The sequence below is a fragment of the Cucumis melo genome, chromosome 4 (assembly GCF_025177605.1).
Source record: "Cucumis melo cultivar AY chromosome 4, USDA_Cmelo_AY_1.0, whole genome shotgun sequence".
NCBI lineage: Eukaryota > Viridiplantae > Streptophyta > Magnoliopsida > Cucurbitales > Cucurbitaceae > Cucumis > Cucumis melo.
Window position 1 is genome coordinate 29,994,511 of NC_066860.1, and position 70,100 is coordinate 30,064,610.

Below are 70,100 nucleotides of genomic sequence, written 5' to 3' on the forward strand. Positions count from 1 at the left end.
ACGTTTTGGATTTTCTTGTTCCTTGCCATGTGGGAAAACGCAGCCGGGTGATAGGAAAACTCGTATTCCTCCATCTCAATGTGAATTATCTTGATGAATTACATGTGACGCAGAGTAGGTACTTATTCTAAGAGAAATACTTACTCTAAAAGTACCTTCCAGAGTTATTAAAGTTTCATAAAAAAAATTGAAAAATGCTTGTAATAAGCTATAAGGAAATATTTTTCCACCGATCCTCTAGGTTGTACTACTTTTTCAAAAATCATATCAAACTCACCCTAAATACCATAATTTCTCTTTCCGTTATATGACATAAACAAGATCATTTCAGTGAGGAGTAAGGATACGAGCAAAGTTTAGTAAGAAACAGAACCATAAAGAACAGACCTATGAGGTACACAACAACAGTAATCCTACACATCTAAAATCTCCAATAACGATGCATAGCATAAGATGTTGACTAAGCTATCAACTATAACCATACAAATAAATTAAAATCAAACATCGGTAGCTTATCATAAATAACATTCCCCTTAGTTTACAAGAAACACTAAAGAAGTTACCAATCAAGCTGCACAACAAAGCACAATTCGAATGTACAGATACTTTTGTTTAGCCATGGCTCGTGTTAATTGCTCAGGAGCCTTGGAGCTGGCTAAGATCAAATACAACTTCTTTAACCGAGCTTACTATGTCATGTACTGCCTTGACATCCATCTCTCCTCATATCTCCAAACGGAGTTGGCAGAATAAGGTACCTCCGTGACATTGAGGGAATCGGGTTCAATGCCATAATCTGTCAGTGGTCTGTGTTCAAGAACTTCATCGTGACTTTTCACAAAGTCGGGAATCTCAACCTCTCCCTTTTTTATATCTTCCGAAAGATACTGAAGGCGGCTCACATACTTGATTTTCCAGTACAATCTACCAAAAGAGAAAAAATCTTGTCAAACAAATGTGAACCATCAATTACTAAAGACATACATTAGAGGAAACAGATAGCACAAAATTTCAAGGATGTAGACAACCATAATCAGTCGTACAATTGGTTCTTCCCACTGCTAAAGCTTACATATTCTAGTAGGCTGCTTTTAAGAATTGGGAGGAAGAAAACTTTTCAAAAACTAATAATTTCTCAGGGATACAGTGTCGCACGCATCCCTACAAAGAAGAACGGTTTTCTGTTTCTTCCCTTTTCATTCCCCAAATAATACATCAATAATGTAAGAGAGAGAGAGAGAGAGAGAGAGAGAGATTGTAAACATGTTAACTAAAAATCTATGAAAATTCCTGCAACAAAAGAAAATGATAATAGATTGCAAAAGCAATAGTAAAATTTTCAAAGTTTATGAAATCCAAAAGAAGAAAACTAATGTCTTACTGAAGCACTTGTAAGAAGATGAATCATATCCATCAACCAAGAAGTGAAAGTTATAAATAAACAGTTCAAAAACGTCAGAACATAATTTAATTAAGGAAACCAAGAAAATGTCAACAAATTCAACCTGATAGTTACATTTGGAAACCAGTATAGCGAACACACTCACCCGCCACTTAGGAAAAAAACGGCCAAAAGTCGCCAAGACAAGCCTCGAACGGAGACCAGGATGTACAAAGTAGAGAAATTGAAGTCTATCCTTGTAATCAGATGGAAGTTCTTCATAAATCCACCTCAAGATAGTAAGGCCTGGACAATTATCATCCTTCTGGGCAGTAGTATGAAAGTACACAATGCAAAATGGACCCTCAGACAATTCGTTCTGGAATTTATGGAAGATATATCTCTTCAGCCGCTCTCCACTTACAACAACAGCTGTGTTAGAAGAAATTTCATATTTAGAAAACAAATTGGAGTTATCTGAATTCTTAGACAAGAAAATATTAAACAATATTAAATATTTCTAAACAGAAGTTTTGTGCTACAACCATTAGACCTATCTACTTTTTGATGATGACAACAGAAGATATGGGCATGAATTGTTCATCGATAACTTCAGAAGATAGAGGCTAAGAACAGTAAGAAGAGATTAACTAAAAAATTGGTTAAAAATTGGTCACGAATATTTAATGGGTCTAAATAATCCAACTTCTAAATCAGTTTCCACTTGGTCTCAAATTTAGAAATAGTTGACGAAGCTGATTTATTGGATAACTAGAAATTAAGTTCTCTAATAGAGCTTGTAAGAACATTAAAATTATCATCTGGAAGGTTTGCCAAGAAGGAATTCATAATGAAGTAGCAATTATGAACACATTAAAATAAAATTAAATTTCATCTCAATCAATGATAGACAGTCTAGACCAGGACCAAATAATTATGCTGAATTATAAACCGAGTAGTGAAGCAAAAGAGTGTAACGTAAACGTATAGAAGAACTAATTATGAATGAGAGCATAATTCTTCAATTAGCTTCTTTACCAGGGAAGTACTTTCCAACGACACGGAGGATACGATTCCCAGCCTTGTCGGAGCCCTCAAGACGAACAAACTGCAAAAGATCGAGATCGGAGAAATCCTCATCGGAGGAAAGGTTTTGAGAACAATCGTGCCAATGATCAGCGTCTTCAGGCTCTTTATCTTTGTCAGACAAAAGTGGGCGGGAATCGATGCCGCCATCAGAAGGGAGAATAACGACTGAGAAATCGTTAGGGGTGCTACCCATCTCTGCTTCGATCGTCTTCTCTCGAGTGGGATGGAGTTCAGAAGGAATAAATAAATATCTCGCGTTCGTGAAGTAATTGAGAGAAACTTACATGAGTGGGTCGGATGACGTTGAGATCGCCATTCTTGGAGGTTTGATTCGAGGAGAGTTTAGGGTTTACGGAGTCTGAGTTTTAGGCGATAATATCTCTCTGAATGTGACGTCAAAATGACGAAGTTGATAAGATCAACAAGTAATTTTCGAATTAAATATTAATAGAGTGTTTAATAATGGAGAAAATGACAAAATTGATCAAATATTTTAAAAATAGAATAGAGCAAATTTTCATATTCTTATCAAAATCATAAACACTTTTACCTTTTTAGTAAAATACTATAAGTGTCGGTTTCAAACGCTTTAATATCAATTTTACATAAATTAAAAAATGTGACAGTATTTTAATTTTATGTTTAATGGATTAATAATTCTTTTAAAAAAAATATTAATTATATATATATATATTAAAAGGTATATATATTTTATTATTGAAACATTTTAAATATTCGATATAGTCTAGAATTTTGTAATATTTTTGTAAATATTTTCTAAATTTTTTTAATTAAAAAAAATATCAATTGATAACTTTTGGGGGGGGGGGGGGGGGGGGGGGGGGGGGGGGGTGGGTGGGGTGGGGTGGGGGGAATAGCAACGAAATTTTTTGAAAGATCGGATATGATATTTTAGTCCACATGTACAATTGGTCCATTGGTTGATAAGGTGAACATCAGGTTGTTTCTGCTCCATGGAAAAGTCTTGATGTCCAATATTTATAATGTTCTTTTAACGAGAATTTTGAAATACCTTCTTATAAATAATAATAGAGTAATGTTGACTACTCAAAAACAACTTTTTATTTTAAACAAATTTCATTAAAATTGTTGAAATAAAAATGAATTTCAATTCAATCTTACCCTAACATACCAATATGTTTTAACCAATTCAATTTAGGTTCATTTTTATTGTTCAGTTTAAAATTGTGTAGATGGAAGATTGAACAAACATCGATGTTTGAAATGAACTGATTTATGATTAAATTGACATCATATTAATATGGTAATAAACTAAATTGAATTGTAAATAGCATTAGATAACAAGATAATTTCGTATAAATGGGAACAACATCAAAAATAAAATAAAAAGAAAAATGGGAATTAATATAAACAAAAGTAGGTCAACAAAAGCATAGCTTAAGAATAATTCACAAATTCTAATTCCTAATGACAAGGGATAAATAAAAAACACAAAAGGCAATGAATGTGTAGCAATTATTTTTTAACGTGACAATATACATAGACCCAATAGTTAAATTATATAATTTTTAAAACCAATAAACAACATAATTATTTAATTGCAATATTTAATTCTTAATTTTCTGGTTAAAAGTTTTCATTTACATTAAATATTAAGCTCATCCAATATGTCCCACACACCCACCATCAACATTATAAGCATTAAAAGAAGGAACCACAATTTGGATCTGGCCTTTTGAAACTTTTCAACAAAAAGAAAGAAAAAAAAGTAAAGCAAACAAATTAATAGTGGTGATGGTTATTTTTTCCAAAAAAAAAAAACAAAAATAAAAGAAAAACTCTTAACATCAACTTACCAACTAAAGATCGCAATAGACTACTATATGGATCTATTACAACACAGATATTGCAATAGACTATATGGATCTATTACAACACATATCGCAATAAACTACTATACATATCTATTACAACACATATAGTAAGTTCATTATGGTCTATATTGGTAGAAAATAAGAATTTGTAATATTTATAAATATTTTTAGTTATTTAGTTCAATGCTAAAGTTGCTAACTATTATGAAATAAAATATTGTTCTGATTAAAGGTTCTATATAACTAAATTTATTATAATACTTCATATCTTTAGTAAAAAATACTTCTATTCTTATTTTTAAAATTTGGTTGATTCTCCACTTTTCCAGGCATCATAGTCTCTTGCCATCCAAAACAAATACTTCACAAGTTAAGAGTGAGGATTAGAATATTGTTTTGTTTCTCACACATGAAGGAATGAAAAAGATATAAATACATCTACAACTAGCTTCATTCCTTTTCTTTCATACTCATACAGAACTGGAGGGAGTTACAAGTACCTTGTTAAGCATGGCTGCAGTAATTGTGGATACAGATTGCTTGAAGAAACCCATAATCATAAAAATCTGCACTCGAAACCCCTATTAAATACAAGAAGTTCTGGAACATAGAAGTTTAAGACAAAAACTAATCTGAGTTTTATGGGGGAAGAAATTGAAAAGTTGATTGGTGAAACCTGTGTCTATAGGTCCATCACCAAACACAACGGTAAGTTACGTGTGCACTAGTCATATCACCATCGTAAGTCACTTTCACAACTTGCCCTTTCTCCAGTCCATAATATCGAGCGATAGCATCCGTACGTAACATACGAGGAAGCTGCATTGTATTGAAAGTAGGCGTGAAGACTAGAGGTTGAACAACTGTTTGTAATTAGTTTAAGAAACAGAGTCCATGAGAATTCAAGAAGCAATTGCACATAGCAGAAATGGTTGTATTGCTTTGTTTCACAATTCCTATTTTCCAAACAGGGCGACTGGAACCTTCAACAACTCTAAGAAATATTTAGCCCCTTCCATTGATCTTGTATGGACGAATTGATCCAAAAGGCTAAAGTGATGTCGAAACGAAATAGAGATATGCAACTGTTTTTGTGCTTTAACGTAGTAACTCCTGTTACTCAAGTCGTAAATGCTACGGGAAAGAGCTCTTTAAAGTTCAATTATTCCTTCATTTTTTTTCTGCATGAAAGCTAGATTTTTTTATAAAAAGTAAAACGTAAAAAATCAATATATTCCCTCTACCAAGCGCACAAAATATTAATTATTGATTTTTGTCTGAAGCGAGGTATCATGTAATGGGTCGACTTTTCTTTTTTGATGGGATGGGCTGAGTTACTTGAGCCCCCAACAACCGTATCTTCTCAATTATTCTTTCCATAGCACTAAGGGGGTGTTTCGTGCATATGTTTGGCTAGAAGCCACACCACATATAGAGAGAAGCTGCCAAACCCAGGTTTAATTGGAAAAACCAATAGGCTAGAACAGTAACTCGCTATTCAACCTCCCACAGTTTTCTCAAACCAAAGCTTTCTACTCAAACTGCAGACGCAGTTATTATAAACTCAATCTTCTCAAACCCTCATAGATTTAATATACAAACCCCTAGGTTGGGTGGGATTCACTTTCTAAGCCCAAACCACATTTGTAAGAGAAGTTCCAAAGCTCAGGTTTAATTAGAGGCACCAATCGGCTTGAGAAGTAGTACATTATTCATGCACCACAAATAGTTTTCCTAAACGTGCAAGGCAGCACCGCATATGCACTTTTCCTAGAACAAAAGTCCCTAAACCCTCTAATGCACAATTTTCCTAGACCCAAACTTCCAGATATTGCACCCAAGCTTAAGGTGCCAAGCCAGATGTCCAAACGCCCCCTAATGAAACTTAATAATTGGAGGACATAATAAGCCTATATGATGTCACACTTGAGATGAGTTTTACCCCCCCCCCCCCCCCCCCCCCCAAAAAATGGTAGTCCAAAATGAGATAGAGATACCGTATGCTCACTCAAAATCCCAGCTGTAGCATCCCCGAAAATATTGAAAGATGTCCTTTGACATATGACTCTTACCAGCGGTTAGCATAAATATTGAAAAGAAGAAATTGATGTTCGTTCAGGGGAGCATGTTTAAGATGAGAAAGAGTTTAGTCTACAGGCAATCACGCGGAAGGAAATATAATTCAGAATTAAGTAATCACCAATGGAAGATAGTGAAATTGAAAACTGAACTGCCAAGATATTGTTTATGGTACTTTTCCATATTTTACCTGTTTTTCCTCTATACTGTATTGTTTCAAAAGCTTTTGTTTTTCTTCCTCCGTTAGTACTTGATGGTTCGGCTTTAAAGCATGCTTTGTGATGTTGACGAGCAAGTCAGTAATCTGATACCAGAAAAAAATAACAGTGCAGTCATTTGAGGAAATATAGAAAAATGTCTCAAAATAAGATAAACCATAAAATAAAATTATTAAAAAAAATGAGCAACATATAATTCAAGATATGAACTTTTTAAGATTATCTTTCTAAAAAAAGACCACGCTTCATTATGATAGAACATACAAGAGCAAACAAAAAAATTATGCCCAATAAAAGAACCTTATTCTCTATGTTCAAGATTGAAATTGTTTGAGGATTGCTAGAATGTAGGAAGTTATTTCAGAAAAATGGGGTTTCATCTCAAAACCATACATCTTTTAAAGATTGTGAGGTTTCCCTATCTTTCCGACGTGAGATCCTCAACAAAAGTGACTATATTTTTACATTCACAGTCCCCGTGCAGTAGCGATTGAAGGCTTCTTTCTCTAGAAAAATTATTATTTCCTCGCTAAAATTTCATGGACAAGATTAATAAACATGACAAGCTTCCCATCACCCTCTTTCGGGAAATTAAGAAAAAAAATAAAAGGTTTAGAACCCTTCCTGTATTACTACATTTTGTTATTGTCGGGTTCACTCTATTGTCTCACTTCCCGAAATCTCTACTTCCTTAAGTTATTTCTCTTTTTTATCATGGCAAACTATTGTTAGTTGTTCCCTCACCAGGTCTCCCCATGTCAATGCCAACTTCAGTTGTTAGTATACTCAGAAAACAACTTCAGAAATGTCCATTGTGTTGAATACACGAAAAACTTAAGTAGGAAGAAAACACTAAAAACACAGCATGGTAACAAATAAATGACTCGTTGAGACCAAGCATTTACCAAGACGCTGCTCATGTTTCTGTCAACTAAAGAAATTCATACACAACTTCAAGGAACGAACCTGGAATATTTCAACCTTAAACGAGAAAAGCTCAACTGCTTTCATGGCTTGGTTTGTAATTTGATTTTGCACAATTAAAATAAGACCATGCAAACTGTCCTTATTAGCAATTTGGCCAGCAATATTGCGAATAGCATTAACTTTTACTGCACCAGTTCCACAGAATACTACAAGAACCTGCAAAATCAACATTCGGTTACGAAATAACAAATATTATAAAAAAGTACTATATTTATATTATCAACCTTTCAGACATTTCTCAATAATTTCCACGTTTCGTCCAGGCTTAGTAAAGCATTTCCCTCAGTAATCCTCCGTGAATCATAAACTAGTAGAGAAAGGTAAGCAATTCGGTCCGTTGCATTTCAACAATAAATCTAAAAGAAATCTACAGAATGAATCAACGCTCTTTCTATACTCACATTATTCCACCCTAATTTGAATAACTAAGACAAACAAGAAGCGGGAAGGAATAAACAATGCAAGAAGCGGAGGAGGCATACTCTTTTGGAGGGATCGGAGTGATGAGCGGCGTATAGTTTTAGGCGATCAACGTCGGGGTATTGGCCAAAAATATCTCGGAATTGTTGAAGAGAGAGGTCGATATCGGGGGAGTTGATAGTGTAACCTCGGTCCTTAAGCATCTCCACAACTGTTCTTCGAGAAAGGAAGTATCTGTGGCTCTCAGTGGTTCCATCATCGATGTAGGAACTCAAGCAAGTGCCGAACTCCACAGGATTCGGCTCTGCTTCAAACCCATCTTCCTCCATTTTCGCTCCCTCTCTCCTATAATAGAGCGTACAGCGTCTCCTTCTTTTTTTCTTGCTTTAGAAATGGGGAAAAGTTTGGAAAATTCACAATTATGCCTTCAACTTTTGCATAATTTCTTTTTACTCCTTAAATTTAATGTTATTTTTAAAAGCGATCTATTTGTGTCTTTTGGGGGTTATTTTAGCAAATATCAAAATATATATATATATTAGTTTAGTAATACTTTTGTGGAGATTTGAGTATCAAATATTGGAGCAAAGAATCATATTTATTACTATTGAGTTAGACTTACTTTGGCTACTAAATTAAACTCGTTGCGATGCAATTTGTGTTTTATATTTGATTTTCACTAGTGCATTAGTTTTTATTTAAAAAAAAAACTAGATAAAAAAATTGTATAAACTTATAAATTTTAATAACATTAAATTTGGATAATTCTAAGTTTGATTGATGCAGGTATGAACTATTCAATAATTTTAAAAAACTTATAAGATTTGCCCAGAAAAGTAGCTTTCTCCTTTCATGTCATTTTTACATCTAAAGCTTGACAAATTTTCATTAACCAAAAATGATAGTTATTGATGCATGAAACTCGCGTGTATTTGACGTTGTCTCACGTGAACCTCATCCAATCTTGTTTGCTAACTCGATTTTTCTAGTTTAGTTTCATATTATGAGTTCACCTGTATGAAAGCTTTTCGCACAAGTGTGGAGTCAAACTTGCCACATTTTGAATACTTAAGTTAGCATACATAGTATATAGTTTAGTTAACCACAAAAAAATATAGTTAAAACTCCTCTTAGGAAATTACTTTCTATTATCTTTTGTGGCTATAGTGTGACTATTTATAATGCATTTTTTCTAACAAGAGCTTGTTGTATAATTTCGACAACATCATGGCAATTATCGATGTGAGGTTCTAGAGTTTGAAATCAATCACGACTCGATTATTTCTCTATCAGTATACATTCATTGGCTCTACTGATCAGCCCAAAACTCGAGACTAGCTTCTTTTTTTTTTTATTTTAGTCATGTGTGTTTTCCTATGTCCAACTCTCAATTTTCTTTGGGTTTGAGACATATATTGCACTTTAGATCTTTGCTTGGTGCAAGATAATCTTTTTCTCTTTTCTTATTATCAAATATTGGAATGCAGAGACTTGTGAGAAAGTAAGAATTGCAATGCTTTCTCAAGCTTAAGGTTAAGATTGCAACCTTTGTCCGAAATTGCAATTTCATAAAGTAGAAAGTTTTAAATAAAAAATTGTATCAATTTTTATTTCAGTTTTTAAATTAAAAAAAAAAAAAGTCACATTTTTCTTTTTTTTTTTCCCCTCTTAAAACTAAAACTCTATACTTATAATGAGTGGTTACAACTTTAAACTTGTTTAAATCCATACCTTTTGTTTAATTTGGTTAAAAGGCAGCCAAATTAAAGACAACCTGCCATTTTATGTACAAAAGAAAAAGATGTCAAATGCATATATGATTCAATTTTTTTATTTTAATGGACTAAAATCATGATGCAATCTTAGAAAAGACCGTAAAAAAAAGTGGTCATGTTACTATCAAAATATGCTAGCTCAACTAGCATGTTGTTCGTACAATCAACCTCAAAGTCATAGATCCAAATCTCCAATGCTAGATAGTACAAAAAAAAAAAAAAGTCATGTCATGTGGAGAATTAATCCTTCAACGTTTAAAGTTGGAAAATCTACTAATATCACTAAACCAAACTCGTTTTGATCTTATAGATAACAAAGAGACAATTCTCGTCTTAGAAATTCCTCAATGGGTAAAAAATAGTATTGCACCGTTATAACTTAGAAATATAAAATTAAACTTCAACTTTTGAATTTAGAAATTTAGAAATGGGGATAGTGGTGGGGTTGATCTTATTGAAAAGGTATGCATTGGACTCTTAAGACATACAGCAATGTATCGTACAATTATGCAATGGACAGCTCCTGGTACCATTTTTCAAATTTCAGTAGATAATATTTTCATTAGGATTTTGTTGTTTTCCATTAGTAAAAGTGTGTTTCATTTGAAGCACTTACCCTCCCCAAGACAACTTTGTGACTTTGTGAGTGACTGCTTTCTGTCATTTTGTTGCTAGGTAGTGCAAAGTAATTTTGAAAGATTTAAAGTTAGCTAAAAAAGACTGAAACAAAATACTAGAAGTATGCATGAAATGACTTTTGAAAATAGCTTTTAGACAAGTAAACACTTTAAAAACTATGTAACTAAATATTACAAGAAAATGTTCTTTTTTCATCGTTTCAAATTTCACGTACCAAACTAATTAAGTTCACACAGTATTCAACTAAACATTTTTCTTCGATGTTTTCACACTTCACAATCTGATTTTCATTCTACACTTGATTTCTGACCCATTCCAACATTCTCCATATTACCCCTAAAATTCCACCCGACCTTAGTCTAAAATTTCTAAACACCCTTGAAGTCATGGATAAAATTATAGAGATAAGGTTCCTAACCTATAAAGGACATTCACAAATTTTTTGGGTTTTGCATTCAAGTTCTTTCCTTCCTTTGACGATCATGAGTTTTTGAACTAGCTTACATGCATATCGATTAATCTAATGAGACAATCCACTTGATCCTACAATATTTGGGTGTGAAAAAAACTCGCACATGCCCAACTCTTATAATAAAAAATATTTCCAATGTGCTTCTTAAAAGATTTGATAAAATGTCCGAGCATAGAACTTTGTTAATGTGAGTACTGACTACTATTTCAGAAACCAATTCTAAAATGAATGTCTATCTTCAATATCAAACTAGTCAATCTATAGTGTTAGAAACAATCTGCTTTAACTGTCTAGCACGACTCTGTTCAATGTTTTTTATTTTTTCTAATGAAAAACCAACTTTTCACTAAGATAAACAAAAGAACCAAAGAAGAAAGAAGAAGAAAGGCCTAGCCAAAAGAGATGAATATAAAAAGGAGACAAAAAAAGAAACCCAACTTATTTAACAAATGATGATTACATGTCAAATTTGAATTAAAAGCCAAAAGAAGAACTTTGAAAGGTGAAAAACTACAAAACAAAGTGCTTCAAGTATAAAGCAAACTACAAGACCTGATGAGAAGCTTTGGAAATGTTACTTAGAGAGAGAAGCTAACCTTTTTAAGTGTTAAGAGAGCTATGAAAATAGTTTGTCGAAAGATAAGTCATCATAAACCAGAAGCAAGTAATGGATTAAACTACCTATCTAAGATATTCATTCAAATTTCCCGCATTTTGCATTCTAGTTCTCAAAGATGTGACATATTAGAATATTCTTCATATAAGTGCTAATAAAATGGCATGTCAAAAAAGGGTATGTCGAAATCAATATTTTTCTTTTATGAAAAGTTGAACTTTCATTTAGAAATGGAATGCAAGAATAGAAGGGCATTCAAAAAGTTAAAACCTACAGAGGGAACCCATTAGAGAAAAAATTCAAATCAAGAAGAATAAGACCTAACAAATAATTATAGAAGTCTTAATCACCGACATTCAAAGATAAACATAGAAACCTAACGAAGGGACCGAAGATAAACATAGAAACATGTCAAACATCAGTAGTTCATACTATTTGAGAAAACAGTTTCAAGATATGAACATCTGTAGAACTCAAGAACAGTTGTATAACCTATATAACATATAGTAAGATATGAACATTTTTAATGCCAAACAACATTGAGAATGCATATAACATGTTTAGGACACCATCCCAACGCAGAATGATGTCAAAGTCTATACTACATAACTCAATATATGTTGAAGAACAAATGAAAACATCATCTTCTTGTTTTTTTTTTTTTTTCCTGTTTTTTTCCCTTGATAATGATTGTACACTGTTCATGGAACATGAACAAATAAATCCTACAATTACAAAGCAAGCAGCAAGCAAAGAAGAAGCATTTTGATTTTCATCATTGTAGGAATAAGTGATTGAGTAAATACCTAAAATATTTGCATTCAGATTCAGAAGCAACAATCTGGGCACTTTATCAAGCCATTTTCATTGCAATCAGGGCATCTTCTCAACTCTCCTTCATCTTCTTTAAACACCTTCCGGCTGCCATAGCAATTAGGGCATGGCAGAAACCTTGCTTCCCCACATCTTTCACACTCACTTTTCACATTCCAAACTGGAAATCCCACCAAAAGCTTCCCCAGTTCGCCATACTCGTTTAGCTGTTTGATTTCTTCAGCACCACCTATGTACTTTCCCCTAATGAACACTTGCGGCAAACTCACTGTCTTCCCTCCAATTGCACTCTGCAACTCTTTTCTGTAAGATGAATCCATGGAAATGTCCCGTTCATCGACTGGAACTCTAAAACCTCTGAAGATTGTACGAATCGAACAACAATCCTCGTAGGTTTTTCGAATTCCTCTCAAGCTCGTAAAGTAGATTACTACTTTGTCTTCTCCGCCGGGAAGACGCAGCCAATTATTGGAGAATGAAGAACAAACCGGACTCGAACCGACTGATTTGACGTTTTTTCGGTACCCATTGGAGCCTAACTGCCGGGAAGAAAGAGCTCGTCGGTAACTGAATACAACATTAGGGTCCAATTTCGCAAGCAGAGCTTCTTCAGACAAATGTTGCCAAAGCGGCTTAACTAAGGAAGACGGCGCAACAGAATCCACCGATTTCTCCAATAAATTCACCGATCCATCGGGCTTGAAAGGGGTTTTCTCAATCGAGAGTTGAGGGGTAGGAACAACGTCGGAACTCAAATCAAAGGCGTCATCAAGGCCGTCCATGAGTTCCCATGTATTGATAACGGAATCTGGCGACAATGCGTGGTCGGAATCATCCGTGTGGGGCGAAAGAGAGCGGTCGGCGTTTTGGTCGCCGTAGAATCTCAAGGGATTGGACTTGGGACGGTCGATAAGAAGGAGAGAACCGTAAGTGGTTGAAGTGAGAGTAACGAGATGGTTGGTGTCGCCGTCTGAGATGGGGGGATGGTGAATGAGAGGGGTGGGAAGAGAGAAAGCTCTGGGAACTGGGGGAGAGGAAGAAGAAGAAGATTCTGGGTTAGTGGAAGGGAAGGTGATGGGTCTGGAAGCAGAGCAGCCCATAGATAGAGAATTGAAGAACTGGGTTTCGTCTCGTTTCGTTTCGTTTCGTTTCGTTGGTTATCAATCACTCTGTAAACTGAAAAGCTTCGTCTTTTTCTTCTTCTTCTTCTTCTTCTTCTTCTTGTCCTGATGGTTCTGGTCGTTCAAAGTTCATGCTCCGGTACAGAAAAAAATGGCGGTTAAAGGAAAGGAGAGTAGTGAGGAAATGCTGAATTGAGTGAAGAAGAAGATGATGGAGAAGAAGATGATGGAGAAGAAGAAGAAATCAAATCTCTCTCTTCTCGTAATCACGGAAAATGACCAGAAGAGACGCGGTTGGGACTTGGAAATGTTTTTCCTTTTTCTTATTTATTTATTTAAAAGGAAAAAAAAACTCTTTGCAAAAGTAGCATCTTTCCACTTTGGAGTTTGGATAAATGATTCTCCTCCTTGGTTTATTTTGGCAAATTGCAAAAGTCGCCAAAAAAAAACAATACGGTCTGAATTGCAATTATTTCTATGTCTATCATCTTTAATGGTAAAAAATGACTTTTTCTTTTTCTAATTTATACAAATTTTAAAATTAAACTTTTAAATTTAAATAACGGAGGAAATTACAATAATTACATTAATTTAAGAATTTAATTTTTAAATATTTTTAAAAATAATAAAATGTCAAAACTATTTATAAAATATCGCTAAATTCATCCATCTAGTTCTTTTAACATTTTTTTAATTCTATAATAAGTTTTGTAATTATTTTGATTTTAATTTTTTATTTATAAAAATTAAGTTTATAAATATTAATTCCATCTATTTTTCTATTGTTTTCCATCAATATTTTAAAATACTCAATTAAATTTTAAAAAAAGACCTTTGGTTTTATAGTGTCGCTATAAATTCAAGAAAAATTAATTTAAATGACAAAATTATTGAAACATAAAAGTAAATAAGCAAGTTCTTTTTTATGGATGGTTTTGAATCTAATTGTTTTCTTCCTGATTAATATTCATACTTCTAACCTATAAGCAAGAGAAATGTTAGACATATAATTAAATATACTTTCGCTTCTTCCAGTTTTAATCTTTTGGTTGATCGGTGATTTGAGTAAATTTTCTTAATATTTGTGATGGGTTGAAAAAAATAACTTGATATGATTTTGTAGAAGTAACCATGAATTTTTTATTTTATAAAAATATACCAATAATAAGGTAAAAGTCTAATATACCCTTACAAAATACACATACATATATACTTCAAACCTTCTAAAATAAATAAGAAAGAACTGATATATTACGAAAATATATTTTATATATTTATTCCCATCCTAAAAAAATAGATTGAGAAAATCTAAAAAGGTTTTATAATTTATACTTTCATGACTACAAAACATATTTTAAATTATTCTTTTCTAAAAGTTACTTTCCAATTTTTGTCTAAAGATGTTTTTTTAGTATGAAAAGTTGTGCTCTCATTTCTTGTGATTCTAAATTTAATAACTTTATTTTCACGAACGACTCTTTCTTACAAAAAAAAAATAGAGGAGTCTTTTGTTAAAACATAACAAAAGCAACAAAATAACAATTTTGAAAACGAAAAAAACCACCCAAAAAAGTAATATCTGTCAACAACACGTATAATATATTTGGGTGGGGTATACTTTACATTTGTCTATTGTTCGTATATGTTTGTTTAATTTGTCTACCCAAATATAAATGTGTATTTTTTTTCAAAATTGGGCAACTATTTGATTTTTCAAGATTTTTTTATGGTTATTTAGTACACAATCCTTTTTATACAATTGTTTAGATTTGGCTCTTTATACACGATTTTTTGATTTAGTTACGCTAATTTAAACGATCTAAAAGAAGGAAAAAGTAGAAAGAAACCAACAAATGAAAGAAATTGCAATAGAAAAAAGGAAGAGGAAAGGAAGAAATACGGGAGAAAAATCTCAACCAAGAGGAAAAGAAATATGGAAGAGAAAACATATAATATTTGAAAAATAACTAAGTTTATGAGTTTTGTTATACGGACGGTAAATATTTCAGTAGTTTGTTAAATTTATAAAAATTTTCCTAAAATATATTAATCTATTACAATTGAATTAATAATAATATCAATTTAAATCACAAACTTGGTAAATTATATCAATTTAAATCACAATTTTTATAAATTATATCAATTTAAACTCTCAACTTAAAGAAGAGTCAAAATTGATACCATCTTGTAAAGTTGTGGGATTAATTTGATACATTTATTAAACTCAAGAGGTTAAATAAATATAATTATTAATTTATGGTCTAGATTGATCCGCAAATCTATATATTTTTTTCGTTTTTTTTTTATATAATATGATATTTATTTTTACAAATCACTTTAAAATTATACTTAGATCTTTCTAAAAAAAATTCTTAAATCAACTTTAAATAGCAATGATGATAATAATAATAATAAACATTCCCAAATAATAAAATATTGCCTCCCTGTATTTTTGGCATATATTAGACGAAATTCAGTTATATTTACATATTTTGATTTTTGATTTTCAAAATCCAAAAACACACCAAATCCCAATGCATCCAATGGGATTATTTTTATTAATGATCAGTGCCGACCAAGCAAATAAAATAAATGGAAACTTTTGACTTTCTACAATTTCATTTTGGACTCACTTCACACTAACTTATCTAATCTTTTTATTTCCTTCTTTCATATGATAACAATACTGTTTACTTACTAAATCAAACATTATCTTCCCAATACTTAACCTTATATATTCTCCATATACATATAGATATATATAGAAATATAAAACTTCTCAATATTTTCGTTTTCACCTCAAAGTAACAATCTCGTTCATTGATTTATCTTCTTATACATGATAGAATTCCGTAAGTTTTAGAATATGAATGAAATGGTTAGATTAGAGATTAGTGACATTTGTCGACCCTTTGTATGAATAAATAATTTTAGAATATAAAAAATAAACAGACAAGGTTTTGGAAGGAGTTGGTAACATAGAAATAAAGGAATTGTTAAATATAACACAGTGGGCAGAATATTTATACATAATTTTTTCCCTTTTAATTATATTGTTGGGGTAAATAATTTGTTTCTTTTTTTATTTATTTATTGTTAATCTTGAATAGAAAACCCATTTTTTCTTATTGTAGTTTGACGATAGAGACAGTTGGGAAAAAAGGAAACAAAATAGAAAAAATATTTGTAGTGACAAAATTCTCCATTCTCACCATTGAAAATCACCAAAAATCTGAACAAGACAATAAAATTAATTATTTTAAATGACTTGATATTTAAATTGGATAACAAATTTCATAATTTATATATAGATCGAGTGTTTATAAACGTTATTCTAAAAAACAAAAAATAAAAGATTAATGGGTTTTCAAAGTTTATACATTTTAGACCAATTCCATATATATACTACTAGAAAAGGGATCTATTATAACAGTTGATTTCATCCCAAATTAAGAGGTAAAAAGAAAGCAACGTTTTTTATAGGAAAAGACAGTATTTTCGGATTCCACTTTTTCGTGACATTTATTTACTGTCATAAAAGATAAAAATATTTAATAAATTATTAAAATAAGGTTAAATAAAACACTCAAAATCTCAAAGAAACAATGTCTTTAAACTCACTAATCTAAAATAAAAAAAACGAAATAAAATACTCTAAGAGTCCAACGATCGGAATGAATAAACACTTAAAAATACATGTGTAGCAAGATTTGAGTCTCGAGTTACTTTCTGAACTTTATCGACCATATTAGTTCTCAAATTTCTAATTCCAATGATATATAACTTGAAAATGAAAATAAAAATACACAAAAATATTTGTTAAAAAGATATATATAAAAGAAAGAGTTTGGTAACATTAATGTAAACAATAGGAAAAGTGAATGTTTCTTTTAAAGTTTGGAGCATAGATGAAATTGTCACCTCACATGTGACAAAGTTGAACTATTACAAAGTCTTCACAAAATGAATTATATTCCTATATATGGTTGAAGGTATTTAAATTCATCGCTGTCTCACCACCCGCTCTTGGCCCAAACTATTAATGTTATATTTCACATGTCATTTTCAAATTTAATGCTTCTCACTATTCAATTCTTACTAAGAATCTGCCTTTCATGTAACTTTTGTCATTTTCACGATAATAACAACAAAAAACATTATAACACAGCTATTCTCGTCAATGTTACTATTTTTATCTTTACATTTTAAATGATTTAACTTGAGTCAAAAATCGTTTGGAGAACTGAAACGTAATTAAGATTATAGGAAATTCGAATAATTGATGAAAAAACGAAAATGAGATTGAAAACAGTCGAAAAGGAGTGAGTTTTGTATTATAAATCGGTCAATTTAAACATAAATTTACACCATCGTCCTCTACTTTTAAATGTAAATTTTACTAATCAGTTATCGTTATTATTTTTTTTCTAGAACTTTTTAGCCACTCTAAATTCTTAAAACATTTAAAAGTATATGGTTTACTGTTTAGGGAATAATTGGTTGGAGGATTTAAACGGGTCCTTATTGCTTTCTTGTGCTATTTGAACTATAAACGTTTTGGCATTAAATTACTAGTGATTTTTTTGAACCTCGATGTTTGTATTTATTTAGTTCGAAATATTTTAAATTGTATAAAAAATATAAAAAAAAAATCTTAAAAATGGTTTAATAATGACTTTAAAACTTCTATTTTGTGTCCAACAAATTTATGGATCGTTAGTTTTGTATTTAACAGGTTTTAGATCTATACTATTTAATGGTTTATTGAAATCGTAGATCTTGTGGTCTAAACAGATCTTAAATTTCAATCCAACATTGTAGCCTAAAAACCACTAAATTTCAAGCCTCGTTAATTGCTTATCGAGTCTATTTAATAAAATTTTAGGCTAAACAAACTCTACTCTCTCAACTACTCCAATCAATAATTCCCATTTGGATTAACTTATATATATATATCAAATTCAAGGGTGTCACCTCTGTCAATTGGTCCACTTATAATAAAAAAAAACATGATTTTTTAAAAGGTTTTTTTGTTTGGATTGACATCTCAATTAGAGATGATAATTTAAAGTAGAAAGTAAAACAATATTTAGATTCAAAATATGTTATTAGTTTGATATGTTGAAACTATATGAAATTTGAATTTTGTATATAATAGATTATATTATATGTTTATAACATTGAATTCATCCATATCTGCCTTCTTCATAATCCATCTTTAAATCTTCAATTTTGTACTTAATAAATCTACAATTACTAATTTTATATATTATTTAAAAACAAATTTCGAATTTGTTGTTTAATAAACTATAAATTTTAAATTTTGGGTTGAATCTTTTAGAAATAAGAAAATTGAGACTATACTTATAAATTTAGAAGTTTTAGGTAGAAAAGTTATGGAATGATACTCAATCAAACATAAAAAAAAAAAGTTATTTATTAATTATTAAACATTTTGATAGGGGTATACGGGTTGAGTTAGGGTGATTTTTAGTCCTATTTTGTAGATCGGTTGAGTTGGTAACTTAAACAATCCAAATGTGTTGGATTGGGGTCTACAATATATATTAATAACTAAGATTTCATAAAACTTAAATGTTAAATTTAAAAAAAAAAAACATCATAACAATACATATGAATTTTAGTATTTAAGATTTATAATATATATTAATAATATTAGAAATTCGAACTTGGTTGGATCAACAAACTCAACTAAAAAAACATTAAAAATATTCAGTCCAACCCGATTCTTACAATTTAGATTGGATTGATTGTTTGAACTGTAAGACTCGTAAATTTTGATATAAGATATTAGGTGATCTTTAAAAATAAATGTACAGGGCAACCATCACAAACTAATATGGATCATGTGGTAATGTCTTTTGATTATAATGAGTACCAAGGATGAGAGTAGATGACATTTTGCTCATTAAATATTTGAAATGTATGTTTTACCAAATGTTACCATCCAGTGGGAATTGAGCATTTATGGAAGGTTTGTCTTGCTTTGATGTCCCATTTAGGACTCAAGAAAATGTGTTGATGAGGGCTTGGAATCTCATAAGCTTACTTTTCTTCTATTATTATTATTTGAGATTTTTTTAAATTAGTTTAGGTTCATGAGCAATTCCTTGGTTTATTTTTCACAAGAGCATTTTCTTTTAGTTTTTTTAATATAATTTAAAATGGTTGTGGTCAAATATGAAAAATGAGTTATTTTTAAATACTAATCGGTAACACGTGTGTTAATTTTACTTTATTGAATAAGAATAACAAGATAGTAATTAATTATACAAATAGTATGATATCTATTTATTCATGATTTTGGAAATACATTTTTCAACTTTATTATTAAAAAATTTCTAACGTAAAATTAATATATATATATATATATATTTATTTATTTATTGAAAGTAGGTATTTTAATGGGATCTTTTAAAAAATATAACAAAGCGCAAAATATTTACCTTGTATAAAACAATTCTAAAAAAAAAAAAATCTCACAGCCCCACCATAGTAACATGTGTAATATATTTGGTACACGATCGTTTAGATTTAGGTAGTTAAATCTAAACGACTTCTTTTTAAAATTTAGTACACGATCGTTAGATTGTCGATTTTTTTTCAAGCCAATACGGGTTACCTAAATCTAAATGACGTAAAAAAAAGGAAAAAAAAAAGAAAGACGATAAAAAAATCAAGAAGGAGAAAAGATTGAAGAACTTTTAAAAAATGGCTAACTTTATGCTCTTACGTGACTAGTTTGTTATATTTATGAAAATTTTCCTATTTTAATTTAAGCAAGAAAAGGGTAATAAATAAATTAACTACTGAGCATCTGATTCCGTTGGATCGGTCTTAATGCAGAGCAGATTTGTTTCATATTTTGTCAGATTCAACACATTATTATTTATTAACCCAATCCCCCTTCTCCCTCTTCGTTCAAATTTCATCTCCCATTTTCTCTTCTCCACTTCATTACCACAACTATTTTCAACCTTTTATATATAGTAGAAAAAAAACGTTACGAAAACTTTTCAAATTTCATTATTTAAATTTGTATTGTTAATTAGAATTAATAAGATATTAAATTTTTAATTAATTTCTAAAATATAAATAAAAAACCATTTGCATTCAACTTTTCATTATGCATATTTTAATTCTACTAAACTTAAATATAATTAATTCAAAAAGTAGTGGGAGGGTGAATATTTTATAATTATTTATATTAAAAAAACAAAAATAAAAATAAATTTACTATAAAACCGCGATATTGATAGACGTCGATAGAAACTTATTGTTGTCTTCTATCATTCATAGAACCTAAAATTTTGTTATATTTTGAAAATATTTTCAATACTTTTGTCATTTACAGTATTTTTCATTTACAAATATAAAAAGATATTATTGTTTATATGCGATAGACATTGATATAGTACTATAATCTATCATTGAAGATTGATAGACACTGATAGATGTTTATTGATGTATATCATCAATAGATAATAAAGATTTGTTATGTTTAAATATCTTTAGCATTTTTTTTTCATTTTAAATAATTGTCCTAAAATAAAAACATTGTAAATTTTCTTGACAAAGGAAAAATTTTCAATTTTAGGGCATTTTAGAAAATAACAAAATATGAAAACTATTTATAAATATCGAAATTCATCACACCTTTGTTTTATTTTGTAAATAATTTCATTTTTTTCCATCCATATTCCCTCTATTTTTTAATCTAAATTATATTTTTATTTAAAATTCTGTGTTACTTTATCTCACTAAACTGTATCATAATTTGTAAAAAGTTCTTAAAAATATTTTAACTCTCTATTAAGCTAAATTATAACAAATTCTTTTCAACTTTGTATTTTATATAAAAATACACTTGAAGCTTCAACGATCCTCTCAAACTTTTAAAAAGTATTAAAAAAATACTTTTACCGTTGGTTTTGTATGGAAATTATTAACGTTTTGTTTCAAAAACATCATAAACTATTTAAAAGCTTCAAAAATATCCTCAAACTTAAAAAAAATAATTAAACTACTATCACAATTATTATATGAACGGTTAATATCTCATTGAAAAAACAACTATAAATTAAAAATATAGTATAATGATACATTTATTTGAAGTTTTATTGAGTTCGACAAGAATTAATTTAAAAAAAAATTATATCGATCTCGTTTGACAATGATTTGATTTTTTACTTCTTCAAACATAAGCCGAAACAATTGCAACAAGATAATACAAATGTTACTATTAAAACAAAGTGACTGACCATAAACCTAACAAGATGACTAAGTGTCTTTTAAATGTGCATAACAAAATTACAACAAGCAACCCTAACTTTCATAGCAACCACACACTTAATAAATGAAGATGCCGGCTGAAGAAACAGATCAAAAGACAACTACCATTCAAGAAAGTAGCTTGCAAAATCAACATTTATGTAAAACCGTTCTTTTTCAAAACAACAACAATGTATGTATATCTTCAATCCCTGAAGCCATAAAATAAATATTGTCAATCTCCTAAAATCTAACAAATTTAAGTAAATTTAGGATCAATTTAAACTATCGTTAGAGTTATTTTTTCAATCACATATATTAACCATTTTAGTTTATAATTATATACCAATTGTTATACTATTTTTTAAAACATTTTTAAGTTCAATAATATATTTAAAAATTTTCGTATTTTTGGAATAAAATTTAACGATTTACTCCAAAATTAAGAAAAGTGTATTTTTGAACATTTTCTATAAGTTTGAAGAAACGATACTAACCGCCGTTCTCTTTTTCTTCAATCTTCTTCTCCGGCGAGCCCTAGGCGGCAGAGATACCCAGTAAGTGGATACAAATGTCTTTACTGTATCAGATATCAGTTAGAGAAATTTATACTAAACCAACAATCACAACTCTTCTTTCTAGTTTTGGCAGATATGCCTTCGTGTTGTGCAATTTGCATAACTCCATCTTATCATCACAGTTTTCCACCTATCAGGTTGTTCCCAAAATCCCATCACCAGTTAGAGATTTCAGTACCAGTTCGAATGTTGCTCGTAGTAACCGGTTGATCACAAAGCTTGGTAAAGAAGGAAAAATTAGAGAAGCACGTAAGGTGTTTGAAGAAATGCTTGATCGAGATGTGGTCTCATGGACTGCAGTGATTACTGGGTATATTAAATGTGGAATGATTGAGGAAGCCAAGACGTTATTTGATAGAAATGATGCTATAAAGAATGTTGTTACTTGGACTGCATTGGTTAGTGGGTATATAAGATTGAGCAGGATTGAGGAGGCTAGAAGATTGTTTGATGCCATGCCTGTTAAGAATGTCGTGTCGTGGAACACTATGATTGAAGGGTATGCACGGAAAGGTTGGATTGATCAGGCTTTGGATTTGTTTGGAAAAATGCCTGAGAGGAATGTGGTGTCTTGGAATACTGTCATTACAGCGTTGATGCAACATAAGAGAATAGATGAAGCTCAGGAGCTTTTTAATCGGATGCCAGAGAGAGATGTGATTTCTTGGACTACCATGGTGGCTAGTTTGTCGAAAAATGGGAGAATTGATGATGTCGATTACTGTTCGATAAAATGCCCGAGCGTAATGTGGTTTCCTGGAATGCAATAATTATTGGGTATGCTCAGAATATGCGGATTGATGAGGCATTCAAACTGTTTGAGCAAATGCCACAGAGGGAACTGTCTTCATGGAACACTATGATTACTGGATTCATTCAAAACGGTAAACTAGAAAGGGCAGTGGATTTGTTCTATAAAATGCCCAACAAAGATGTTGTCACTTGGACGGCAGTGATTTCTGGTTACGTTCAAGATGGACGAAGTGAAGAAGCATTGAAAGTCTTTAAAGAAATGCAAGCAGCAAACGATGTAAAACCAAATGCAATAACTTTCGTCAATGTGTTGGGTGCTTGTAGTAAATTAGCTGCTCTTTGTGAGGGACAACAAATTCACCAGGTAATAATCTAGACGGTTTACCAAGAAGTTGCAGATGTGGTGTCAGCTTTAATAAACATGTATTCAAAATGTGGGGAGTTAGAACTAGCTCGCAAGATATTTGATGATGGATCAATAGACCTCAGAGATGTGGTTTCTTGGAATGGTAAGATTGCTGCCTATGCTCATCATGGCCATGGCCACAAAGCAATTTGTTCATTTGATGAAATGCAGGCATTGGGATTTCGTCCTGATAATGTCACCTATATTGCATTGCTTTCCGCTTGTAGTCATGCCGGTAAGAGATAGGTCTATAAAACTAAGAGAAGATCATTTTACATGCCTGGTCGATCTTTTTGGTCGAGCCGGACGACTTCAAGAGGCATTTGATTTCATTAAGGGGCTTTTGGCATCTGGTTGGGCAGCTCCTCTTGCTGGATGTAATGTTCATGGTAGGGGTGTGCATGGTAGGCCGAAAAACCGAAACGACCGACCAAAATCGACTGAACTGAACTAAGTGAAGGTGTCCTTTTCGGTTTTGTTGTAAAAAACCAACTTGTGGTCAGTCCGTTTGGGTTGGAAGGGCGAGACCCAACCGACCAAACTCTTTTTTTTCTCTCGCTTAGTTTATTCAAACATATGTATATATAAAAGTAATTTTTATTTTCAGGGTGAAGTGAATTTGCAATTAACTTTATTTATTTACTTTCTGAAAAATTAAAATTTATCAGACTTGTTAAATTCATTTTATATGTTTAAAAAATTTGCGGCATATTATCTATTTACTACATTGATTTTAGGGATTTTTTCAAAAATAAAAAAAATTAACAAACTATTTACAATCTAGGGAACAAAACCATCCAACAACAAAATTTACTACACTCAGATTTTTTTTACGAATTGTAAATATTTTGTAAAATGTTATATTTTTTTATAATTTTCCTTGATTTTATTTTTGTAGTATATATGCGATCTGATTTTTATGTTTTTACTAAATAAGGAGAGAGTAGAAAGCAAAGTGAAGTAAGAAGAAAAAAAACCAACCAAAACCGATCCCGACCACAGTCGGTCGGTTTTGTTGTTAACGGCGGCCAGCATCGGGTCAACAATTTCCATAGGGAATTGTGGTCAGTTGGAGTCAGTTTGGCCGGAAAACTGACTCCCGACCATTGATCACCCCTGGTTCGTGGGCATATAGGTCTAGGTTAGTCAAAGGCTGAAAAACTTTTAGAAACAGAGCCAGAAAATGAAGGAACCTTTTTGGTGTTATCTAACATATATGCTTCAACTGGAAAATGGAGAGAAGCTGCTAGAGTAAGGATGAAAATGAAGGACAAAGGATTGAAGAAGCAGCCTGGTTGCAGTTGGATAGACGTTGGAAATACAGTGCATGCATTCGTAGTGGATGACAATTCTCATTGCGAATTTAAAAATACTTACCTTTTACTTCACGATCTACATACGAAAATGAAGAAGATTGGTCATACATTGTATGAAGATTTAACTATGGATTTCAATTTATGATGGCATGAGCCCGGAACTGTTAGGAAATTTGCATGGCCAGCCTTATCTTCTTCAATGATGCTAAATGCGTTGCAATTAAATTGTGGAAGAATAAAAGAGAAAATTATTTATTTGCTTTATGGTCGGCTAACTAATTCCTTCTTACTTGGATGATCATGAAACAATTTTCATGTGTCGATGAGATGTGTTGACATTGACACCACAGGTAGGGTACAGAACTCTGTTGGATCAGGGCGCTCATTCGGTTATGTGTTTCACAAGATTTTTACAGAATATTAACATCACAGTAACAGTGTAGTGTACATATTCTTGGCCTTCCAGTTGGCTTTCAAAACTGGGATGCACCTGTTACGAAGATTAAATCAAAGCAAGAAAGAGAAACCAGCCCCTTTTTTGTCCTTTCTCAGCTTCGCAGTGAGAAGTAGTAGAAATGGATGGCTTGTGGTTTCTGAGATCTTCACAAATAGAGTTCTCTTTGTAAGTTTCTAAGCTACACCCAGAGGTTGGTTCAATTCCTATGTCGATGATACAAGAATTATCCAACACACATTATTCATAGACTACGCTCGTAGACTACGCTTACTTGATTGTTTCAATAATAGCAATTTCACTCAATTTGCTTCCTAATTGTCTTTTCTGATGAATATCATTCTTTGACTTGTGAATTTTGAGGTCTGAACTTAGGGTTTAGGGCCATAGTGAGGCCACAGTGATTTCCTTTTATTCTTGAGTTAGATCGAATCTCTCCTTGACCTGCTAATTTTGAGGTAAAAGATAACTTTTTTTGTTAAAATTGTACTTTATTGTCTTAAATATATTTAAGATCTGATTTAGAAACCTAGGTTATTTATAATTTATTCTACGTTTACTTGTTTATTTTTGGTTACTCAGTGGTTAGTTAAATACATTTTCGAGTGACAAGTTTCTTGAATTTGTAATTTTCTTGGTTCTAGAGATTTTGTGTAATGGTTTCTTACTTCTTACATCCTTATATTTAAACCAGAAAATCAAGAGAAAAAAGTGGACAAATGTGTAAAAAAACGTAAAAAATTTGCTTTTGAGATGGAAAATCTCGTTTGGTAGTCCAAGCTCTCTTCATTGTGTCTGTTGTATGTTTTATTCTTTGTTTATATAAGATCATATAAAACTTGCAAGCAGACGGTTCAAAATTAATCTTTAGTCATAGAAATTTGTTAAAATCACATTTGATTTATCATTTGGTATGTTTATAACGTATTGTCGCTCCCTTCAAATTTCCTGTTATTAATATCCACTCCATCTCTCCTTGTCAGCCATATTCACAGGCAAATGGTAAATAGGGAAGCAAACAACCTGTCCGGATGAGATTACTTCCACCATCAAACAACTAAAGATAGATTGCTTCCCTCTTTTACAGGTCAGTCTTCTTTAGTCTATAATTATGTTATTTAGAAAAGGGCGTAGCGGGAAGCAATCAAAATGTCGATTTCAATAAGCTAATTGTTGTTCTTTGGAAACTAGAACAATCTATCCATTTTTCCTTTTCTCGTTTCCCTCTTGCTCTCTACCCTTAGTTTTTTAGTTGCCTAGAAATTGCATTATTGTAGTCACCAGGTGTCATTTGTTGCGGGAGGAAGAAGGAACAACCCTTCTCCCTGGAAAAGTACAAGGAAGAGAACTTGATTGTTGCTATCGTTGGAGCTGAAATTAATTGGAGGGAGTAAAAGGAAGAAAAGAGAGCATGAGAATAATATATACACGAATAATTGTAATATAGAAATTAGATTAAAAATATTTGTATATATAGCAACATTTTAAACAAATTGTAACTATAGCAAAATTTATCAAAATCTATCATAGATCGTGTTGAAAATATTAGTTTATCGCTAATAGACCACAAGCGTTTATCAGATTGTTATATTTACAGTTTTTTTAAAATGTGCCTATATACTTAATTAGTATTCTTAAAATTCCTAAAATCCCTCGTATACATTTGAAAAATAGGCAGTATAATATTTTGGTTTAAATTTTTTAGGTTAATCCATCAGATCCCTTTATTTATTGCTCGTAAGATTTTCATCATGAGTCTAGACCTTTGAAGATCCAACTGAGTTAATGATATGTATACATTTCTTTAATATAACCTACATTTTTTTTTTATCGAAGTGTTTGAATGATTAATATGTGTTCAAATAGATGGTTTACGTGAACTTGTTAGCTATAACTTAATATTGAAATAGGGTTAGACAACCATATAATAGTTGACCATAATTGACTTAGACATGGGTTATTCTTTAATAAAATTGAAAGAGTTATGAGGCTTAATTTATTTAGGTTTCAATGTTCGATTCACTTTCATATATGTCGATTATCTACAACCAATATATTTGAAAACATAACAAAATAGAAAGTGAGCTTGATTTACAGTGTAAATATAAAATGAGGAATTTTATAGGTGCATTATTGAGAGCAATTGCATTGGGTACATAAATACACAATTGCATTATTTGATGTTCATACAGGCTATATAAGTCATCAGTCACCATGTTGAAATCTAGAAATTAAATTGAAATCAAACATTTGTTTCATACAATTATGCTCGTGATCAGAGAACCTAGCAGTGCTAGGTTGGAATATACCTAAAATCTCATCCTTATAGAAGGAGATCTTGAATTGATAATTCTTTGATCTCCTATCTATACCAAAATCCACGCTTACCCAATTCAAGATAAAGTTTATTTGAGTGGCTAACCCCTCATATACTTTCCTAGTTATGAAGTTAGATGATCTTGATGTTGTTACCTAAACGACATGTCAGCTAATCTTATAAAGATTTAAAAAGCGGTTAGACAAGTCAAAACATTTATGTCGAGAGAATATGAAGCTATCTCGTTCCACTCTTATCCATATTCCAGCAATCTCACTACTCACTGCCTTAAACAGCTCCATGTTCCTTTTTGGATTTTGATTATGGTTGGAAGTTGTTAATTATAAAGTTGGAGTTTTTTCCCCTCCTTTAACATAGGCTTATTTATTTATTTACTTATACATAAAAAGAACTAAAAAAACTAATTTTCCGGAAAAAGAAATTGTTGTAAAATCGGCTTTATTTAGACGCTATGAGTCAACATTTCTTCAATCTCTAAGCTTCCAGCTTTTATCTTTTACCTTCGCCCAAATCCTTCTCTTCTACTTCTCTTCTCCCTCTCTTCTCCAATGGCTTCCTCTAATCCTAATCTCCCAATTCCTTCAATAGATTTCCTCTGAAACTTCCCAACCCAACCCACGTTCTTTCCTCCAACAACACACAGTTTAGGCCATGGCATTGCCATTGCATTTGGCGTTCTGGATCGCCGATATGGTTTGGGGTGCCTTTAGCGGCTGTATTTCTTCTTGTTTGGCCTTTGCCGACGAAGTCGCCAGCTCCATCAGAACTGGCGATATTGGCGCTTTTCACATTGGCTGACCGGGATTTCTTCGATTTTCATCAATTCTTAACTCTCTGGTTTGTATTGTGGCCTTTAATTTTTCCGATTTGTTTTCGTTTCTGAAGTTTGAATGTTTGTTTTGTCTAGTAATTATGTTTTTGACCTAATTCATGTCCACGGAAGAGCAACCTTGAGATTTTCCAATCATGGATTTCTGCAAATTATGCTCTCCCCTTTGCTTGATGATATTGATAGGGTTTCAAGAGTCGGTTGGGTCATCTTTTTTGTCTCAATCATTTGAACTGTGGTTTGGAATGCCATTTTGCAACAATGATCTGCTGAGTCTTTTGCTTTTTCAAGAAATTGAAGAGGTTGCAATTTGAGTGGTTATTCTTGCTTTCTTGTACAGAGAAATTATAGCTACCTAAAATGCGAACTAATACTTGGTGTCCTCTTAATTGATTCAACTGACATTCTCAAGTTTGAAGAGCAAATATGCCAAATCTTTGTGGCAGCAATTTTCTGCCTTTTCTTCAAATGAATGCTTAGCATTTGATCAAATGGGGCATAAAAAATATGTCATTTCCATCCACTAGAAGGGTTGTTGGAATGGTGAAATATGGATCTGTGACATGCTTAGGAGTGAAAATCACTCGAAAAATCCTTTTATTCCTTCGAAATCAATTTTAGTGCCATGAAAATTGTCTCTAAACATGTAAAATTAAATATTGAATTGATTTTGAGTAATGAAATGTATGTTTTGGAGTGGTTTTAAACACTCCAAAAGTAGGGTTAATTTTGTTTTCTTTTTTATTCTATGCGATGGGAGCATCCCCCAGTTATTCTGAAGCTCTTTACGGGGTTATACTTTTTCGTACTTATTCTACTCTTTCACTATGCAATCCATTATCAGTTATCTGCTTTATTTTATTGGTTCATTTCAATTGAATAATATCCTCCTTGTCAAGATTTTACAACTATGGTTTGAATATTGATTGACATCTGAACTCTATCTTATATACTAATCTTTCATACTGTCTTATGATAATTGAAAACTAGCTGGAAAGAACGTTTGTTTGCGATCTATTCTTCAATAGGGTCTCTCTAAGTAGGAGCCAGTCAAGATATTCTTTAGTTTTCTGAAAGTACAATTGGAGATTGGCGATTAAATTCTATAGTAAAACTAGAAAAGGATAGCCGACTCTGATCTGCTTGTATAGATCTGTTAAGACTACTAGTTGGGAAGTTGTTTGAGAAATATTAGAGATATCAAAAGAGCATGTTTGTCACCATTAGGAATTGGTTAGTGAAAGGTGATTGTAAATAGAGTGAGTTAGAGCCGAGTAAACGTCGTATAAAAAGGCCTAACAATGTTGATGGTCTTCCTTTTTAAGGATCTTCTCCATTGTGGGTGGTTTCATATTCCATCGCCTTGTGGAGCAGCGGTGCTGCCATTGCTACCTGGGAATGGCCATGGGGACGAACATATTAGTTTATTGCTAAAAATAGAGTTAGAGGGTTTATGGATTTGCAAAAAATGAAGTATAGTTTTTTTAGAGAGGCCCCTCTAGAAGTGCTTTGTATTGTAATTTTTCTCTTTTATATCTTGTTATATAATTTCAATGCCATTTTCTTATTTTTATCCTCGAGATTGGGCTTTTATAACTATGAAACTTCTCAGAGATGGTGGCTTGGCTTGGGGGCTTAGATAACTTGAGGTTGAAGACTTGCCTGTAACTATGAAGATTATTTACCTTAATCTAGCTAGTGAATGGATGTCAAGCGTCCCTACTAACGAAATTAGATTGTGAGGCTGTTGCAATGTGATCAACAGTTAGTCGATATGTGAGAGAAACTTTGAAAGTACTTGAAAGGTATATAGATTGAAGACTTGTTCAATTGTTATGATGAGACATTCAGACCGTGGTATCTTTTAGTGAACAACTTTTTTCTAAGAGACTATATATGGAGCAACGACAGAACTAACGAGCTATAACTTCCCTACCTTGCAAGTTCATATATGTATACTTGCTCAAGATAGTAGAGATTTATGAATTCTTTTTTCTAATAGTATGTGGAGTGGGTGAATCGAACATTGGATTTCGTGATTGATGGCATAACTTTATAAACATTATGTCAGTTAAACGATGCTGATTATATGTGATAATGAAATTTACTTATATTTTTGTTTTTTAATTCCTATTTTAGATCATTTATACTCCCTGCAAATGTAGATTTTTTGTTGTTTTTTTTTTCAAGGAAAGAACCGTTTTTAATTATTTTTAAATCCAAACTATCAATTTTTTTTTAATTATATATTTTTTGAGATGTATATTAACTATTAATTTGTACCTAGTAGAAACTTGATATTTTTTACATTTTATAAAATTGATGGACGATTGAATTGTTAAATTGTCTCAGTAAATACATAATTAAATGGAAAAAGTTCTTTTTATTCAAGGAAAATTGTTTAAACGATGAACTATCATGTATATATAATGGCTCATTGCATTACGACTTAATGCTTGATGTTGATAGACACGATAATATTTGTTATATTTGAAAATATTTTTATTTCACTACTTGTTTCCTTTAAATTATTAATTTAAATATATACAATAATAAATTTTTTTAAAAATCATTAAAGATAGATAAAATAAAATAAAAAAAAGTAGTTATGATAATATGGTTAATGTTATTATATTTTTTAAATTAAAAAATAACAAATTTAAAAGTAGATAATTTTTTTTATAGTTCTTTAATTATTTTTTAACATGCGTCTAATAATTGTTTGATATTAATAATTACTTGTCATATTTGTTATATTCGTAATATGTAAAAGAAAATTACTCGTGATATTTGTTATATTCGTAATATGAAAAAAAATTAGTCTTATGAACAGCTTTTTTCTTAATTTTTTGTTTATCTCAATTTATGAAATAACATATGGAAAGGTTACTTAAGGAATGTCAATATTAAATTTAGGCTCACAATTAAATAACAGAATATAGGCACATACTATAACGAGTGACGGCAAAAACAGCCGGTCCCTTTTTCTTCGATCTTCTTCTCCGCCGAGCCTTAGACGGCGCGGCGGAGATACCCAGTAAGTGGATACGCATGTCTGTGCTGTATCAGATATCCGTTGGAGAAATTTGTGCTAAACATACAACCACAACACTTCTTTCTAGCTTTGGTAGATATGCGTTCCTCTTGTGCAATTTGCATAACTCAATCTTATCATCACAGTTTTCTACCTGTCAGGTTGTTCCCAAAATCTCATCACCAGTTAGAGATTTCAGTGCCAATTCGAATGTTGCTCGTAGTAACTGGTTGATCACAAAGCTTGGTAAAGAAGGAAAAATTAGAGAAGCACGTAAGGTGTTTGAAGAAATGCTTGATCGAGATGTGGTCTCATGGACTGCAGTGATTACTGGGTATATTAAATGTGGAATGATTGAGGAAGCCAAGACGTTATTTGACAGAAATGATGCTATAAAGAATGTTGTTACTTGGACTGCATTGGTTAGTGGGTATGTAAAATTGAACAGGATTGAGGAGGCTAGAAGATTGTTTGATGCCATGCCTGTTAAGAATGTTGTGTCGTGGAACACTATGATTGAAGGGTATGCACGAAAAGGTTGGATCGATCAGGCTTTGGATTTGTTTGAAAAAATGCCTGAGAGGAATGTGGTGTCTTGGAATACCGTTATTACAGCGTTGATGCAACGTAGGAGGGTAGATGAAGCCCAGGCGCTTTTTAATCGGATGCCAGAGAGAGATGTGATTTCTTGGACCACCATGGTGGCTGGTTTGTCGAAAAATGGGAGAATTGATGATGCTCGATTACTGTTCGATAAAATGCCCGTGCGAAATGTGGTTTCCTGGAATGCAATAATTATTGGGTATGCTCAGAATATGCGGCTTGATGAGGCATTCAAACTGTTTGAGCAAATGCCGGAGAGGGAACTGTCTTCATGGAACACTATGATTACTGGATTCATTCAAAACGGTAAACTAGAAAGGGCAGTGGATTTGTTCTATAAAATGTCCAACAAAAATGTTGTCACTTGGACGGCAGTGATTTCTGGTTACGTTCAAGATGGACGAAGTGAAGAAGCATTGAAGATCTTTTCAGAAATGCAAGCAGCAAACAATGTAAAACCAAATGAAGGAACTTTTGTCAGTGTGTTGGGTGCTTGTAGTAAATTAGCTGTTCTTTGTGAGGGACAACAAATTCACCAGGTAATAAGCAAGACGGTTTACCAAGAAGTTGCAGATGTGGTGTCAGCTTTAATAAACATGTATTCAAAATGTGGGGAGTTAGAACTGGCTCGCAAGATATTTGATGATGGATCAATAGACCACAGAGATGTGGTTTCTTGGAATGGTATGATTGCTGCCTATGCTCATCATGGCCATGGCCACAAAGCAATTTGTTTATTTGATGAAATGCAGGCATTGGGATTTCGTCCTGATAATGTCACCTATATTGCATTACTTTCTGCTTGTAGTCATGCTGGTCTTGTGGATGAGGGGTTGAAATTATTCGAAAACCTCCTAAGAGATAGGTCTATAAAACTAAGAGAAGATCATTTTACATGCCTGGTCGATCTTTTTGGTCGAGCCGGACGACTTCAAGAGGCATTTGATTTCATTAATGGGCTTGAGGTCAAGCCTTCGGCATCTGTTTGGGCAGCTCTTCTTGCCGGATGTAATGTTCATGGGCATATAGATCTAGGTAAGTTAACGGCTGAAAAACTTTTAGAAACAGAGCCAGAGAATGCAGGAACCTTTTTGGTGTTATCTAACATATATGCTTCAACTGGAAAATGGAGAGAAGCTGCCGGTGTAAGGATGAAAATGAAGGACAAAGGATTGAAGAAGCAGCCTGGTTGCAGTTGGATAGAAGTTGGAAACACAGTGCATGTGTTCGTAGTGGGTGACAATTCTCATCGCGAATTTGAAAATATTTATCTTTTACTTCACGATCTACATACGAAAATGAAGAAGATTGGTCATATATTGTATGAAGATTTAACAATGGATTTCAATTTAGTGATGGCATGAGTCTGGAGCCGGTAGCAAATTTGCATGGCCAGCCTTATATTCTTCATTGATGCTAAATTGGGGAAGAATATACGAGAGAATTATTTATTTGCTTTATGACCGGCTAACTAATTCCTTCTGATGAGGATGGTCATGAAACATTTTCCATGTATCGATGAGACAAGGTGTTGACGGCGGTTCTACAGGCAGGGAACTCTGTTGGATCATGATGCTCGTTCGATAATGTGTTTCACAAGTTTTTGACAGAATATTAACATCACAGTAAGTGTAATGTACATAATGTACATATTCTTGGCCTTCCAGTTGGCTTTCAAAACTGGGATGCACCTGTTACGAAGATTAAATCAAAGCAAGAAAGAGAAACCAACGCTTTTTTGTCCTTTCTCAGCTTCGCAATGAGAACTAGTAGAAACGGATGGCTTGCGGTTTCTGAGATCTTCACAAATAGAGTTCTCTTTATAAGTTTCTAAGTAACAATCAGAGGTTGGTTCAATTCCTATTTCCATGATACAAGAATTATCCAACACACATTATTTAAAGACTACGCTTACTTGATTGTTTCGAAAATAGCAATTTCACTCAATTTGCATCCTAGTTGCCTTTTCTGATGAATATCATAATTTGGCTTGTGAATTTTGAGGTCTGAACTCAGCAAAATTGAGGCCATAGTGATTTCATTTTATTCCGGAGCTGATCGAATCTCTCCATGACCTGCTGATTTTATGGTCAAGTATTCTTGTATAATTATTACAGAAGTAAAAGATAATATTTTTGTTAAAATTGTACTTTATTGCCTTAAAAATATTTAAGATCTGAAATGTTTTAGGTATATTTAGATTTAGAAACTTAGGTTATTTATAATTTATTCTCCGTTTACTTGTTTATATTTGGTTACTTAGTGGTTGGTTAAATACATTTTCGAGTGACAAGTTCCTTGAATTGTAATTTTCTTGGTTCTAGAGATTTTTGGTAGTGGGTTCCTACTTCTTACATCCTTATATTTAAACCAGGAAATCGAGAAAAAAGTGGAGAAATGTGTAAAACAAACATAAAATTTGCTTCTGAAATGGAAAATCTCGTTTGGCAGTCCAAGCCCTTTTAATCGAGTCTGCTATGTTTTATTATTTGTTTGTGAAAGATCATGTAATATTTGGAAGCAGGCAGTTTACAATTAATCTTTAGATTTAGAGTCATAAAAATATGTTAAAATCACATTTGATCAGCAAATTTCCTGTTATTAATATCCACTCCATCTCTCTTGCCGGCCATATTCACTGGCAAATGGCAGATAGGGAAGCATACAACTTGTACGGATGAGATTACTTCCATCATCAACAACTAAGCCATATCTCTGCGCTTTGTTACAGGTCTGTCTTCTTTAGTCCATTAACTATGTTATTTAAAGAAAAGTTGAATTTATCCATTTTTCTTTCCTTTTTTTTTATTTGTACTTTCTAAATTTTTATTTTAAGTTGTTTCAACAAAATAACTGGGTATGCTGAAGAAGCAATCGAAGTAATAGTTTAAAGCACATACTTTGTGCTTTGATTGATAATTGGAATAAACCCCGTTCATTGATTGTTCATATGACTTTTGCTTTTGATTTTTAGAACTTATATCTATTGTTTTTCATATTGTTAAAGTATACATTCGTAAATCATATGCTCTCATGCGGAAGGAACAAATATGTATTGCAGGAAGAGATCATGTAGATTACTATTAGAAATAAACAAGGAGAAGTTAGAGCTGGAGCGTGGGTTGAGTTTGGCATAACAAACCTGTAGCTAATAGAAGTTATATAAAAGCCTTCTAAATGGCTAAACCATATACTAATTTTTATCTGTAAACGGCAGACCTCCAGAACCGAAGAACTTCATGGATCCATCTCGTTATGCTTCAATGTGGTCGACAGAATCAGAATGTGTTTGTGGTTGACAAAATCAGAAGGTCTGTGGTTGAGTGCGGAGCTATGTTGTTGTCCTTTTGTCCAAGTTTGAGCAGTCAATCTCGCTACTCACTGCCGTGCCAATGAAGCATGCCATCTAGCATGAGCTTTGCTAATCAGAGTCACTCCTCCCTCTTTAAACAGTTTCATGTTTTTCAGGTTTTGATTATGGTATGGAAGTTGTTAAGTATGAGTTGGACTGTCTTAGTTTGACCGGCAGTTAGTTTTATTTGTTGATGTGTGAGAGAAACTATGAAAGTACATGGAGCAACGTTAGCGTTAACAAGCTATAGCTTCCATCTCTTGCAAGTTTATATTTTCTATACATCCGAGAAATTTATATAGGGTAGAAATCGCATATTAAGGTGATAATATAATTGAATAAGTACTATGTTAGTTAAATTATGTTCATGTCGGTTATTCTTTGTTAATGTGAAAGATAGACACCTCTGTCGATTTTTTTTTGTTTGTTTCATAGGAGGAACAGTTTAAGAACATATTTTTAGTTATTTTAAAATAAAAAATGTTAACCAAAGTATTTTTATTCTAACTTGTTTTCATTAATTTCTTTGAATATTTGGATGAGAATAATTTTACTTAAAAAATTTGTTATAAAAACAATAAATTAAAGAACAGGCAGATAATTTTTACCATCGAAAACTTGATCCTCGTAGAGAATCCCTTCTTTGATCCCATAAGACTAAAATAAGGTTTTAGTATTTTTAGACATCTATTAAAAGCAAAGTTAAAAGTTCATTTTTGTGTTACAATTTTTTCAAAATTCATTACATATTAGACACACTAGAAAATTCAATTATTTTTTACACAGGAACTCCAAAGTTCAAATATGCGACTTATGAAAGAAGTGTCTTCAAATATAGAAAAAATGAACGAAAATATTTATAAAAGCTAAACAATTTTAGTTTATATCAAATTCTTCTTTCAATTTCTACTGGTTGTATTGATAAAAATCGATAGAAGTTAGAATTTTTCTATATCCTATGAATATTTTTTGCAATTTTTCTATTTACAATCATCTTTTTATTGTTATTAAAATACTTTTTTTTTTTTTTTTTGCTGGAGATTCAAAATCATCCACTTTTAAAATGACAAACCAATTTCTTATTCATTGAACTATATAACTATTTATCAATTTATTTTTTAAATAAAAAGTTTGATGTATCATTAAATTGTTTATTGTTTAATTAATTTATTTGGACACAATGAAACACCAAAAAGTTAAAATTTTAATAATATTCTTATATATATATATTTTAGAATTTAAAAACCTTGTATTTATTAAAGTAAGAATATAAAGCGATCACAACCCGACCCGACCGGAAAATGCCTTCCCGCTCCTTGAAAACCCCTTACGATTTGAATTTGGATTCTCAACATTCTTCTTTCAGCTCTTCTGAAGCTTTTCTTCTCTCCCCAAATGGCTTCCCTCTTCGTTTTCCCCCAAACCTTTCGATCTCTCGAACAAGACTACGACGACAACCGTCTCTCCGTTCAAAATCCCACTGAAGTCGCCTCTCTTTCTCCATCTCAACTTGAAGAATTCGTCAAAGGTTCGTCCTTTTCCACTCTTTTCACTACTTTCTGTTCTTCCATTTCGGAACACATATCATATCATATCATTTCACCACCCTTAATCTCCCTTCTTCATTCTTCATTTCCTTTAATTTCTTTAGGCATTTCATTTGATCTTTCCGATAAGGACCTCTTCTGCGTTGAAGAGCAGGATATTTTCGACCGTGTTTACTCTTTGATTCGAGACTACAAACACCTCTCTCCCTCTTGTAAGTTGAATATTGTTGAGAGTCTTCGCTCCAATTTCAGTGTTCTTCTTCCCAACATCGATTCGCTTGCTCGTGCTTCCCCAAGTAATGATGGCGACGCTCCGGTGCTTGATCAGATTGCGTCCCATCGTAATGCTTTTAAAATCTATACGTTTTTCCTCCTCCATATCGTCAACAGTGAGGAAGCCAGTGCTAGTAGTAGCAACAATTCAAAGGTTTTCTTCTAATTCCTTTTCGCTGGTTATTATATGCGTTCGAAATGGTTTGATAGATTTTGTGGTTATATTAGCTTGATTCGAATTTCATCCTATTTCTCTCAATTTTGAACGTAGGTGACCGCTAGTACTCGGAAGAAAATGCCCAAAAGTTCGTGGAATTGGGAAATGCAGAGGGGCCGTATATTAAACTTGATTGCTAATTCACTGGAGATCAATATCTCGTTGCTCTTTGGTTCATCAGACCCAGATGAGAATTATCTGTCTTTTGTTGCAAAGTACGTTCTATTCCTTACCTTGGTGAAAACATCTCCCCTGTTTATTTACTTGTAATTTGAACATTTTTAACTTGGGTTTTCTATAGAAACGTGTTCTCAGTGTTCGAGAATTCAGTCCTTTTGAAGGACCTTGACACAAAGGATGCTCTGTGTCGTATAATTGGTGCTTGTTCTACAAAATATCACTTCACTACCCAATCATGTGCCTCAATTATGCACCTTATTCATAAGTATGATTACGTTGTGACCCATATGGCTGATGCTGTTGCTGGGGCAGAGAAGAAATATTCCGATGGAATCCTGGCAATCTCTCTTATTAGAGATGTTGGAAGGACTAACCCGAAAGAATATGTTAAAGATACAGCTGGGGCTGAAAACATAGGGCGATTCCTAGTAGAGCTTGCTGAAAGGCTCCCAAAGTTGTTCTCCACCAACGTTGGACTTCTAATTCCACATTTTGGTGGTGAATCCTATAAAATAAGAAATGCTCTGGTGGGGGTTCTTGGTAAGTTAATTGTTAAAGCGTTTTGCGACATTGAAGGTGAACAGAGTTGTAAATCTGTTCGTCTTCGGAGCAAGCAGGCAATGCTAGAAATCTTGCTTGAACGTTGTCGGGATGTTTCAGCTTACACTAGGAGTCGAGTTCTTCAGGTTTGGGCTGAACTATGTGAAGAACATTCTGTTTCTATCGGTTTGTGGAATGAAGTGGCAGCAGTTGCAGCTGGAAGGTTGGAGGATAAGAGTGCAATTGTCCGAAAATCTGCATTGCAATTACTCATCACTATGTTGCAGCACAATCCATTTGGCCCACAGCTGCGAGTAGTTTCATTTGAAGCAACTCTAGAGCAGTATAAGAAGAAATTAGACGAGCTTGAACCTAACAAGTCCTCAGAAAATGTGGATGGTGGCTCGCCATTTGATGACGATATCTTAAATGGTGATGGCGAGGTTGATAACGGCCATATAAAAGGTGGGGGAGGGAACCAGCAGGATAGTTTAACTGATAGTTACCCTCAAATGGAAGAAGAGGTTGTTCAGAAGGACAATTTGACTTTGGATGTTGGAAACACGGAGCAGATCAGGGCTTTGGTTGCATCTCTAGAGGCTGGTTTGAGGTTTTCAACATGTATATCAGAAGCAATGCCAATACTAGTTCAATTAATGGCTTCTTCTTCTGCCACTGACGTTGAGAATACAATTCTTTTGTTGATGAGGTGCAGACAATTCCAAATAGATGGCTCAGAGGCTTGCCTCCGTAAAATGTTGCCATTGGTATGCTTTAACTTTTTTTCAAGGCTTAAAGTTGTCAATTTTTGTTTTTCTATTTTGTAGACTCAATTTTTACTTTTTAATATTTCTTTATTGTGTAGGCTTTTTCTCAAGATAAATCTATATATGAAGCTGTTGAGAATGCCTTCATAACAATATATATTACAAAAAACCCAACTGAAACTGCCAAAAATCTTCTACATCTTGCCATTGATTCGAACATTGGAGATCTTGCCGCTCTGGAGTTTATGATTGATGCCTTGGTGTCGAAAGGTGATATATCTAGTAGCACGGTATGCCTCGCTTTATATCTATGTTTCATATCGTTTCTTAGCAAGTTAACAACTTCTGGAAAGTTTAGCCTGACAATTGTGTGTTATGAGAGTGAAAAATTTAAAGCGAGCAGTTCTCTAGTCATTTTGGGACGAAAAGGACTTTTCATAGGTCCTCATCGAGAGTCGTAGGCCAGTTAATTTCAGGACTTAATGTTTAAAAAAATAGCAAAGAGGTAGTAAGGTTTTAGGAACTTATTCGACAAAAATTCATTCGTATTATATTCTATGACTTGAGTGGCATCTCAATGAGTCGAGTACGGGTTCAGATTCTAGAAGTAAAATTACTGGCGAACAAATTCATTTCTATGATATTCATTATATTGACTGTAGCGACGTAGAAAACGTATAACTTACTCACTTATATATCGGAACAATTGAAACTTTAGACTGGCACGTGGGCCATGTTCTACCACATCAATTTAAAAAATATGGATAAATGTATCTTCAATTACTTGGAGTTATTAGATGTTATTAATTAGATCGGCATTCCTATATTGAGGTACAAGTTATAAGTTTGGTTCTTGTATGATGGCATCTGAAAAGCTTGTGTGTTAATTGTTAACTGTTGCGATTTTAGTGAGCCATACTCGTTAATGGCGCACTAATCTCCACCATTATGCATGGTGTGCCGGTTTCTACAATGGAATGTATAAGAATTTTAAAAAGTGTATTTTGTTTTTTGTTTTACCCCCTTTCTCCAGATATCAGCTTTATGGGATTTCTTTTGCTTTAATGTTGGTGGAACAACAGCAGAGCAAAGCCGGGGAGCATTATCTGTTCTTTGCATGGCATCAAAATCATCTGCTGGTATTCTTGGCTCTCATATACAGGACATTATCGACATTGGGTTTGGTCGATGGTCTAAGGTGGACCCTTTACTTGCCAGGACTGCGTGCATTGCCGTACAGAGATTGTCTGAAAATGACAAAAAAATGTTGTTGGCTGGTAATGGTAGCCGGATGTTCGATAAGCTGGAAAGCTTGATTACTGGTTCTTGGCTTCCAGAGAAGATATGGTATGCTGCTGCTGATAAAGCCATAGCAGCTGTATATTCAATTCATCCGTCCCCTGAAATCTTTGCAGCAAATTTGGTTAAAAATTCTCTTACTTCTGTTTTTAATGGTAACAAGGATGATGAATTGCAAGCTGACATTGAGAGTGGAAATGGGGACATATTAACTACTGTCCAAATAGATAAACTTAGTAGATATTTATTTATCGCAAGTCATGTGGCCATGAACCAATTAGTATATATTGAATTGTGCACCCGAAAAATTCAGAAACAGAAAGCGAAGGAAAAAACGGTCGTTGATGGTCAGACTGGACACGGTAATGGTGGAACGGTAGCTAATGGCGAGAAGGTGAGTTCTCCTTCTGTATAAGAATCGGTTTATGGGACCCGGGTACAGTTGTCTATCTATTTTTTTATTACATTTTTTTTGCAGTATAAAGTTTGACGTTTAAATTCTTGCAGGAAGATGGCATCAATGCTGAGCTAGGCCTTGCTGCTTCTGAAGATGCAATTGTTGATTCTCTTTCGGAGAAGGCAGAAAAAGAAATTGTTTTTGGTGATTCAAGAGGGAAGAACTTAATAGGACATTGTGCACCGTTTCTTTCCAAGCTTTGCAGAAATTTTAGCTTGATGCATAAGGTGAATGTTTGTGATCTGTTTTATATCTATGCAGCAATACTATGGATGAATAGTTTATATTGATTTTTTCGTTGCTAGCTTAGCTGGTGTTTTCACTCAGTCCAAGATCAACCATATTGTGGGAATCTTCATTTGTTTCTCTTTGGTTGTGGTGTTTTTATTTGTGAACTTTTACATTAAGTTTATTCTTTTGACAATTGCAAAACCACATAGCTTTTGGTTCATTATTTTGTATGGAAAGTTCTTTGTGGCATGTTAGTGGGCATAGTGGTTTTGTGCACTGTATACATATTTCAGACATTAAAACCAATGTTCTTTTTAGTTTCTATTATTTATCGGTATGATGAAAATTTAATTTTGACTTGTTCATATTGTCTATTATTTCCATATGCAGTTCCCAGATCTACAAGCATCTGCAATGCTTGCTCTATGTCGTTTAATGATCATCGATGCAGATTTTTGGTGAGATTCCACTCTCTCTATATGTGTGATAATCGATGTAAAGCTTTCCTAACTGTCAAGTAAATGAACTTTCAGCCAAGCAAATCTTCAACTTCTTTTCACCGTCGTAGAAACTGCACCATCAGATATTGTTCGTTCCAATTGTACTATTGCTTTAGGAGATTTGGCTGTCCGTTTCCCTAATCTCCTGGAGCCGTGGACTGAGAATATGTATGCAAGGTTGAAGGATCATTCAAATTCTGTTAGGAAGAATGCTGTATTGGTGCTATCTCATCTCATTTTAAACGATATGATGAAGGTTCGATTGATGCAATACTGTCAGTTTGCCTTACTCAACTTGTTTTATTATATTTGAAAGATACTAATTTGATATTTGTGCTTAGGTAAAAGGTTATATAAATGAAATGACTCTACGTTTAGAAGATGATGATGAGAGAATATCAAATCTGGCCAAATTGTTCTTTCACGAGTTGTCCAAGAAAGGTATTGCTTATAACATCAATGAATTTTTTATCCATCCTCATATTTTTTTCACTACATGAACTGGATTTTGCTCATACAAATTTCTTATTCTAATTCCCTTGTCTACAGGAGCAAATCCAATATACAATCTACTACCAGATATATTAGGAAAGCTTTGTAATCAAAATCTACCGAGAGAGTCCTTTTGTAACATTATGCAATTCTTGATTGGCTCCATCAAGAGGGTATGCAAATTTAATTGAGAGAATCTAACTAATATATTTCTAAAACTAACTACTTATTATGTTTTTTAGGATAAACAAATGGAGTCACTTGTCGAAAAGCTATGTAATAGGTTTAGTGGAGTTTCAGGTATTCATTTTCAACTCTTCTCTCTGCATGCATGTTTTCCGATTTATAATTTAACTATAAAGTTTTGAATTTTGTACTTGCCTACATGCTCTCTTGGTATGACTTCTAATATGCTTTCATTATTAATCCCCAATACTTTATTATTGTTGACATATTTTTTAATTTGTTTAGTTGCACTCCAGTTCTTTTAGTTATAGTAATAGCGGGGCGAGTTTTTTCGTCAGTCACATACTATTCACTTATGATAAAGGAGAAATATTGTTGAAGATTTCACTTATAATTTTGTGATGCATTATTTATTTAAGATGTTCATTATTTATTTAAGATGTTCCATTGGTAAAGAGAGCAATAGTTGGAAAATAAATTTCATATAGAAAGTCAATAGACTAAAGATACTTTCACAAGTAGTCATTTCAAGCTCACTCTGAGAAGAAGTTAGGGATTGAAGAGAGATGACATGGAAATAGCAATTTTGCAAGAAAAAGAAAAATCGGTTGCAATGCATCAAATATCAAGTTTTCAAATTAACCACATCATGGTGTTCTGAAGACTATGCCTATTATCCATTTGCAGATGTTAGACAGTGGGAATATATTTCATATTGCCTTTCTCAGCTCGGCTTCACAGAAAAGGGAATGAAAAAGTTGATAGATTCATTCAAGACATACGAACATGTTGTTTCGGAGGACTCTGTAATGGAACATTTCAAAAGCATCATAAACAAGGTACAAGCTTATTTGGCTAGAACTCGCACGCTCCCCTAACCTTAGAATTGGAAAATTCTCATGTCTTCGTATTTTATTTCAGAGTAAGAAATTTGCTAAACCAGAACTCAAGTTGTGCGTAGAAGAATTTGAAGAAAAACTAAACAAGGCTCATAAGGAAAGGAAGGAGCAGGAAGTTACTGCTAGAAATGCCGAGATTCATCAACAGAGAATTGATAATATTGAAACTACTTCTGTGGCAGTGAAAAATGAAGATCCTCCAGAGTCCGAAATCACTGAAGGTTGGTTTAAGCCACCAACTCATTTCTATTGTTCTTGTACTAATTTCTAAGTAGTCTAAAACCATCACTGGTAGGAACTTTGACATTTAAACATCATTCTTGCAGATGAAAACACTGAATCATCTGAAGATGGTGAGTCAATAAATGACAATTCAGAACCTAAGTTCGTTGAGTCGGAAGATGGAACTTCCGGTGAGCTGACAGAGTCGGAAACTTGTAAAACTGAAATTCAATCACCCCAAGTTGAGAATGAAGGTATTATGAGCTCAAAAAATTGATTATTTTATTATTATTACTTTTTTTTAAGATATCAAGAATCAAGAATATCCATCGGTACATTTCTGCCCATTTTGTAGGGACCTCCGATTTGCGAGTTAAGAGAAGAAGCTCACGTAGAAGAGGCATTTCTTCGTGAACTTATTGTTGTCTTTTGTAAGTTGATTTCTGCCTCTAGTGGTTATTTGCTTCCTGTTATACGACAATGTTCTGACCATACAACAAATTTAATGAATTTATTTTCTTTTAAAACACCATATACCTTGACTTTCTCCAAACATTTACAAATTAAAAAAAAGGTTTTGAATCTAAAACCCACGACAAGAGACACATTGAATCTCTTAAATTACATTGATTACAAGACTTAATTTAAGTAGGGTTCATCTTTATTGGTGCAGTTAAGTATAGTTAGTCTTGATTGTGGCTTAAGTGATAGATCATTTATGCCTTCAGTTACAAGGTTGTATCAGATATTAAAGATTATTATGTTGAGGATTATCATAAGTTGGTATTTTGAGTTTGAAGCTAATCTTATTTGTAATATAATAAGGTAATCTGTATGGTTGAATAATGTTTCAGGTTGTGCAGTTACAAGGAATTGAGGAGCAATTAATGAAATCAAATATTGTGGATTATGTGAAATATGAAGTGAGGTTGGTGTTGTACTTTTATTACATATATATTCTCAAATGTTTGTGAAGCAAAAACATCCTGTTGAAAAAAAAAATCGACATTGTCAACTTAGCTCTTCCCACCCATGTCGATGTTAGAAATATTAGAAGTTAATGAAAGTTCTATAACATTTTAGCATAATAAGGATATTGAATACTTGTAATAAATTTATATGTGAAATAGTTATCAAATTCTGGTGGAATGTTTGTAGCTTAATGAACCTGAACCAAATTGCAAATTAGTGGTAGATATTTTGTAAATACTTTTTAGCAGTTATGCAAAACAATTTTCTTTTAAAAAGCTATTAAAATCGATTTTCATTTTTAAATAATGTGTTTTTTTAAAAGTAATGCATAACGAAAACTATTGACAATTTTCAAAAATGGTTTAAAAAACACATTATTTAAAAAAAAGGTTCATTAAAATCTTAATAGTTTTTCTACACAATAAATTTGAAAGGGCACTCTCTTTTAGTGTGATCTTAGTGTGATTGAGATCATTTAAATTTGTAAGAAGTCGTTGTAACACGAGGATGAAATAGAAATCTTTATACTAAAGAATCGTGCTCTTGCAAACTGCAAAAGCAAATCAAAGCAAAAAAGAAATGTGTATATTAAAATAGTTGAAACTTGAGATCAAAGGGAGCACCAAACTATTTGATTAAATTCAAATCATAAGCTAAACAAAACAAACGAAAACATCATCTAAATATTGTTACACTTAATTTCGACCAAAGATTAAAAAAAAAAACGAAACAAGACAGCTACAAACAAATCCTACCAAAAGATTATTAATGGCGAGACCAAAACCAAACTTGATAAAAAGAAAATCATGACTTTACATACATTTCTGAAGTCGACTCAGCTTTTACCACTACATATTTTGATGTCAGTATAATCAGAAGCTTGTGCTTTTCTTCTTCCTTTTTTTTTTTTCTTTTTATAAGAAAACCCCAAACCTGATGCATTTCCAGTTTGAAACTTCCCAAACATTATTAGTCAAACCCCCCTTCCTCCAAAATAAAATAAAGACCTGCATTAGTAATTAAAAATGAACACAAGTTAAGCATCAGCAGATATGTAAATAAAACTAAGAGGATAAAATCCTACTACTATTTTGTTCATTAAATTTCATGAGTTGTGAACTAAAACAGAAAATTTGAAAATGGCTGATGGAATAAGCAAATGATCAAATAGAGTTAAAAAAAAAAAAGTACCTTAATCTAATCAAACAGAGAATATGATTCATGAGTCGCTTCCAAAGTCCTCATAACTCAAGCCTTCTGATATCGTATCCAATGACCTTTTATTGTCTTCTAAGTATGTAAAAGAAGATGGATGGAGTCGGTAAATTTTGCTAGCAAACGAATTGTAAGATTTGATACGTACAAAAAATTCGCACCTTGATGTTCTCTATCACGAATATCCATGAAGTTGTCAGTTTCTGTGGCTAGAAAAGGAGATCTGGCATAGCTTTCCAGTATATCTGATGATGATGATAGAGCCAAGATATTGGTATCAAGCAGTGTTTAAAAATATGTAATTGCAAACAGTTGAAGTTCTAAGCTGAATACATCATCAAACAAGTTATAGCCTCTCTAATGTTTATAAGATGAACACAAAATTTCCATCTTCCACATAAAACAACAAGAAAACACCACAGACCTGAGCTCTGCGAAAAGTCTGCTGTTAGATCTGATAGGCTGAAATTTCGAGGAATCTGACCAAGAAATCCAAAAGAGGAAGTGTCCGGTTCCAGGAGTGGTTCATTCATGGGTTGAGCACTGGACTCCATGCCAGAGAAAGGTGCCACCGATACATCACCCATTGTTTGGCGTGGTTCCACTACATTACTATCAACACCACCGAACATATAAGAGGAATTGCCTGAATATCCAGCTTCAGATTTTATTGTCCTACCATTCAACCCTATGTTTGAGCTTTGGGTTGGTAGTATAGACGGTGGTGCTTCAATCCTACTTGGATGCGCAGACATGTCAACTGTTGGATGCATTCTTGAATGCAATGACACAGCACCGTTGAGATATGCATTGTTAGGCATGCTGTTACCAAAAGGATGCTGCACGTTATTCTGCTTTAGTGAAGATACTGAATATGTTGGATTCTGGTGCACTGTTCAAAGATTGAATGTCAAAAACTATTGGTCAAGTAAAGCAAGGTTATGCCTAATATAATAAAACTTAGAATAAATTATATACACAAGACATTTCCAGATGAAAACCATAAGAAGTTTTACAAAAGAAGAAAAAAGGAAAAAGGCAAACTCCTACGGTAAAACAAAAGAATAAAAGGGAAGAAAGGCAAAGAAAGTAAGATAATAGCAAAGCACACTCACTTTGTTGGACCAGCGATCCATTCGAAGTAGGTAATGGAGTAGCTCCAGTTTCCTGTATTTGCATCATCCGAACTTGTTGCTCAAGCAACCTGTTGAATTCAACTATCTGACGCTTCACCATTAATCTCAGATAATACTCCCTGAAGAATTCACGATTCTCTTCTTCAAGTTTTTGCCAAACTAGAGTGCAGGAAATTCATTAAATTGCTGTAAGACAACAGGAATATCTACTGTAGAATATGACCAATCCAGAATTATCAACTGTCTGAAAGTTCAGTGACAAAGCAAATATAAAATCGAACTAACACATTTGTGAGCCTGGCATGAGCATAGGATCATATTTCTACTAGAAAAAAAAACCAGGAAAGCAGTACTACGCCTATTAGTTCTGATATAATAATCCTCTCATAATATCACTCAGTATTTCAATCACTATTAACTGCATATGCAATGGTGAAAGAAGGCAGCAAGTAATATGAAGTCATTGTTACCAAGTTCTGTAAATCCAGGCTCAATTTTAGCTTGATTCAGCAGTGTCTCCACAACTTCCTTTTGGTTCATGTATAGCTGAAGGCATCGTTCAATAAGATTTTGCACCTGGCATCAGAAAGATTGGAAATAATGTAGCACGCTGTTATCTCATAAAAGAAGAGTTGAATGGTTAAACAAAAAAGTGCTTTATCACAATTCAAAACATAACTGCAGCAGAATATAATTTCTTTTAACATTGAAGGCAAGAGAACTATAATTAAAAAGGGTCTAAAAGAAATGGAGAAATCAAAACTATCTTTTGCTTTCCTGTTTTTGTTAAGCACTGACATATAGCTCCCCATTTATATTTATTTGGTGAAGCTTAGTTTGTCAACAAATTTTGACGCCTAAAAATAGGCGAGAGAAAGAGATAGAGTGATGATAAGGGCTGGACTGGACCAAGAACACTTCAGCTTACCAACTGAATATCTTGACGTGAGACTCTTCTCATCGATCCACTTGACATTCTTAAAGACTATCCAGCACTGTTCCTCCACTACAGGATCTGAATGCAAATTACCGGCGATGGTATGGGACTAAGGAAAGCAGTTCAATGCACCAAATACAAGTTGAATGACGAAACCATATAACTTTCAGATGCAAAGAGCATTGCGCTGCAAAGCAAAACATAACCAAGGTTCATGTCAACTGTCAATAAGTCTAAAATAAGTAGTTGTTAAATGAAAGAACAAATCTATCATGTCATGCAATTTGACATATTCTTCACTTAACAGGAATACTGTAGAAAAAACGGACTGAGGGAATAAATTTTAAGTTAAAAATTAAATAATCAGAAAAAGATATCTTCTGGAAGAAGGTAAAACACTTGTCCTGTGGAGAATACTATAAGGAATCAAGATATACTTTACATGTTCCAGAAATTTCTTGCATTGCTCCAGAACTTTTCATTTCTATTTTCTCTCATTTACACACTGTCTGCATAGGGGCATCGTCTTTCTTTTTCTTTTTTTAATTTACTCTTTCTTTTGGTCAGAAACCGAACATTCATTAGAATAACAAGGACATACAGAAAACGAGCCTGACAAAAGAAGTTCAAGAACTATATATAGAAGCGAACTCAGATCCAATAAAATCAAACAAATCATAATTACTAGAAAGCCTAATCACCAAAACCAAAAAGATGCATTAAACCTCATCAAACGACCTCTCAACCTCTCTGAAAAACCTATTATTACACTCAAGTCAAATCCTATAATTAATGCATCCATAAAAAGCATTATTGAAGACAACTTTTTTTGTAACAGAGGAATGATATAAAGGCTTGCATTAAACCAACTAGATGTAATATGAACACTATTGAAACAATAATATTTTAGAGATTTAAAAAGAAACAACAACTACTCTGGTCTGGTTATAACTTGATGTAGAGATTCACAAGAATAGGTTACAATAATGTCAAACTGCCTTAAAGTACACAATCCACTCCAACAATGCAAACCAATAATGAGAAATCATTGAGTTTGGTAACAAAAACAATACCAAACAATTTTTTTTAAAAAAAAAAAAGACAACCACCATTCAGAAACGACCTCAAACCTAAACCACAAGGCTCTCAAGACACCAAATTTAACCAAACCCTCTCATTTTTGTTGACCACCTGACCCGAAGAAACAATGATTTGGACATTTTACAATATCCAAATGTTTTTTCTTCACATTCACCCTCAACCTACAACAGTGATGCACAAGCTTTACAGTTAATTGATTCTGCATGCACGAACATTCTTCCAGCAGTCTAAAAATCCCCTCCCCAAAAATGATCCCAACAAAAATCAAACCACCCAAATAATCAAAAATCTTAAAAAAAAAAACAAGAATAACGATTAACAAACAACGAAAAACTCCCATAGTCAACAGAATAACTTATGACAAAAGTCCTTAGCAAAGAGATCACATAGTATGTCAATGATTCCACCGCAATGACCGCCAACAACCATAAAACTAAAAACAGGGGGAGAACAAAAGAAAAAACCCTAAAACAGCTTCAAAGTGAGAGGAAAAAAAAAGAGTAGAAATGAAGAGAGAAGTAGCGGAAAAAGGCAGAAACGGAGACAAAATCGGAAGAAGAAGAAGAAGAAGAAGAAGAGGAAGGGAGAAACAAAAATCTGATAAAAGATTCGAGGAAATTAGAGAGGGGGAGTTGCAGAGTGGGGTGGATCATACCTGAATCGGATTGAAGAAGGAGAGAAGAAATTGGAGGGAAGGTTTTGATTGAGAGAAAGAAATTGAGGGAAAATGGAGAAGGGAATTTTGATTTGGAGTTTGTGTAAAGAAGAAGGTTTTTTCTTTTTAAATATTTTGTTGGGTTGATCAATGAATAGCGCTTTGTGTTTTTGCTTTTTTGGGTGTTTTGATCGATCGGCTGCTCCCTTTGGTTTCGATACGATTATGCCGTAAAATACTTTCTTCATTTTTTCCTTTTTTTTTTATATAATTATTATCATTAAAATATATATTTATTTACCTCTTGGATTTATTAAATGTTCCAAAATGGAGAATGGGAAAAACTTTGCCACGTGGAAAAGGGAAAAACGGGCCCACTTATGAGCCAGTTGGAGGCATCAATGGTTTAGGGCCTTCGGGATTTGTTTAGCCAAATAGCTTTGGAAGGTTAGACGTCCTAAATATAGCAATTAGAAATACCTGATAATGTCTATAACATTGTTAGAGTGTATCCACCATATTAGTAGTATTTTATTTTTTTAATTTATAAATGTTGCTATAGATTTAATTATTATTGGTAAAGTACTACCGAGTGTACAAGTATTTAACAGTTTCAAATTTTGATCGTCGAGGAAGGTATTTTAGATTTTAGTTTTAATATAAATAAATAAAAAATGTGAATATATTTATAGAAATCTAATATCATGGTTATAGTTAACTCTTCTTTCTTCATGTTTAGTAAACACTTCATGCTTAGAGAGATTTGAGTTTAGTTGAGTTTTTAAACTCAACATTTTAATCGATTAAATTTGAAAAGATGATTTCATTGGAACCTTGACATAATCATCACTTATTTTCATGGTACAAGAGGATCTTAGATGAAAAATATTATAGATAGATTTTTGGAGAAATATAAGATTGAGAATTTACCTATAAATAGAAATAAATACCCAAGTTGGTGTAGTAGACCAAGGTTTGATGGGATTCACTATTTGACTACTAGTGGCTTTGGGAAGCTAGTCCAAGTGGAATGGTTGAGAACCACAAAGGAGCTTAGAGGTAGCTAATAGAGTTCATGGGAAACCTAGAGGGAGCTTAGAGAACTCATGAATGGCGCACAAAAGACTCATAGATAGCTCACAGATAACTTAGAAGACCATTGAAGGAGCCTAAATATATATAACTCAAAAGGCTAATAGAGGAATCTAAAAAGTAGCTTAAACTTATTAGAGAGCCTAGCAGTATATAGCTCAAAGAACTCATAAGAGAGCTTAAAGGTAGCTTGAGGACGACTCATGGAGAGCATAAAAGAGATGATATGCAAGACCCATGGATGATTTCAAAGGTTCCACTTGAAGGACTTCAAAGTGATCAAATTTCAGATTCTCAAAGGACGATCCATAAAGAAATTGATGAGGTGTGTGAGAGGATAATGCACTTAACCATCACTTATAACCTCGAATGGTGGTAGTGTAGTTGTACAACAAATAATGGCTCGATAACTCAAAAAATTTAAGAGGAACAATTATAAGTTGTCAAATGTTAATTATACATAACTAACGCCCATATAAACGACCAAACTCATTAATTAAAGGTATCCTTAAAATCTCCTACTATTATCTATTATCTATTATCGAGTAACCCACAATACAAGAGACTAAATACTTGATGGCTAGCATAAAATTTAATAATAAGCACCCACATATAATGGTTGTACTTTTTACATTTCATTCCTTTTCTCTTCTTTTTGTGCAAATTATTGTTTTTATTAATTTTAATTTTAAAAAAAAAAAAAAAAAGTTAAAAGAAAAAAGGGTAAAAAACAATCTCTCCCTCACACCATGCAATGAAACATTATATGGTGGTCTCTTCTAATCTAATCTCTCTCCTCCATGCATATGGTACTTGAATTTGTCCTTTTGAAAGTTAAATGCATCCAAGAAAATACCAAATTTCCCTCCCTCATGCATACAAAGCCAAACTCAACATTTCTCTCTAATTCATTGTACATTTTATTCTCTCTCCCTCATGCAACACCTTTCTTTCACTAACATCCAAAACACTCCTTCTACATTACCCATTTATAAAAAAAAACAGTCCCCACTATTATACTTGGTTTGTATGTTATAAAATTTTTATTATGTTTGTAAATATTTTCATTCATTTTGCTATATATAGTATGTTGTTCGTCCTCACATATACTAATAATTTCGTTTTATTTTTTTCATTAAATTACAAATTTTGTCCATTAGTTTTGAAAAAAATTGGAATTTGTTTAGTCTATGTGGTTTATGAAAGAGTTTGTAGAGTGACTATTTATGAAGTTTTATAAACATATACAAGTACTAAATTTCAAAATTTGAAACCATATAGGGACTATACTCTAATTTCTACGAAAATATAGGGACCAAATTTTTGCAATCGTTTGTCTATTTTGTTTTGAACTTTTAATGTTGCAATTTTTCTTTGATTTTTTCTTTTTCTTAAGAAAAATTATAGATCTATTATGCACAAAATTAAAGTTATAAAAATTTCAAATTTAGATACCGAATTCAAATTTATATCTTAAATATTTATTAATTTTTTTTAAAAAAATTGAATTTGGTTTGTTAGTTAGATTCAATTTTAAAGTTTTTAACCTTTTAACATATTTGAAAATTGAGACTCAAACGTGGAAGATTGACTATATATATGCTCTTAAATATATAACAACAATAAATTTGTTGATGAACTTCTACTAAGATAGATTCAATAATAGGTTTTATTATAGTTACAAATCTTTAAGCTATATACTTAATTCATTAGCTCCGAAAAAGTGTTACTCATTTAAATTACGACCATCTATATTTAATGTTAGTTACATAAATGGCAAAAGAAAAAATCTAAAAGAATAGTATATATAGCGCAAGGATAAAATAATTAGAATTTGAGAAATGTGGCATCAATTGCTACCACTATTATCTTCAATCAACAATATTGCTATCAATTGATATTTCTGATACTTATTATAAGTAATTTTTCTATATTGTTATCAATGTAAAATGATATCACTAACATTATCTATCAATGATATCTCATGAGTAAACATATCAATTTTGAATTGATGAGATTTAATTAGACTATCAATTGATATATTTTATAACTAATATCAATGATATTTTTCTATTGTTATCACTAAAAATATCTATCAGTGATAGCAACTGAAGGATATCATTGATAGCATCTATAAGTAATATCTCTAATAGGCTACTATATATAAATGATATCAAGGTAATACTACTATAAAGTGATGTGGTGGTTGTTTGTATTTTAACACAAATGGACAAATAAAATAGATTAGATTAACATGCTATCGGTTATAGTTTTGAATCACTAATAACATACTATCCATATGATAACTCCTATCGCTAATAGTATAAATGATACTGATATAGTTGCAACTTTTGTTAAAATAAATTATTAATTTCTTGTTATGCTATTAACATTTATATTATTTAGAAATTAAATATTTAAGTTATCGATGATTGATTCATTAAAAACGTATTGACATATTAAGCATGATGTAATTGATAAAAGTCATCACTGATAACATGATATCAATTAGACTGAAGGGTAAAATTGACATTTAAAAAAAGTTACCATATGATCGATAAAAAATGAAATTTTTACCGATATCGTTTATTTGTGGTATCATTTGGTGCAATTTTCTATACATTCATAATTAAAATTCCAGGGTCATAAGTAAGTTATAGAAGAACATTAATCCAAGCGAATTTAAAGATGCCATAAAGAAGTTAGAGACGAATATACAAAGCAAAGCAAATTTAAGGCAGAAAAAATAACATAACAATTAAAAAGCCAAAGGGACGGTTTTGAAGATTTATAAACAAAATTGAACAAATTTATTGATGAACTAAAAACTAAAATGATAACATTTTAAAAGCTTACGAAATCAAAATAAAACAAATTTAAAATTTTAGAAACTATTCCAAAGTTTTAACCTAAAATATAAGATTAATTTCATTAAAATAATACTTTGTTAATTGTCGTATGATCGTTTTGTTAAATTAACTAATAGTTACCTATGATCCAATAAAATCCAAAATTTAAACTTAGTGACCCATTAATAATTATTTTAAGAACCAAACAAATCAGTCCGTGAAATTTCTGAGACTAAATAAATCAAATTCAAATTTAAGATTTAATAGTTGTTGGTTTTGAGAACATATGAAACAAAAAAGAAAATCAAAACTAAATTGAATTTATAGGACGAGAAATTCGACTTGAAACTTATCTTAATCCCTTCGGATGTGCATAGTTGAACCTTTTTATAAATATATATATATATAAATTCATACATGTACCTTAATAATTAAAATAATAATCGATACTTAGAGATAATGATTATTTTTAAGGCTATATATATCATTAATTCAGTTTTGTTTAGATTAGATATTTTAATAAAATTAGGCCTAAACTATTAATTTTTCTTTTTCTCCAAACCATATAAATCAATATGTCCAATTTTATTAAAAAAAACCAATTTGGTTTGATTTGGTTTAGTTTTTCAATTTCTCAATATTCTACACAGTTTTAGTCAAAAAAAAAAAAAAAAAAATAGTTATGAGGTATGTTATAAAGTTTAAAATACTTAATCGGATACAAAGTTAAAAGTTCAAATATTCTAAATAAAAGTAGATCTAACTTTAACGAAGATGAGTTTGAAAATTTTGTAACAAAAATCACTATAGAGTTTGTGGGTCTAAAGGTGAATTTTAGTTGTAAAAATAATTAAAAATTAAAAAAAAAAAATGGTAATTAGAGAGAGGGGAGTTTGTTATTGAGTTTAGAAATGGAAAAACAAAATTGAATTTGATGTATAACAAATCTTCCATCGTAAGAAACGAATCACCATCTTCTTCTAAATTTCTTTTCAATAACCTCTCTCTCTTATATACAATTTCTCTCATGGCCGCCGCCGCCGCCGTATCGTTTAATCAAATCGCCGTCGCCACGCAATTGTTGCTGTACCTTCTTCTTCTTCTTCTTCTTATCTCCTCCTCCAAACCTTCTTCTTCTTCTTCTTCTTCTTCTCCTTCTTCTTCTTCTTCTTCTTCCATACCTCCCTTTCTTTTCTTACTCTTCATCTCAAACTCAATTTCCTCTTGTTCTTCTTGTACCGATTTCAATTCGGTCTCTGTTCTTGATTCTTCTTCTTCTTCTTCTCGGTTTTGATCTTCCTTCACTTTCGTCTTCATCATATGCGGTTTCAGTTTATTCACATCACACAATCGAACTGGCTTCAGAAAAAACTCTTCCGCGCCTTCTTCTAAACATCTGCTTCGCAAATTAATCCAATCCGATTCCATCAGTTACCGATCGTGCGATATTATAGATCGAGACCTAATCAAAATTGCAAATCGTTACCTGTTGATTCTCGAAGGTACGTTTTCTGATGACATTATCACTACTGGTATGTTTCTCCGCGATGTTGATTCCTGCAATTTCACACAAATTCTTCACTTATTTCTCTGTTTGTTTCTCGAGAAAATAGATTTTTCAGGAAAGTTAGGTAAATTCCTAATTAGTTACAGAGGAAAACAGATTTTTCAGATCTAATTGATTAGAATAGAAAAGTTAGGTGAGAAAAATATTCTATGAGATTTTTCATCAAACAAGTGGTGCGCGAAACAAGACAAACGCATTCTACAGAAAAATTCAAAAAAGTAGAACTAAGAAACACTATAGAATTTCTATCTTTTTGCTTTTTTACCTTAACTTTCTTAAGTAAATCGAAGCCAGTCATTCCAGGCATACAGTAATCAGTGATGATAAGATTCACTTCCACTTCCTAAACAAACACAAAAAGTTTCATAAACAGAGGAAGGGGAAGGGATTGGAATGAGAAAAAAAATGAATCCAAATCTGAAATTGAATAACCTGATGATGATTGTTAGAGGATGAAAAAGAAGAATTGGAAGACGATTTGAAGTTTGTAGGTTGATGTTCTTGAATCAAACCTAGAAATTCCAAGGCCTTGCTACCAGAATCAACCGTAGTAACTACAGAAAAACAAATCCAAATCAGAAAAAAAAAAAAAAAAAAAGAATGAAAATAAATTGGGAATTTGAATTTAGAATATATGCATAGAAGTTTAAAAAAGAAAATTAAAAATACCTTGATAGGAGGAGGTTTTGAGAAGCCTTTCGATGAGCTTTCTATCTATGAGGCTATCATCGACGGCAAGAACATGGAATTGGGAATCGGCAGCCATAACCATTTTGCTTCAAATTCAGAATCACAGAAAAGAAAGAGAGAGGGGGGGGGGGGGGGGAGAATTTGGTGGGTTTGCGTTGGTTTTAAGAGGAAGGGGAAAAATTATATAAAAGAAAAGAAGGAAGAAAAAAAAAAAAAAAAAAAGACCCACCACGATTAACATCACACGAAGCAAGATCCGACCGGATTTTGTTGCAAATCTTCCGAATTTTATTTTCTAACTTGATATGTATTTTTTTTATTTTTTTTTATTTAAAAAACTTTAAATACTATTTGATTTTTTTAGGAAATAAAAATACTATTTGATTTTAGTCTGTTTCGTCACGTTACTTTTCAAATATTTAACTCTTTCGTTTATTTTGATGGTTTAAGTATTTTTTAGTTTCAAACCTTGTTTCATTTTACTATTTGAACCTTTAAAATGAACAATTTTGGTCCACCAAAATGGTTATTTTTGTAAAAGTAAATTATAAAATTGATGAATCAACTTTCGTAATATATGAATTTAAATTAACCTTTTGAGATTGAAATTAAAATGAGCTAAAACAATATTTAAATTCTTTTAAATTGGGTTTTTCAAAAATAGAAAAAAGATTACAAACTTTATAGAAAAAATTATTAGAAAAAATTATCACTAAATATTTTTTTTTCTTTCTATTTTGATCCTTTTTCATTAAAAATTTTAACATTAATGTTTTTTTAATTACTAATTTAAATATCGACATTACCCTTTAAAGTGAAAATAATACTTAAAGAGAAGAATAGCAAAGAAGGGTGGAAGGAGAGAGATAAAATATACATTTAAAACTTCAAAATTATGAAGAAAAAGTTGCTTTTGGGATATTTTAAATTTATTGTTCAAAATTTAAAAGTATTAAACTTATCACACCTTTTGTTAATAAATCTCTTACAACCTAACACAACTAATTTAACGTAGGGATGTTCGAGTTTAATGAAAATAGGCATTGTTTCGTCTATTAAAAATAATTTATTTTATTTTTATTTTTTGCTTGCAACTTCTATTAAATCATTTTTTTAAAAGAATAACATTATATTTTACAAAGCCGATTATATATTATTGAGTCTAAAACCAAATATTTGATTCTTCCCTCTAGAGGAGTAAAAGCAATTATTTTCTCCAAATACATACACACACACACACACACACACATATTGAATTGGAAGGCAAGCGATTGAGAGATTGAAAAATAAATAAAGAAATGGGAAGAATAGTATTTTGTTATTTATATATGAGACGAATCGGCCCCAATATCTTCCCAAGTGATCGGGAAGTGGGACATGCTTCTTTCAATTATTATTATTATTTTTATAGAATGGACACAAGAATTGGGATTTGTTTCCAAGATTTCGTTCTATAACTTTTTTAAAAACTATTTTCATCCATATGTTCTTTTTTTTTTTTTTTTTTTTTTTGAATTACAATTTGCACGGTAAACTTTTATATCGTATTATTATTGTACAAATACAAATAATTGACAATGCACCTCAATTATCAGAACTATACTCATCTTGATTGTTTATAAAGTGATCTAGTATTTAATATTTCAAAATCATCCTCTTGTTATTTTGAAGTTATTTGCACATTTTACAAATAAAATTGGTAAGAATATGTAATTAGTTATTTTGGTATTTTCTTTTTATATTATTAATTTTGATTTTTTTATATTTTAATTAATTAATAACTCATATTGCCTATTTTTATTTTTATACCTAAAAATTCGAGTTGAGTCGGTAGATGTTAAGATCATACTTAAGAAATGGACTAAAATTAAAATTGAAAAGAAAAAAAAAAATCCAACAATCAATATTAGTGGTTAGAATTGGTTTTCCAAACTTAAACTAAAGAGGTATGATCATTGTTAGGAATAATTTGGAGACCACACAAAATGCCTGAAGTTTTATTCAAACCAATCGATTTTTAAAAATTAGAATTCTTTTAGCAATACCAATTCACATTTTCATTCCCCCTTTTTTTCCTCCTTCAAAAATATGTCCAATATAGACCAACGTTTTAAAGAACATTATATATTGTTATTGTTTCTAGATTTTTTTTTTTTAATTTAATAAAACTCTCAGTATTTCAAAAATATTGCGATTTTATATTTGAAATGTGAGTTTTATTTTAATTTGATCTTTTAATTTCAATATTTATATTTAAGTGCTTAATTCAATCCTTTACTAATCAATTTAAATCATTCTGATGTGATATTTTAAAATTTATTTTTAATTATAATGATAAAATAGTAAAACTTTATTAAATTAATTAAAACAGACATTAATCAACACTAACAACTAAAAGCGAAGATTAATTTTAGAAGAAAGATTATTTCATTTCGTAGTAATTAATTGGTATTAGTCGTTTATTAATTAAGTACTAATTCATCTACCATATTTACTAATCGTTATAAATAATATAATTGACTTAGGATTGAAATTTTGCGACATTAACAATTATTTTTAGCTACTATTTTTTTTAAACAATTGAATATAAACATGATTAATTTCTATTATGCTAGATTTATAAAATCAAATTGTATGTTTTTCTCACTCCTGATTGAACCTTACAAACAAAAACAAAAAGTTGGCTTTTTTATTTTGTCAGAAAATTGTAAGATTAGTTAAGTGTTTTTTTTTTCTTTAGCCATATTTTACAAATAGTTTCATTTTCTTTTTCCATGGACAATCTTTCATTTATATATTTGGTTAAGTAATAACTCTTTTGTGAATAAAATCTTAATAAATTGAGCTCAAAGAATTATGTACTTTTCATAATGATACATTTATAGGGGGAAAAAACAAAACCTTGTTTTAGCACCAAATCATAACAAAGAGGAGAAAAGAAAAATACACACAAATCAAATTGACAACGACTTAGGTTTCAAATCAAAATTTATAAATTAACTTCCTTTTGGAGTTTAAAGTCATCTTATTCACATATAAGTAGGCCCCACACAAGATTCACCCATTAAAGATGAAAGATTTGAAAATTGTGACATTTAACTGTTAGACACATTATAACCAAATAAAACAATCCATTAATATAATCATAAAATCAATAACACAATATTTTATTTCTCTCAACAAACTTAACACTCCATTATTGTTGGATCATTTTCAAATCATCCAATTGTTTCAATTAATTACTACTTAATCATATTGAATCTAAAGTAGAAAAGATGAAATATATATGTCACTATAATGTATCTTAGCATGTGAATAAAGTATCCAAACCATATTCTTTTGATTTCAATAAGTATGCAAACTATCAATTAAACAAATAATACTATATCACTTGAACATACTTTATTAGATAACAATATCAATTACTATTTAAAGAATGATTGTTTTATCTTTGTTTTATCCTCCTCTCACAACAGATCACGAAGGAGAAAAATGGTAATTAAAAAAAAATCATCCCATAAGAAATATTAATAATTTGACAAAATAATGCAGTCTTATATCTTGCTACCACTAAATAATTATTGCTTTTTATATTTTTGAAAAATGCCTATTACAACCTCTACTTATAGAAATGTATGAGTTTGAGACAGGAATGTTAAATTATATATATATCACTTCCATAACCCTAGTATTTTTTTTTCCAAAATTGATATTAAATATATATATTAATTGTTTCCAAAGTCCCCAACAAATGTAAAAGAGGTTCGGGGGGAAAAAAAAAGACAATGCATGAATTTCAAGATGATGTATAATTTGTGAGTATAATTGAATTTAATTACTTTTTGCAGCCGTCTGTCCTTTAAGAAATTTATGTCTTCATGTCCGGTCAAGTCATGGAAAGTAAAAGAATTTTTTTCTTTTGATGATAAGTCAACAATTTCGAACTATTTAATTTAAAATCGATGTATTTATTACAAGTTTCTTTTCTGAATATATATTACATACATTAGTAAAATTAATTTTAATGGTAACGTATATGATTTTTGTCAATACATTTAATGTTTTATTACATTCAAGTATGTGAAGGAAAAAAAGTTCATTATAAGAGATTCAAATTGAGTTGAATATAAAAGAAAGTTTATTTTTTAAAACATAAACATACATATACATATATGACACAAAATTTATGAAAATTTTTATAGGAATTGATGTTCCAGCCTCTGGAAAGTTATAAAAACAAATGTTGGATATTAATTTTTATAATAATTATTAAGTATGTAGCAATATTTTTAAAAAATTATAAATATGACAAAGTTTATTAATGATAGACTAACATTTGCTACATGGTCTATCAGTGATAGACAGATTTTGTTATATTTACAATTTTTATTAATATTGTTATATACTTAATTATTTTAAATATAATTACTATATTTGCAACAACTCATGATATATTTATATTAACGAAATTTTGTATGTCCTCTCCTTTATATACGATCCATCTATTACTTTTTAGGGTTTTTTCAAAATTAAAAAAAAATGTGACAAACTATTTACACTCTATGAAACTAAAAAACACTAAAGATAAAATTCTATATACTTGATTTTTCAATCAAATATAAATATTTTGTCAAATATTCTATTTTTTATCATACTTTTTTACGGTATAATAAAAATGACTATTTGAAACATGAAATTACACATTAAAAAGTAAAAGTAAATAGAATTTTTAAAATTAAAAGTCTCCACTTTTTTTTTTTCAATTAATGACATTTTCCCTCTCTCCTCCTTTAATTTGGCCTTCCACCCATATAATTAAGAAAACCATTTTCTGTTGTAGTGAATATAAACATATAAATAGAAATATGGAGCCCTAAACTTTTTTGAATAAAAATAATTTGATTTAGTACTTTGGATTTTTTTTTCTTTTGTTTTTTAGTTTAATTTGAAAATGGTTAAAATCTTTTGATTTGTTTCCGTATTTTGCGGTTTGATTTGATGGCATTATGAAATGAAAAATGTGAAAGAATGTTATGATGCTTTTTATTTATTTATAGTCAATGCATTCCTACATTCCCTTTTCAAAAATTTCTTCCCCATTAATACTCCATCACTTACGTCTATTCAAATAAAATGTCTCCACAAACACACATAACAAAACACTCTTTATATATTTCACATTTTCTTATCGCAAAATCATATATTCAAACTTCAATCTAATATTATTAACAAAATTAAAACTTATCGAACATAATATATAAACTATGAACATATCTATCTATCTTATCCTATCTTTAAAATATCTACTAGTGAAACAATTACTACTATTTCATTTATTGATTCAACTTTAACCTTTCGTCTTGAAATTGTTGAATTAAAAATGTTTTTTGGATTTATTTCATACTTTCTCTTGTTTTAACATTTTTCTTCGAGTGGTGTTTCATTTAATGTATTGAGTATTAAGTACCGATTATTGAATTACATTAATTAATCATAAAAGGAAGGAGAAGAAAATCAATAAATAAAACGAGCAACAAACAACAAAGTATCAACATCCGTAAATATGGATCATTTTGTAATTTACTTTAATATAACACACAAACAAAATGTACGTAAAAATTTATACTTTTAAGAAGTATCCTGAACGTAAAAAATCAAATACATAATTAAAAGACAAAATTTTATTTTTGGACCTAGACTTTAACCTACAAAGTTTAAAACTTTCAACAAATTAAAAAATACATTTAAAGTTAAAATCTTATATAAATTAAGTTGAAAATATTAATTATAGTATCAACAAGAAATACATACCATTTTCCATATGACATTGTTGAAAAAACAAAACTAGAAATTAAAATAATGATTAAATTTTAGTGAATTTTCTATATAACTTGTATACATATTTGTCACCTATTGCTTTATTAAGCTACAAATATATTACATGAAGACCAAAATTAAGGTTATTTCCCCTTATTATTATAACAAAAATATCCATTTTCAAAAGATGATGAAAGGTAAGACGAGAAATCATAATTGAATTAACTATAACAAACAATTATCAATATTCATGCATATAGAATGGAAGTCCAAAAAAAAATTCGTGATCACGAGAGGAATAACACATCAATTGGGTGCTTTAATCTTTCCCACCTTTCGTGAGAAATTTGTTATATATTTTTAAATATCTTTTTCCTACTAACTAAACGAGAAAAGTGACAGAAGAAAATAGATAAGAATTATATCGAATGTTTTATACATACAAATTCACTTAAGATATGTTACGTCTCTCGTTTTTATATAGAACTCACAAATTTCACTAAAAACGTTTCAAAATAATTAAAATATTTATTTTTATTTATTACTTTCTTTAATGTTAACTTTTATCTTCTCGTTTTAGTATTTTATTATTAACTTTTTAACGCAACTATAATTTTTTTTAAATAATGTATTTTTTTAAAACTAATGTAAAAAATAGGATAGAAAAAAAGGCAGTTTGAAGGAAGTCATGTACGGGTTCCAGAAATTGAACGAGATGGTATGTGGACCCTACATTTTTTTTAAAGATATTTAATATTCAAATGTCCAAATTCCAATTTACAAAAATATCTTCTTATTATATATCTTTCCAAATTTCAATTTCCAATCTCCAACTTAAAAAAAGATATATACTATCAAAATATGTTATTAAAAAATATATTAAACAAATATTTGTAATACACATATATTAACAAAAGGATTTGTTACCTAACTATTTTCATTTTGATTCTAAAAGAAAATTAGATATTATTGCCAGACAATAGAATTAGATATTTTGATTCTAAAAAAAATTAGATATTCTATTTTCCATATAATAGAATTATTCTTGTCATACTTTTTCATTTTGATTCTAAAAAAGTTACATTTTGTTAATATCGATAGATTGCAAATATTTGTTTAATATATTTTTAATAACATATTTTGTTAATACATATCTTTTTTAAAAGAATTAAAAATAAAAATTGGAAAATTATTTTTAGAGATTGGAATTTAGTTTGGAAAAATGTTTTTGAAAATCGAAAATTGGAATTTGAAAATATATTTAATAAGCATTTTTAAAAATTAAAATTTAGAGATTTAAATATTTAATATATATATATAAAAGGTGTAGGATCCATGTACCATCTCGTTGAAGTCATAAACTTTCTAATCAAAGTCGTGTACACCTTTTTTTTTTGTCAATAGCTTTGCTTCTACCCACATTAGTTTTAAAAAACACATTATTTAAAAAAAAAAAGATTAACGCAACTATTATCTCAAAGTTTCGAGTTTCTTATCTATTTGTTGATCGTAAAAAAAAAAAAAAAGTTATCTTAATTGAACACTTACACGTTCTTTTAGGTGAGCAAAGATATCTTATACACTTTATTATTACAAGATCCAATAATACAACATTAGTAATTAACTAATTGAATTTGTTGCTCTCATTCACTAGTATAACTCAATATCACTCCACTATACATATGTATAGCTTGATATAGTTACACTTTTATGCATTGCAAACTATACGTCGAATTGCCCGTGGTTACATATAATCATTAATTACATGCAAGTTAATTATAATCTCTTTCGTAAGAAAATGTTTGTAATTACACATAAGTCGTTACAAAAATTTACCAAAGTAATTAACATAATTATTCCCCTTAAATATCCAAAAAAAAAAAAGAGGATAAATGGTAAACAAAGTTACAACTCCAAAAAGATCTTCTAAATATATAACTTAACCTAACTTCCAAAAATCAATCCATTAAGTACATAAAATATACTTAATACACACATACACACACACACACACACACATATATATATATATATTTTATTTGTTGTAATCTCAAGTTGTAGGTGACACCATGAAATCATGGGAGTATCAAATTTTTTAATGACCCCATGAATAAAATCAGGTAAATTCCAAAAATCCAATGTTTTTAAATATCAATTATCTTAATTGTACAACTAATGGAGAAACTTTTCCCTAAGTTGGTTTGTATTATTTTAGTTGTACAACATTATTAAATAATAAAAAGCACAAGTCTAATGCTTTCACATGGAAACTTTTAAAAGTATTTCTTTAAAGAGCACGTCATTAGATAATCACACACACATATATATATATATAAATTAAACTAAATCTTCAAGTTTATTCCTATATTTTTAACTTCAATTGCTAATTGATCCAAAAATATATAATTACACATTCCAAAAATTTACTTGTTTACATCAACCCCGAAATTAAATATTATCATTTGTGCATTTTTTTTTTGTTTATAAGAGAATGTATTTTTTACTCATGTAATTTAATAGATCTGTGAAAATTCCTTACACAAAATTCAAACACTTTTTACTTTTGGAAAATTAGAAACAATGCATCTTTCAAACCATTTTGGTATAAACTTTATTTAATTTTATATGTGAAAATGTAGATAACAAGGAAAAAAAAAAAAAAAAAGAACATGAGTGAAGTGAAATAAGTTTATAAAAAATTAAATAAATAATTATCTAAATGAGAACTTAATTTTTTCAAGAAACATTTTAGAATCTTACTTTAGAAGAAAAAAAAGCTTTAAAAAGGTAGTTTTCAACCTATAGCTAGAACTTGAGATAGTACAAAAAAGATATTATAACGGTAATACAAGGGTTTTAGTTGTAAACTCGTAACGTTAAAAAATTAATGTTGAAAATAACTCAATTTGATTAGTAAGACATAAATTTTCAACAAAAAACCATTTCTTCAATTTTCTGTTTTTGTTTTTAGTATGTGTTTGGTAAATGAGAAAAGAAAATGTATTTTTTTTAAAACTTCTTTTTTCACTCTCAATCTTCCTTTCTAATTTACCAAAAACTCATTTTTTTTAAAATTAATTTCAAAAATGAAAAACAAATAAATTACCAAACATGTCATAAATAATTAAAACACAAACAATTTTAGAAACAAACAAAAACGTTATCATACAGAACAATTCATCTTTCTTTTTCTTAAGCTGAACTAAAACAAATTTCATAATTCACACGTATACGATACAAAATATGTAAGAATAAAATAAGGAAGAATTAGAAGGCCCTCAAATTTGATAAATGAAAAATTAACGAAGGGTGTAATAGGGACACATATTATATTATATAAGAATCATACAATAATCCAATACTAATTTAATTCCAAACCTATATGTTTCCCAAAATCCCTTCAAACTCAACTTTTAAACAACATTATATGGATGCCTTTGTTTTGTCCTTTCTTTTTCTAATTCCCAACCAAAAAACCCATCATTCTCTCTCCCCTTTTCTTTCATTCATTCATTTTTCTTACCCTAATAATATGGACCCTCCCATTATTCCCAACCTCTTCATCTCTTTCCTTCCTAATTTTTTAAAACTTTATTAAATGATATATTAATCTATTTCATAAACTATAGATATATTAATGACAAGTCGTTAATGGAGACTAACATCGGGATTTACTTCATAAAAAAATGTCTTAATTTTTAAAAAATTAAGAATAGAAAAAATATCTATTCATTTATTGACTTTATTCTTGACTTAACTCGACTTGATCTTCTTAATTAATTGTTTTTAAATGCTAATTACTTGGAAGCTATAATTTAGACAATAAACTTTTAAATAAGAAAGTATATGTATATATTAGTTTTCATATTAAGAAATAATTGAAAGTAAAATAATAGAAAATTTGGATAGGTTTAGGAAACCTCAATCCTTGAATCAAGATTTTGTGTACTTCATGGAATTTCTTGAATGGAGGAATGTGATGAAGATGAATTGAATAAAAATTTGCCATGTGATAGGATGATGTCATATCCTCATTTTTAGTTCAGTAAGTATGAATCATCCTTTTTCAAAGTGATAATATTATAACAGGAGATATTTTGTTATATTTGTAATTTTTTAAAAAAATCTTTATGCATGTTAATATTTTGAATATAATTGTTATAATTGCAAATATACCTAATAATTTGATGTGTTATCTACTCAGTCGATCTTTTATTTTGTTATGTAATTTTAATAGAAAAAAATTATATAGTAATTAAAGTTTAGGATTTAGAGTTTAGTATATAACTTTTTTTATATAAAAGAGTGAGTTATGTTTCAATTAACTTGATGCTCTTTCTTTTTAAGATTAAGATCATGAAATTGAGAAACAAAATATATTTTCATCATTAATTTGTTGCAAAATAGTAATAATAAAATGGAATAATTATGGGTTGGAAAAGAACTATTAAAAGGGGAAAATATAATATAGTATTCCCCAAATACCCTTTGGAAATCCCTTGGAGTCACCAAATCAATCTCAAAATTCCAACTTTGCTTTCTCATCACATGCTAATATTAATTAAGTATCATTTCAACAAGAATATATGACCTAATATTTGCTTGCATTTATATTCCAAATTAAGATTTAATTTTATGACTTTATGTACAGATTTAGTAGGGTTATTTATTACATAATATTTTCAAATTAATTAATTTTTTAGATATTCCACAGACATTATATTTTGAGATCATGTGATGGTACATTCAACTATAAAGTTTGAAGAAACAATAATAGTTTTGAAACTTTTAAAATTATCACAACCAAATTAAAACAAAACGTGAATCTTTAATTAAGGTTTTATTAAGGAATGGAGTTGAACTTAAACTATATACATTTATGTAATCAAATTATATGAACTGGATTTTTTTATTTAGTTTGAAAATGTATTACTTAAATTAAAAAAAATATATAAAATATATGTTGACTTTAGTATTTATAATTAATATGTTTCTTAAAAAATATTTGTTGACTAAATTATGTTCTATTTCATAGGCTATTCGATTTGGAAGGATTTATTTTGTTTCTAATAGATTTATGTTTTGAAAATTTTGAATAAGTTTAATGCAAGTGCCACGAGAAAAGTTAGAGGTTTAGTTTTAATATCTATCGACGTTGTTTTAGAGCAAATGTGAGTATATATTGATATAAAATATGTACTCTAAGAATATCAAAATTGAGAGACTAAACTTGTAATTTTCATCTGCTTTCCTTTAGTTAACCGTTTTGGGCTTTGAATGGTGGCCCATATACTAACTTTTCATTTTCTTTGGAAGCCCATAGTAAAGTTGAGTTGCAATTACATTAGGTAGCCTTTTTTTTTTTTTTTTTTTTTTAATAAAAATTTCTTATTTCTTGAACTTAATAAAACTTTATTGTCTTTTTATCCTTTGATGATATATATATATATATATATATATATATATATATATATATATATATATATATATATATATATATATATATATATATATATATGTGGCTTGTGGATTATCTCTTATTTACCTCTTATAATTAGATAATAAAATTAGGGAAAAAATTAATATATTTTTATAAATAATTTCAACTTATTTATCGACATTAAATTAGACTAATGTGAATTTGATTAATTGTATTATTCAAGATTTCAATCGATTCCATCAAATTTGATTCTATTGTTATAGTCCAAAATTCGTTAACTATAATGAGTAAATCTGGATCATGTTTGATAACGAACCAGAAATCGTTGATCCTCCTATATTTGTAATGCACCCTAAATTATCTAGAAGAACTAGCCATATAAATCATTTTATTACATTCTAAACACACATACATATATATAAATTATAAAATTACATAGCAAAGGATTTATGAAAAAAAAAAATTAGAGAAAACATCAACATGGGGAAAAACAAAGCATCATAACTTTACTTGGCAAATATGCTCTTTTTTTTTTCTTTTTTTTTTTTTGTAAAAGCAAACTTTATTAGATCAAAAGCATTGACATCAAATTCTCTTCTTCTACTCATAAAATAAAAATAGAGTGATATATTCAAAATCTTAAAAGGTTTCAAAACTTTGCTAATTTGGCTATCTACAAAATCTAATCCAATGACATATCATCATCTGTTAATCTTTCTTCCTTGAAAAGACCAAAAGATAAAATTTTCAATAGTTTCCAAAATTAAATCTAAGATTTTTAAAACATTGATAATCAATAATTTTACCTAAAATAAGACTATTTTTAATTTGAATATAACATTAAATCTTTTTCAAGTCCAAAATTAAATATGAGAATTCAAAAGATAGAGCGACTAAAATATAAAAGAAAAAAAATCAATATCAAAATGAAGGTTTCAAGAGAGTGCAACCTATAACAGAGAAAACCAACACACAAATGTGATTGTAGTAAATTCTAGTTTCCCTCTTTCGCATCTGTCCTGGTCCTGGTCCTAGTCCATTTTTTTTTTATTTTATTTATTTGATTTGTTCTTAAGATTAAAAAATTCCTCATAAACAAAAAAATATATATATACATATCGAAAATACAAAAACTAATATAGACGAAAATTCCAAAAGGAAACAAACTAATATTTAAACTCAAAATGAAAATTGAAAAAAATAGAAACAATGTAATCAATTCAAACATATCTTGATAACTATAACTTAAGTAAATTATTCAAAATTTACCATTTCACGTTTATTACACTTAAAAACAAAACTCATAGATAAAAAATCTTAACGTACTACTATTTCAAAAGATCAATAGTTCAATCTCCAACTGGTCCGAGAATGGTTGCACTAAATAATACAAAGTAAGGTTGAAAATAGAATAAAGGTAGTTAGAAATTAGAATACTAAAATAGGCTTTTGGAAAGAAAAAAAATCACCTTTGATGTTCTGACTGACTTGTAAAGTCCGTCTTCCCACTCTCTCACCACCCATTCCCTTTTCTACCGGATCCACTCACCCACCATTTTCATTCCTCCATTCACACAAACACACCAAATCAAATTCGATGTATCCCATGCTTACATTCTTTGTGGCGGCGTTTGTTGCTGCCGTCGTTGCTATCATCTTCTCCCTCCCAACCTCTCTTCTCAAGCTCGATCAGGTCCTTGCCCCGCCGCATATTCCCGGAACCCATGATTATCTTCATTCCGCCACCGTTATTTCTGTCACTGGAGCAGTCGGACCGGAGAGTTTGATTTTTGACCCGAATGGTGAAGGTCCGTACACTGGGGTTGCTGATGGCCGGATTCTCAAGTGGACAGGTGATGGCCGTGGCTGGACTGATTTCGCTGTTACTAGCTCTGACAGGTACAATTTTATCATTATCTTGTTGTTTCTGTTTGAACGAATGGTATATTGCTTAACTAATATGATCATGGAATGGTGTTGCTTCGCTGAACCTTGTGTTATTATCACTATTATTTTAAGCAGGATCATTGTTGAATTGTTGTTGTTATATAAAATATTTGGAGATGGGTGATTAATCACTTGTTTTTCCTTTAAAAATGGTGAACACACACATGGAGATGTTTTGGTTGTTTTGGAGTTATTTATGTTTGAAGTGATTTTGAGATATAAATATAGATGGATTATGTTCTGGTTGGACTTTTTAATGTATAGTTGTAAAATATGCTTGGTTTGGAGAATTGATTATCAAATTCTCCTGCCTGGACCTGGTTTTGTTTTCTTCTTGCTCTTTGCCATACAGCCCATTTGAAGATTTGGGGGCAGAGTCAACTAACTTTATAATTGGATATCAAGTTGTTGAGGAATCATTTCAAGGCCTTGTCTTTCATGCGTGTCTGGGACTCTGGGTGAGTTGTTGAGGAATCATTTCAAGGCCTTGTCTTTCATGCGTGTCTGGGACTCTGGGCGAGTTGCTATGGTCTCAAAATTTTGGTATAAATCAAAAAGAACTATCAAAGGTTCAAATCGCTCAGCTCATTTTGCTCAGTGAATAGATTTTATCCCTTCATAGGATTTGCCTGGCTTAGTATCATGAAAGGGCTGGGCATGACTATCCCACCTACCAAAGCCAAAACTCAGGTTTTTGGAGTCAAATAAGATCTCTTGGAGATTAAAGCGGGATTGACACTAGGAAAGGGCAAATCAAAAAACCATCTATTAAGTCTGCCAAAGAAAGTTTGGCTCAATAGTATTGACATGACCTCCAGGTCCAATTCCCCGCCTTGAAGTTGTAAAAATAAATCCATCTCCTCAGCCTAAGAAAACACCTTTATGCTCCTATAGATTCTGAGCCAATGATGTTGGATTTGAACTTTGAAGTACTTCACTTTCTGCCTCATAAATTTCACTGTACTATGCAAATGTCTGTTTTGTCTTTAGATGTGCACGTTTGTGTTTTGCTTGCTGGAAACAGGGTTTGTGCATATTGATTGTTTGGCAAATATTGTTCATTTCACGTTCCCTTGTTGATTCATTTTGTTTTATGTTCTTGAAGGAGTGAGTGTGTTCGCCCTTTTGCACCTGAATTGGAGCATGTTTGCGGGAGGCCATTAGGACTGCGTTTCGATAAGACAACTGGAGATCTCTATATCGCTGATGCCTATCTCGGTCTTCATGTTGTGGGACCTGGTGGAGGTTTGGCAACAAAACTTGTGAGTGAATTTGAAGGCAAGCCACTTCGTTTCACAAATGATCTAGATATTGATGAGGAGAACGATATCATATACTTCACTGACAGTAGTACAGTTTTCCAAAGAAGGTAATTCAGACTCAAAAAGCTTATATTCGTACCTCATTTTAGCAACTGATCTTTAAAGTAG

General features: G+C 30.9%; 9 protein-coding genes and 1 pseudogene across 17 annotated transcripts in view; 5 read left to right on the forward strand and 5 right to left on the reverse strand.

Annotated features, from left to right (window-relative positions):
- Window positions 1-491: 491 nt before the first annotated feature.
- On the reverse strand, window positions 492-2,811 carry LOC103486907 (uncharacterized). Its single transcript, XM_051083955.1, has 3 exons — window positions 2,420-2,811; window positions 1,568-1,813; window positions 492-943 (listed from the first exon to the last, which is right to left on the reverse strand). Exons 1-3 carry the CDS (start codon window positions 2,661-2,663, stop codon window positions 690-692), a joined length of 744 nt encoding a protein of 247 aa, XP_050939912.1. The 5' UTR covers window positions 2,664-2,811; the 3' UTR covers window positions 492-689.
- A 1,933-nt stretch (window positions 2,812-4,744) lies between these two features.
- Window positions 4,745-8,445, reverse strand: LOC103486906 (DNA-directed RNA polymerase V subunit 5A). The gene is made up of 4 exons (XM_008445065.3): window positions 8,093-8,445; window positions 7,590-7,766; window positions 6,596-6,709; window positions 4,745-5,145 (listed from the first exon to the last, which is right to left on the reverse strand). The coding sequence occupies exons 1-4, from the start codon at window positions 8,357-8,359 to the stop codon at window positions 5,020-5,022; spliced, it is 684 nt and encodes a 227-aa protein (XP_008443287.1). The 5' UTR covers window positions 8,360-8,445; the 3' UTR covers window positions 4,745-5,019.
- A 3,607-nt stretch (window positions 8,446-12,052) lies between these two features.
- LOC103486905 (uncharacterized protein At5g39865) lies at window positions 12,053-13,782 on the reverse strand. The gene has a single exon (XM_008445064.3). The coding sequence runs from the start codon at window positions 13,464-13,466 to the stop codon at window positions 12,360-12,362; it is 1,107 nt and encodes a 368-aa protein (XP_008443286.1). The 5' UTR covers window positions 13,467-13,782; the 3' UTR covers window positions 12,053-12,359.
- An 8,359-nt stretch (window positions 13,783-22,141) lies between these two features.
- Window positions 22,142-25,254, forward strand: LOC103486900 (pentatricopeptide repeat-containing protein At2g35030, mitochondrial-like; annotated as a pseudogene).
- A 2,823-nt stretch (window positions 25,255-28,077) lies between these two features.
- Window positions 28,078-31,788, forward strand: LOC103486902 (uncharacterized). 4 transcript variants are annotated; one of them, XM_008445061.3, is made up of 2 exons: window positions 28,078-28,461; window positions 31,649-31,788. In XM_008445061.3, exon 1 carries the CDS (start codon window positions 28,276-28,278, stop codon window positions 28,420-28,422), a length of 147 nt encoding a protein of 48 aa, XP_008443283.1. In that variant the 5' UTR covers window positions 28,078-28,275; the 3' UTR covers window positions 28,423-28,461; window positions 31,649-31,788. The 4 variants fall into 4 exon arrangements, with proteins under 4 accessions (XP_008443283.1, XP_016899718.1, XP_008443282.1 ...); XM_017044229.2 differs by lacking the exon at window positions 31,649-31,788 and adding an exon at window positions 29,779-30,033; XM_008445060.3 differs by lacking the exon at window positions 31,649-31,788 and adding an exon at window positions 28,794-29,180.
- On the forward strand, window positions 31,373-35,757 carry LOC103486904 (pentatricopeptide repeat-containing protein At2g35030, mitochondrial). Of its 2 annotated transcripts, none has more exons than XM_051083956.1 (4): window positions 31,373-33,715; window positions 33,843-33,937; window positions 34,743-34,821; window positions 35,152-35,757. In XM_051083956.1, exon 1 carries the CDS (start codon window positions 31,505-31,507, stop codon window positions 33,452-33,454), a length of 1,950 nt encoding a protein of 649 aa, XP_050939913.1. In that variant the 5' UTR covers window positions 31,373-31,504; the 3' UTR covers window positions 33,455-33,715; window positions 33,843-33,937; window positions 34,743-34,821; window positions 35,152-35,757. The 2 variants fall into 2 exon arrangements, with proteins under 2 accessions (XP_050939913.1, XP_008443284.3); XM_008445062.3 differs by having other exon boundaries at window positions 35,308-35,757.
- Window positions 35,758-36,810: 1,053 nt separating this feature from the next.
- LOC103486899 (condensin-1 complex subunit CAP-D2) lies at window positions 36,811-44,415 on the forward strand. 2 transcript variants are annotated; one of them, XM_008445058.3, is made up of 17 exons: window positions 36,811-36,970; window positions 37,094-37,416; window positions 37,534-37,694; window positions 37,781-38,966; window positions 39,065-39,256; window positions 40,000-40,659; window positions 40,773-40,949; window positions 41,344-41,411; window positions 41,487-41,709; window positions 41,795-41,894; window positions 42,003-42,118; window positions 42,188-42,245; window positions 42,819-42,970; window positions 43,053-43,251; window positions 43,357-43,506; window positions 43,608-43,683; window positions 44,107-44,415. In XM_008445058.3, exons 1-16 carry the CDS (start codon window positions 36,838-36,840, stop codon window positions 43,664-43,666), a joined length of 3,957 nt encoding a protein of 1,318 aa, XP_008443280.2. In that variant the 5' UTR covers window positions 36,811-36,837; the 3' UTR covers window positions 43,667-43,683; window positions 44,107-44,415. The 2 variants fall into 2 exon arrangements, with proteins under 2 accessions (XP_008443280.2, XP_050939914.1); XM_051083957.1 differs by having other exon boundaries at window positions 37,139-37,416.
- A 413-nt stretch (window positions 44,416-44,828) lies between these two features.
- On the reverse strand, window positions 44,829-49,483 carry LOC103486898 (uncharacterized). Of its 3 annotated transcripts, none has more exons than XM_008445057.3 (8): window positions 49,269-49,483; window positions 47,504-47,699; window positions 47,046-47,151; window positions 46,555-46,734; window positions 45,864-46,331; window positions 45,601-45,684; window positions 45,416-45,511; window positions 44,829-45,231 (listed from the first exon to the last, which is right to left on the reverse strand). In XM_008445057.3, exons 2-7 carry the CDS (start codon window positions 47,549-47,551, stop codon window positions 45,444-45,446), a joined length of 954 nt encoding a protein of 317 aa, XP_008443279.1. In that variant the 5' UTR covers window positions 47,552-47,699; window positions 49,269-49,483; the 3' UTR covers window positions 44,829-45,231; window positions 45,416-45,443. The 3 variants fall into 3 exon arrangements, with proteins under 3 accessions (XP_008443279.1, XP_008443277.1, XP_008443278.1); XM_008445055.3 differs by having other exon boundaries at window positions 45,416-45,514; XM_008445056.3 differs by lacking the exon at window positions 49,269-49,483 and adding an exon at window positions 47,955-48,126 and having other exon boundaries at window positions 45,416-45,514.
- A 4,603-nt stretch (window positions 49,484-54,086) lies between these two features.
- LOC103486897 (two-component response regulator ORR9-like) lies at window positions 54,087-55,723 on the reverse strand. 2 transcript variants are annotated; one of them, XM_008445053.3, is made up of 5 exons: window positions 55,446-55,723; window positions 55,209-55,330; window positions 55,042-55,119; window positions 54,696-54,766; window positions 54,087-54,605 (listed from the first exon to the last, which is right to left on the reverse strand). In XM_008445053.3, the coding sequence occupies exons 1-5, from the start codon at window positions 55,546-55,548 to the stop codon at window positions 54,266-54,268; spliced, it is 714 nt and encodes a 237-aa protein (XP_008443275.2). In that variant the 5' UTR covers window positions 55,549-55,723; the 3' UTR covers window positions 54,087-54,265. The 2 variants fall into 2 exon arrangements, with proteins under 2 accessions (XP_008443275.2, XP_050939915.1); XM_051083958.1 differs by lacking the exon at window positions 55,042-55,119 and having other exon boundaries at window positions 55,446-55,614.
- A 10,269-nt stretch (window positions 55,724-65,992) lies between these two features.
- The window catches only part of LOC103486896 (protein STRICTOSIDINE SYNTHASE-LIKE 10), a 5,119-nt gene continuing 1,011 nt past the window's right edge, over window positions 65,993-70,100 (forward strand). The window contains exons 1-2 of the mRNA XM_008445051.3: window positions 65,993-68,622; window positions 69,776-70,039. Of these exons, the coding sequence (XP_008443273.2) occupies window positions 68,321-68,622; window positions 69,776-70,039 (566 nt within the window). The 5' untranslated portion in view covers window positions 65,993-68,320. The remainder of the gene's footprint in view (window positions 68,623-69,775; window positions 70,040-70,100) is intronic.

Coding starts and splice junctions, on each gene's coding strand:
- LOC103486907 (XM_051083955.1), bottom strand. CDS start 2,663: ATGGGTAGCACCCCTAACGATTTCTCAGTCGTTATTCTCCCTTCTGAT. Junction 1,814..2,419: donor CGTTGGAAAGTACTTCCCTG/GTAAAGAAGCTA, acceptor CTTCTAACACAG/CTGTTGTTGTAAGTGGAGAG. Junction 944..1,567: donor TGTCTTGGCGACTTTTGGCC/GTTTTTTTCCTA, acceptor TTGTTTGACAAG/ATTTTTTCTCTTTTGGTAGA.
- LOC103486906 (XM_008445065.3), bottom strand. CDS start 8,359: ATGGAGGAAGATGGGTTTGAAGCAGAGCCGAATCCTGTGGAGTTCGGC. Junction 7,767..8,092: donor ACTCCGATCCCTCCAAAAGA/GTATGCCTCCTC, acceptor TTGATTTTGCAG/GTTCTTGTAGTATTCTGTGG. Junction 6,710..7,589: donor TTAAGGTTGAAATATTCCAG/GTTCGTTCCTTG, acceptor TTCTGGTATCAG/ATTACTGACTTGCTCGTCAA.
- LOC103486905 (XM_008445064.3), bottom strand. CDS start 13,466: ATGGGCTGCTCTGCTTCCAGACCCATCACCTTCCCTTCCACTAACCCA.
- LOC103486902 (XM_008445061.3), top strand. CDS start 28,276: ATGGCATTGCCATTGCATTTGGCGTTCTGGATCGCCGATATGGTTTGG.
- LOC103486904 (XM_051083956.1), top strand. CDS start 31,505: ATGTCTGTGCTGTATCAGATATCCGTTGGAGAAATTTGTGCTAAACAT.
- LOC103486899 (XM_008445058.3), top strand. CDS start 36,838: ATGGCTTCCCTCTTCGTTTTCCCCCAAACCTTTCGATCTCTCGAACAA. Junction 41,412..41,486: donor ATCATCGATGCAGATTTTTG/GTGAGATTCCAC, acceptor ATGAACTTTCAG/CCAAGCAAATCTTCAACTTC. Junction 43,507..43,607: donor ACCCCAAGTTGAGAATGAAG/GTATTATGAGCT, acceptor CCCATTTTGTAG/GGACCTCCGATTTGCGAGTT.
- LOC103486898 (XM_008445055.3), bottom strand. CDS start 47,551: ATGTCAAGTGGATCGATGAGAAGAGTCTCACGTCAAGATATTCAGTTG. Junction 47,152..47,503: donor CACGTCAAGATATTCAGTTG/GTAAGCTGAAGT, acceptor TTCTGATGCCAG/GTGCAAAATCTTATTGAACG. Junction 46,332..46,554: donor TGGATCGCTGGTCCAACAAA/GTGAGTGTGCTT, acceptor ATCTTTGAACAG/TGCACCAGAATCCAACATAT.
- LOC103486897 (XM_008445053.3), bottom strand. CDS start 55,548: ATGGTTATGGCTGCCGATTCCCAATTCCATGTTCTTGCCGTCGATGAT. Junction 55,331..55,445: donor CAAAACCTCCTCCTATCAAG/GTATTTTTAATT, acceptor GTTTTTCTGTAG/TTACTACGGTTGATTCTGGT. Junction 54,767..55,041: donor ATTTACTTAAGAAAGTTAAG/GTAAAAAAGCAA, acceptor GTGAAATTGCAG/GAATCAACATCGCGGAGAAA.